The following is a 72,089-nucleotide window of genomic DNA, read 5'->3' as shown; positions in this document are numbered from 1 at the left end:
ACCAGCCTCCGCAAAGACGCCAACACCAATCGAGGTCGAGTTTGGGTCCCCAAAGGCGCCTGAGCCCTTTGAAGTTGCTGTATTACCTTCCAAAGTGAGGGTGCCTATTCCAGTAGCAATGACAGCCGTAACACCATTCCACACAAAAGCCATACCATGGGACTACACAGCCGAGGCAAGAAGAAAGGGAAAAGCCAAATTCGGGGAAACAGTTGCAGCGCAGGGTATGACAAGAACCGACAGGGTTTATACCCCAGAACACTTGGCTGAGTCAAGTAAACAGACCTCTGGTCGACAAGCCATCATTGAAACTGGACCCGGTGATCTCTAGAGAAAGATACAAGCCAAGGAATACTCGGTCATTGACCAGCTGAACAAAACACCGGCACAGATCTCTATCCTGGCTTTACTACAAAGTTCCGATGCACATAAGAATGCCTTGTTGAAGGTATTGAGTGAGGCGTATGTACCAAGCAACATCACTGGAGGAGAAATGGCAAACATGGTAGGCCAAGTGTTGGAGAGTCACAAAATCACCTTCCACGAGGATGAGCTGCCACCGGAAGGATTGAGTCATAACAAGGCATTGCACATCACTGTGCAGTGCGAAGATTATTTTATCACCCGGATCCTGGTCGATGGGGGGTCCAGTCTCAACATTTGTCCTCTGGTAACACTCAGGACATTGGGAAAAGGGCTGCATGAAAAGGATGGGGCCATCAACGTTAAAGCTTTCGATGGTTCTCAAAGGTCCACTATTAGGGAAATTAGCCTACGTTTGTAAATGGGGCCCACTTGGTTTGATGTTGATTTTCAAGTGATAGACGTGCCGGCATCTTACAATCTACTGTTGGGACGACCATGGATTCATGCCGCCGGGGCCGTGGCATCAACACTACATCAGGCAGTGAAATTTGAATGGAATCACCAGGAGGTGATCATTCATGGTGACGGTAGCAACCCCATATATAGCTGCCAGACGATTCCAGCAATTGGAGGAAGAAGAAGATTAGGTGGGGAAACTTACCACCACATCGAGCGAGTCAACGCCGTCGATAAAGACAAATGGTGGGACAACAAAATTGAAAGCATACTGAATTGGAGCGGGTATGAACCTGGCAAGGGACTTGGCAAGAACCTCCAAGGAATCGCTAGGCCCATCAAGCTCAAGAAGCATGGCACCACTTTCAGACTGGGTACGAGTATACTTGGAAAGAATTCAAGGACTGGTCGCCACCCTGGCGCGGCCCTTACTATCCATTGGAGCAGCCGATACCCCGTCTGGAACAGACTTTTAACCAGCCGAAGTCATCTATGGGTCGGAAGAAGAGGAAGCATTAGCAGCAATGAGGAATTTGTTCCTAGAAGAGGATGATATAGACTGCTGTGTCATTTTTGAGAAGGAGGGGGAGGAAGGCCCTTCCATACAGGCTGCAAGTAGAGAAGCACGCCTCAACAACTGGACTGTTAGAACCACCAGAGCCCGGCATGCCTCGGGGTAGCAAGGCTGAACAAAGCACCACGCACTATTCTGTTTTACTAGTTTATTTTTCCTTCGCATTTTTACTTTTCAAGAAAGAGCTTCAATGTTCAAAACACTTATGGAATTTATTAAAGTATTTCAATTTTTCTTACAAATCTCACTCTTATTATTTTCTCTCATTACTTTACTCAAACATCATTACTATTACTTATCTTGATGAACAATGACTGTGACATGCAACGAGACAACGCAACAAACGGACATAGACTCAGAGGAAGATGATATACCGGAAGAAATTGTTAAAGAAGTTGAGAATTTTGAGAATAGACCTAAGTCCAACCTGGACGAGACTGAGATCGTCAATCTGGGAGATGCAAAAACATCAAAGAAACACGAATCAGTGTTCATTTGTCACCATCAGAAAAGGAAGAGTATACGGAATTTCTAAGGGAATATGGACATATTCGCATAGTCATATGACGACATGACTGGTCTAAGCACATCCATTGTGGCTCACAAATTACCGACTGATCCGGCCTGTCTGCCAGTAAAATACAAGCTCAGAAAGTTCAAGCCAGACATGAGTTTGAAAATCAAGGAAGAAGTCACTAAGCATGTCAAAGCTAAGATTCTCAGGGTAGTGGAGTATCCGACATGGTTAGCCAATATTGTGCCGGTACCGAAGAAGGACGGGAAGGTCAGAGTATGTGTCAACTACCGGGATCTCAACCGGGCTAGTCCAAAAGACGACTTCCCCTTGCCGAATATACACATCTTGATTGACAACTGCGCCAAGCATGAGTTGCAGTCATTCGTAGATTTTTTTGCTGGATACCATCAAATATGGATGGATGAAGATGATGCTGAGAAAACAGCTTTCATTAGGACGTGAGGGATGTATTTTTACAAAATGATGTCGTTTGGGTTAAAAAATGCAGGGTCCACCTACATCAGGGCCATGACCACCATTTTTCATGACATGATACACAAGGAGATTGAAGTATATATAGACGACGTCATCATCAAATCCAAGAAAGCCACTGATCACATGAAGGATTTGAGGAAATTCTTCAATAGACTAAGAAGGTACAACCTAAAGCTGAATCCCGCAAAGTGTGCGTTTGGGGTTCCTGCCGGAAAACTACTTGGGTTCATTGTGAGTCACCGAGGGATAGAATTGGATCCATCAAAGGTCAAAGTATTCAAGAATTGCCGCCGCCGAAGAGCAAGAAGGAGGTAATGAGCTTCTTGGGGAGACTTAACTACATCAGCCGGTTCATAGCACAATCTACTGTCATCTGTGAGCCAATCTTCAAGATGCTAAAGAAGGACGTCGCTACCAAATGGACTGACGACTGCCAAAAAGCCTTCGACAAAATTAAGGAGTACCTGTCAACGCCGCCACTTTTGGTTCCGCCCGAGCCAGGTAGACCCCTGTTACTCTACCTTGCGGTGCTAGATGGAGCATTTGGTTGTGTTCTGGGGCAGCATGATGAAACGGGGAGAAAAGAGCAGGCCATCTATTATCTCAGCAAGAAGTTCACCCTGTACGATGCCCGGTATTCTCTATTGGAACGCACCTGTTGTGCTCTGACTTGGGTAGCCTAGAAGTTGAGGCACTATTTCTGTGCTTACACCACGTTCAGCGGGGGAATCCTGTATAGGAGAACTCCGGATTTAGGTTTGCTGAGGTGCGTTGACACGAAGGAAGAATCTAAACTGCTAGAGGAGATTCATGCCGGGACCTATGGTCTGCATATGAACGGTTTTGTCTTAGCCAAGAAGATACTCTGGGAAGGTTATTTCTGGATGACTGTGGAGACGGACTGCATCCAGTATGTTCGAAAGTGCCACCGCTGTCAGATCCATGCAGATATGATAAAAGTGCCTCCAAATGAGCTTAATGCAACAAGCTCGCCATGGCCGTTCGCCGCCTAGGGAATGGATGTTATCGGACTGATCGAGCCTGCCGCATCAAATGGGCACAGGTTTATCCTAGTAGCAATTGATTATTTCACCAAATGGGTTGAAGCAGCATCTTACAGAGCAGTGACTAAGAAAGTCGTGGCAGACTTCGTCCGTGACCGTATCATTTGTCGATTCGGGATCCCAGAATCAATCATTACTGACAATGGCTCCAACCTCAACAGTGAGTTAATGAAAGCTATGTGTGAAACCTTCAAGATCAAACACAAGAATTCCACAGCCTACAGGCCTCCGATGAACAAAGCCGTAGAAGCCGCCAACAAAAACATCAAGAAGATACTAAGGAAGATGATAGAGAAGCATAAGCAATGGCACGAAAAGCTATCATTCGCTCTATTGGGGTATCGCACCACAGTCCGCATATCGATTGGGGCAACTCCTTACATACTGATTTATGGTACAGAGGCAGTCATCCCCGCCGAAGTAGAGATTCCTTCCTTCATGATCATACAAGAAGCTAGCTCGACGACGCAGAATGGGTGAGAAACCACTACGAGTAGCTAGCTCTTATAGATGGGAAGAGAATGAATGCAGTTTGCCACGGTCAACTTTATCAGAACAGAATGTCCCGAGCTTTCAACAAGAGAGTCAGACCAAGACGGTTCACACCAGGACAGCTGGTGTTAAAGAAGATTTTTCCACATCAAGATGAAGCCAAAGGGAAGTTCTCTCCCAACTGGCAAGGCCCATACATGGTTCATCGGGTTCTAACAGGAGGAGCCCTCATACTTGCAGAAATGGACGGAGAAGTTTGGCCAAAACCAATCAACTCAGACGCAGTCAAACGATACTATGTGTAACCATTTATGATTTCCTTATGTAATTTGAACTACGTCTGACCTGATTCCCGTTTAAGAGGGGATACGTAGGCAGCCTTATGGGTTCGGTCACAATTCAATAAAATTTTCATTTTCCCCTGCAATTGGAAACTGGGGCAGAATTTTGAGGAAGACCCTCAAAATTCCGAAGTAACTTCAGCCGATCATCGCAAGCAACCGTCAAGAAGCAGCAACCCGGTAAACTGGGGCAGAATTTTGAGGAGGACCCTCAAAATTCCGCAGTAGGAGAGGTCGAGATGTCTTGAACCACGTCACGATCGTTGGTTCATCTAAAAACTATTTCTTAAATATATATATACACATGTCATATCTTTAACAAACTCATGCATGTTTATTATCAAAATTGCTTTGTTTAACAACGCTACCCCAAGGGTACCTACAGTATCACCAAAAACAAAGCCGAGCCGGTCAAGCGAAGTCAGCAGGAACACGAGCTAACCTTTTCCCTTTACAAAACTCACGATTTTCCTTTGGGTGCAGGCACCCAAGTCACAAATCATCGAAATACGTTTATACACTCACACTTTTCAGGAATACAACTCTCAGAATTATCGCCTCACAACCACTATCCGAATACAATGTCCCCAGCAGCCATAATCAGCAACAAGCTATAAGCTATCAGCTAAGAAATCTTTATTACTATTCGTCTCTCATCTTCTGCATAAGGCTACTATTCTGCCTTCCGAGGTTAAGCTCTACCTCCATTTGCATTTTGCATTGCATAAGGCTACTATTCTGCCTTCCGAGACTAAGCTCTGTCTCCATTATTGCATAAGGCTACTATTCTGCCTTCCGAGGTTAAGCGCTACCTCCATTTGCATTTTGCATTACATAGGGCAAGTATTCTGCCTTCCGAGACTAAGCTCTGTCTCCATTATTGCATAAGGCTACTATTCTTCCTCCCGAGGTTAAGCTCTACCTCCATTTGCATGGCTGAAATATCGCCACCTCATTTAAATCCTACATAGGCTGAAATATTGCCACCTCATTTAAATCATGCATCGGCTGAAATACCGCCATCTTTTATTTTTATGCCTTGCATCGGCTGAAATATCGCCACCTCATGTAAATCATGCATCGTCTGAAATACTGCCATCTTTTATTTTTGCGCCTTGCATCAGTTGAAAGATCGCCATTTTATCTATATTTTTTGCACGGCTGAAATATCGCCACCTAATTTAAATCATGCATCGGCTAAAATACCGCCATCTTTTGTTTTTTCTCCTTGCATCGGCTGAAAGATCGCCACCTGCTGCATTTCATGGGCTGAAAGATCGCCAAATCGTCCAAAGGAATCATTGTTCAGAGGCACCATTTTCATAGCCCGAGAACGTCATGCCATGGCCTGAGGACCCCACTTTCTCTCTGCATAGCATTATTCAAAGGCATCATGGTTCGGAGGCATCATTCCCATAGCCCGAGAACATCAATTCATAGCCTGCGAATCCTTTATTATATGTTTCATGGCCCAGGACATCATGGTCCGAGGACGTCATCCTACCGTCCAAAGACAGCATTCATGGTCCAACGGGAACTTGCATCACGTTTAAATTTATGCACAATATATGCGCGTGTGTTGTTTATTTGCAGGTAAACCGGCTAGAAATAGCCGTCTCAGCAGGAGCAATCCCGATCCAGTTCCCGCAGCCTGTTAGACTTTGACCGTCCTTCCCAACCCGAATCTCCATCGGCATGTTCTGCCGATGGATCCTGAACTACATACGGCCTGATTCCTGTAAAACCAAGGATATGTAGGTGGCTCAGGAACCCGAGCTCGGTCAAAATTCTTCAAATTGATTCGTTCAGTCAAAATTGGCCATCATATCTTTACCCGACAACTCTTTCATCCTTCCCGGGTAAAGAGGGGCAGCTGTTGATACCCAATTTTTTACGTATTTTTTTTCATATACAAAATACTTTCAAAATAACATATATATGCATATATAAGCAAGCCCAAGTGTTTTGGTATTTTTCATAAATTTTAAAGATTTTAAAAATCAATTTATTGTCCATTTTAGCAATACAAAAATCAGTAACTATTCCCAAAACGATCAACCTTGGTGAATAGTTTATTTCATTCTCATACTTATACCAAAATATAGTTAAGGTTATTTTTGTATATTTTTACAATTTTACTTGGTAATTTTAAAAGCCAAAATACATACAATTGCAATTTTAGCCTATTTTAGAATTAATAGCATTTCTATAATTATAAAATTGGTTCCAGCATTTTTTAATTAACATTTATATATTACTAATTGGTTCAGTGCTTTTAATTTGTTTTTAAAATCATTTTTACTATTTTTTTATAAATAAAAAGGGTAAAACTGGCTACTTAACATTTAGCCTCATTTCATTTCAATTACAGCCTCTTTTACATTACAATTTTAACCCTTACTTGACCCAATCTCAACCCCAACCGGAATCCGACCCAACCCATAACCCAATTCAAATGACCCTACACGGTTCCCACCTACCCCTTTAGATCTAGGCCGTTGATCGTACAGATCAACAGCCATAATTCCCCCTTACCATTTTAGCCCCAAATAACCTACCCTAATCCCTCATTCCCCACTTCTCAGCCGCCTCTGAATCCCAAACTCTCTCAAACTCTCTCAAGCTCTCCGGAACCCTAACCTCCTCCTACCCTTTTCAACCGCCTGTCACCGGAATCCATGGCTTCTCAGGCCATGGATAGTTGGTACTCACCTACCTTCACCACTAAGCCATGGTTGTTCGAAGCTTCGAGACCTGAACTCGATGATTCCCTCTCCGATCTTCTCAAACCTTTGATTCCATGGCTTCTCCGGCATGCTCCGGCATATTTAAGACTCAGGAGCCTGATTCCTGACTTCTCCGACTCAAGATCGGACCTTCTTCCAAGCCTTTCATATTTCTAGGGTTTCTCCGAAACCCTAAGCTATTCGAGGTTCTTTCCATGTCGTTTGCTTAGATCTATGTTGTATCTATGCTTCACTTGACATTTAAAGTGTTTTCCCCAAAAGATCTTTTCAAAATCGTTCGTCTTCGATTTTAGGGTTTTTGAAAGGATTTTTCCAAAAATCTTTCTGATTTTTCTTCTTCTTTGCTTTATGTGTGTTGTCTATGTCATGCTCGCGTGATTTCATTTGCTACGCATGTACTGTCTGTCTACTTTTCTTTTTTCTACTATACATGTTTACTCCTATGTTAATCCTGTTATGTTTTCTTTGCTCTTTTACTATATGTGTTTACCGTTGAGATTCTTTGATTTTTGTCTTACTAAACTCTGTTCGTATTCTTGCTAAACATGCTTCATCTGCTTTTGTTTAAGTTTGTATCATCTCTTTCTTCTGAACTCGTTTAAGGTTCGAGTTTTCTCAAATATGTTCTTCATGATCTTGAATCAGCTTTCTTACTTTGTTGTTCAAACATGCTCTCATATCTATTTTGTTGAGGCTCTGAAACAAACCTTTGAGTCTGTTTCAATGGCTTGCTTTCTCACCATTATGTCTGATTCAAGTTGAATTTTGATTTTGTGTTCGAGTTACGGTTCCACTTTCGGACCCTGGACTCTCAGACTCATTGTGAGTCTGCAATTGGACTCGTATCCTCTTGCTTATGATTTTGAACCTTTCAATGCTAGAACTATTTTTCTAAGTAACATGACGATTCTTTTGTTTGATTTGTCTGCTTTGTATATGAGAAGTTCTTCTTTCAAAAGGGTTTTTGCCAACTACTAATTGATTTCGAATTCCTTTAATAGTGTTTACTTGATTGTTACTGATTTCCTTTAAATTAAACCTTTCTTTACCCCTTTTCCTGACTTGATTCATTCGAGTACTAGTTGTCTGATTGATTCCCTTTCCTTATTTCACACAAACCGTGTACCATTGGGCTGTTGCCTTAAATAACTGCTATGTATTTACCCTTTATTGTACTGCCTGGAAAATATTTTTTCAAATCTCTTTCCTTAATTGTTTTTACCCATTTGAAATCAAAATCCCTTAACTAAAGGGAGAATTGATTACAATATTATTTCTTTACCTTGTTCTTACTTGTTTGCTGCACTATAAAAGGGGCTCGACCCTTCAGCACTAAAACAACTTTGAACTTTTGAATCCTAAGTTCAATACTCATACTCTCACACGCATACTCTCAATCACAATACTCTTTCAATTCTCTACTCTCTTCTGAAACTTTTGTACTGCTTTGCTTGCAACTTGGCTTTTCAAGACTGCTGTTTTACTTATTTGTTTTCCCTGAAACTGGTATGTCTCGATTTTGATTTCAGCTTCTTCCCTATGTGTTTATTTTACAGTCACTACACTCTTGCCTACTTTGATTCTCATGTTTTGTATTAAATATGTTACTTTTTTTATGTTTACTGTTTGTTATAAATTCCCCATACCCCCATTCCCTTCTATGTGTTGAGTTAAAGTTCATGGCCTGGCAGTATCCAAATTACTGCCCAGGTCCGAACCTGACCTTCAATGGGTCCTAACTCCCAAATCTAGCTAACAGGCTGGTCAGGGGTATGCCAGCATTCCTAATTGCTGGGCATGACCACTAGCCTGTCATGGCCTTCCCTAACTCCCCCTCTATTGCACTTACACTTACTCTTAGACTCTAAGTTCTGCTCCCTCCTATGAGCCTTGCCTTGGGGACCTTGAGTTCCCTCTGAACTTGGACATTTGAGGGCTGGCTCTTCCACACTGCACTATAATCTGATCCTGTAATGTATTTGGGTGTAGGCATTGCCTGGAGTTCATGAAGCTCCTTGGAACTTTGACACACCCAAAGATGAGGAAGACTTTGGAAATCTGATCTTTGGAAGTTGGTTTATTTTATGTTTCAGACTAGGAGTCTAAGTTAGGCTCTCCTTGGTTGGAATTTTTTTTTCTGATGTAATTTTCTTTACTTTTTTCTGGATTCATTCAAGTTGTAATAATCTTGTAATAACTTATGGGGTGTATAGTAAAAATGGGGGAGGGTCACTCATGTTATGCATATGTGGTAGATATCATGCTTTAGGTCTTTACTTCTGCAATCACAACCTTTTCGTTTATGTATCTGCATATAGAGATCCTGCCTATAAGTTGTTTCATTTGTCACGACCCAAATCCCAAACCCGGTCGTGATGGCGCCTTTCATGAAGACAAAGCCAGCCAGAACAGCGCAAATACCTCTTTTAAAGCAATTAATTAACATTAATGATTCTAACACATGTTTAAGATAACCATAAATGCGGGAACAACGATAATAACAAGGGGAAACCATCCCGAGACAGCCCAAACAAGGGTGTCACAAGTCATGAGCTACTATAGAGTTTTCTATAAGTCTACAAAGTATGAAATTCGGTACAATAGTCTGAAGAAAACATAAATGATAGAGGATAGGGGAGACAAGGGGCTGTGGACGTCAACAGCTACCTCGTAACTCCAAATCGCTGCCTGGTCTGGAAGGTATCAGCGCTCAGGTGCGGACTCTGCTATGCCTGAATCTGCACACATGGTGCAGGGAGTAATGTGAGTACTCCGACCCAATGAGTAATAATAATAAATAATAACCGAAGGCATGAAAACACATAAGTGCACAAGGCAATTCTATATCAGGTAGTAAATCACTTAAAACAGTAAAACAATAAAACAATAAAGAGTCAAATGAAATCTCGTTTTAAAAACAGGTAAATCAGGTAAAACAACAAGTAAATAGTGAGTAGGAATCTGCCCCTCGGGCCCAATGTCAATTGCTCAGAACAGTGTCAGCCCCTCGGGCTCAGTATCAGTCACTCAGCATAGCATCAGGCCCTCGGGCTCACTCTCAGTCACTCATCATAATATCAGCCCCTCGGGCTCACTCTCAGATCATATGGGTACCCACGCTCAATGTGGGTGTGCAGACTCCGGAGGGTCCCCTTACGGCCCAAGCGCTATAACTAAGGCCTGAAAGCCTTCTCACATCACTCATAAGGCCTGAAAGCCTCCTCACGTCACTCAAGCCACCTCGTGGCGTATAAATGTATCTCAGGCCCTCGGCCTCATATCACTCAGTATATCCTCACATATGGCCATCGGCCTCACTCAGTCCAGAAATCATCACAAGCCCCTCGGCATCAGTAAAACAGTAGTGCTCAGCCCAAACAACATTGGAAATATCATTTAAATCTAAAAGTTCAATTAAAAGTTGATGAGTTTGTAAAACAATATTAATCAACAGGACTGAGCTCAAGTAATATATCAAAATAGTGAGGAAACGGTGATAAAAGCCCACGAAGGATTCAAGTAGTCGGCATAAAGCCAAAAAATATGGCAATAAGCCCAAATCATGTTGATAACAAACACATCTCAGTCAAATACGCGGTAAAAACATAAGTCGGGACGGACCAAGTCACAATCCCCAATAGTAAACAACCCGCGCTCGTCGTTAAGCGTGTGTTTCACCTCAATATAGCATTATGTTGTGCAAATCCGAGGTTTCAAACCCTCAAGACATCATTTACTATCATTACACACCTCAAGCCGGCTAAAATCCTAGCTCGCTATGCCCTTGCCTCTCAAATCGGCCTCCTCGCGCGTCGAATCTGATCAAAACCACAACGAATACATCACAATAGGCTAAGGGAACATAACCCAATCGAAAAGAATCGATAAACATCGACAATCACGAAATTTGCAAAACCCGAGCCCCGGGCCCACTTCTCGAATTTCAGAAAATTTTACATCAACGGATTCCTTATCTCGCCACGAGTCTATACATACCAAGAACTTCCAAATCCGAGCTCAAATGACCCATCAAAACCCAATTTGAAATTCCGAAACTCAAGCCCTAGTTCTTTCCCCCTTTTTGATAAATTTTCATCAATTTCTCGGTTGATTTTACAATTAAATCATATTTTAAGTTCATAAAACTCACCTCCAATCAATCCTAGTCGAAATCCCCTTCAATTCCTGTCCAAAAGCTCTCAATGATGCTCAAAAATGGTGGAACAATAGCTTCGCTTGCGGAACAAAATGAAACTTTAAGACCCTTCTGCCCAGATATTTTTGGCATCTGCGATCCAAGCACCGCATCTGCGGTTTCCGCTTCTGCGGAATTCTTTCGCTTCTGCGGCCATTCACTTAAGCCAAGACCGCTTCTGCGGTCACAAATCTGCATCTGCGGCTTCCGCATCTGCGGCTACAATCCGCTTCTGCGGAAATTCCCACATGCCTAAAATCCGCATCTGCGGCACCGCAGATGCGGCTCCACGCCTGCATCTCTGAAAAACCAACCTTCCAAGAAAACTCGCACCTGCGATCCTCCTTCCCGCATCTGCGAGACCGCATCTGTGGTCCCAATGCCGCAGATGCGGAAATACCAGAACCTGAAATTTCTGCAATACACAAGTCCAAAAATTCATCCCGATAGCCATCCGAAATGACCCCGAGGCCCCCGGGACCTCAACCAAAAGTGCCAACCCATCCTAAAACATTATTCAAACTTGCTCCAATCATCAATATGCTTCAAACAACACCAAAACCATCAAATTACATCGGAGACAAGCCTAAGTTCTTCTAAAACTTCCGAAATACACATTCGATCAAAAACCCAACCAAAACACCTCTGAATGACCTGAAATTTTGCACACACATCCCAAATCACCTAACGAAGCTATAGCAACTCTCGGAATTCCATTCCGACCCTCGGATCAAAATCTCACCTATCAACCGGAATTTGCCAAAATACTAACTTCGCCAATTCAAGCCTAATTCTACACCGGACCTCCAAAATGACTTCCGATCACGCTCCTAAGTCACAAATCATCCCCAGAAGCTAACCGAATCACCGGAAATCACATCCGAGCCCTCTAACTCATAAGTCAACATCCGGTTGGCTCTTCCAAACCAAACCTTCCTTAAAGAGACTAAGTGTCTCATTTCCTACCAAAACCTCTCCAAACCAGCTCGATCACATAAGATAAGGTTAATGAAGCATAAAGAAGCTGAAAATGGGGAAAACGAAGCGGTAACTCACGTGATGACGGGTCGGGTCGTCACATCCTCCCCAACTAAAAACAAACGCTCGTCCTCGAGCGGGTCAAGAAACATACCTGAAGCCTCAAACAGGTGAGGATATCTGCTCCGCATCTCCCGCTCGGTCTCCCAGGTAGCCTCCTCCACGGGCCGACCTCTCCACTGCACTTTCACCGAAGCTATATCCTTTGATCTCAACTTTGGAACCAGATGACCCAAAATAGCCACTGGCTCCATATCATAGGTCAAATCATCATCCAACTGAACCGTGCTGAAGTCCAATAGATGGGACGGGTCCCCAACATACTTCCGGAGCATAGATACATGAAATACCGGATGCACGTCTGACAAGCTGGGTGGCAAGGCAAGCTCATAAGCCACCTCCCCAATCCTCCTAAGTACCTCAAAAGGCCCAATAAACCGCAGACTCAACTTCCCTTTCTTTCCAAACCGCATAACACCCTTCATGGGCGAAACCTTCAGCAAGACCTTCTCACCAACCATATAAGACACATCTCGAACCTTCCGGTCCGCATAACTCTTCTGACGCGACTGTGCTGTACGAAGCCTCTCCTAAATTAGCTTCACCTTCTCCAAGGCATCCTGAACCAACTCTGTCCCCAATAGCCTAGCCTCGTCGGGCTCGAACCAACCAACTGGAGATCTACACCGCCTCCCATACAACGCCTCATACAGGGCCATCTGAATGCTCGATTGATAACTGTTGTTGTGGGGAAACTCTGCAAGCGGCAAAAACTCATCCTAAAAACCTCCAAAATCAATAACAAGGGCCCGCAACATGTCTTCCAATATCAGAATGGTACGCTCGGGCTGTCCGTCCATCTGCGGATGAAACGCTGTGCTCAACTCCACCTGAGTACCCAACTCTCTCTGCACGGCTCTCCAAAACTGCAAAGTAAACTGAGTACCTCTATATGAGATGATAGAAACCGGAACACCGTGCAACCGAACAATCTCCCGGATATAAATCCCTGCCAGCCGCTCTGAAGAATAGGTAGTACACACAGGGATGAAGTGCGCGGACTTGGTCAGCCGGTCAACAATCACCCAAATAGCATCAAATTTCTTCAAAGTCCGAGGAAGTCCAACAATAAAGTCCATAGTAATCCTCTCCCACTTCCACTCGGGAATATCCATCTGCTGAAGCAATCCACCAGGTCTCTGATGCTCATATTTCACCTGTTGACAATTGAGACACCGAGCCACAAATCCCACAATATCTTTCTTCATTCTTCTCCACCAGTAGTGCTGCCTCAAATCGTGATACATCTTCGCGGCACCCGGATGAATGGAATACTGCGAGCTATGAGCCTCCTCCAATGTCAACTCCCGAAGCCCATCCACATTGGGCACACATATCCGACCCTGCATCCTCAACACACCGTCCTCACCAATGGTCACGTCTCTAGCATCATCATGCTAAACCCTGTCCTTAAGGACAAGAAAATATGGATCATCATACTGGCGCTCTCTGATGCGATCATATAAGGAAGATCGGGAAACCACACAAGCCAACACCCGACTAGGCTCCAAAATATATAGTCTCACCAACCGATTGGCCAAGGCCTGAATATCAACTGCAAAGGGCCTCTCCCCAACTGGAATGTACGCCAAACTCCCCATACTAACTGCCTTTCGGCTCAATGCATAGGCCACTACATTGGCCTTCCCCGGGTGATACAGAATGGTGATGTTATAATCCTTAAGTAACTCTAGCCACCTCCGCTGCCTCAAATTAAGATCCTTTTGCTTGAATAAATGCTGAAGACTGCGATGATCGATGAATACCTCACAAGATACGCCATACAAGTAGTGCCTCCAAATCTTCAGAGCGTGAACTATAGCAGCCAACTCCAAATCATGAACATGGTAGTTCTTCTCGTGGGGCTTCAACTGACGAGAAGCATAAGCAATAACTCTACCCTCCTGCATTAATACACATCCAATCCCAACTCTCAAAGCATCACAATATACAGTATAAAGAACCTGAAGCTGATAGCAAAACCAATACTGGAGCTGTGGTCAAAGATGTCTTGAGCTTCTAAAAGCTCTCCTCGCACTCGTTCGACCATACAAATGGAGCACCCTTCTGAGTCAACTTGGTCAAGGGCGATGCAATAGAGGAAAATCCCTGAACAAACCGGCGGTAGTAACTTGCCAAACCAAGGAAACTACGAATCTCTGTGGCTGATGTCGGTCTAGGCCAACTCTGAACCGCCTCTATCTTCTTCGGGTCAACCTGAATAACCTTGCTGGACACCACGTGCCCAAAGAAAGCCACTGAACTGAGCTAGAACTCACACTTGGAGAACTTTGCATAAAGCTTCTCCTCCCTCAATCTCTGCAATACAACTCGCAAATGCCGCACGTGCTCCTCCTGACTACGCGAGTACACCAGAATATCATCAATAAAAACAATAACGAACGAATCCAGATAAGGCCGAAATACACTGTTCATCAAATGCATGAACGCTGCTGGGGCATTAGTCAGCCCAAAAGACATAACAAGAAACTCATAGTGCCCGTATCTAGTCCTGAAAGCAGTCTTAATAATATCTGAATCCCTGATCTTCAACTGGTGATAGCCCGAACGGAGATCAATCTTGGAGAACACCCTCGCTCCCTGAAGCTGGTCAAATAAATCATCAATGCGAGGCAGGGGATACTTGTTCTTCACTGTTACTTTGTTCAATTGCCTGTAGTCAATGCACATTCTCATGGTGCCATCCTTCTTCTTCACAAACAGAACCGGTGCACCCCACGGTGACACACTAGGCCGAATGAACCCCTTATCTAGAAGTTCCTGAAGCTGATCCTTCAATTCTTTCAACTCCGCTGGTGCCATACGATATGGCGGAATGGAAATGGGCTGAGTGCCCGGCACCAGGTCAATACCAAAATCAATATCCCTGTCCGGTGGCATGCCCGGCAGGTCTGCAGGAAATACATCGGGTAACTCCCTCACCACTGGGACGGAATCAATGCTAGGAGTCTCGGCTCCAACATCCCTCACAAACGCCAAATATGAAAGACATTCCTTCCCAACCATACGCTGGGCCTTTAAGAATGAAACCACCCTACTCAGAACATAATCAGTCACACCACGCCACTCGATCCTCGGTACACCCGGTATAGCCAAAGTGACTGTCTTAGCATGACAGTCTAGAATAGCATGACACGGAGATAACCAGTCCATGCCCAAAATAACATCAAAATCCACCATGCTCAATAGCAATAGATCAACTCGGGTCTCCAGACCCCCAATAGTCACCAAACATGACCGGTACACATGGTCTACAATAATAGTATCGCCCACCGGGGTAGATACATGAACAGGTAAAGCAAGACACCCTCGGGACGTACCCAAATGATGAGCAAAATATGAGGACACATAAGAATAGGTGGAACCGAGATCAAATAAGACTGAGGCATCTCTGTGGCAGACTGAAACAATACCTGTAATGACAGCATCTGAGGCAATGGCATATGTCCTGCCTGGAAGAGCATAAAAACGAGCCTGACCACCGCCTGATTGACCTCCACCTCTGGGGCGACCCCTGGCTGCCTGACCCTCACCCCTAGCTGGCTGGGTGGGTGTTGAAGAAACTGGACCAGAAGACGAGGGCTGACCCCTCTATTGAGATGAGCTAGCAGCACGACGAGGACACTGCCTCCATACATGTCCAAACTCTCTGCACTCAAAACAACTCCCAGGTGCTGGCGAATGGGACTGAAGGGAATCCCTCGCGCCGGAGTGACTAGCTGACGCACTCGGCCTAGAAGAGCCCTGAACAGACGGGGCACGAGATGAACTCCATGGTGGAAGAGCGTTGAGTGAAGGCTGACCCTGTTGGGAACCATGATAACCACGACCTGAAGATGCCCCACGATACTCGGGACGGGCTGACTGAGCGGGCCTGAAAGAACGACCCCTACCATGCTAGAACTGGCCCCTCGAAGGAGCGCCACTGTAGTTGCCAGAACCTTGAGGCCTCTTGGCCTTCCTCTCTTCTCGATCTTGACGGCGAACCGCCTCAATCTCTCGAGCTATATCAACCACCTCCTCGAATGTAGCACCCAATACTCTCTCTCTAGTCATAAGAACACGGAGGTGGTAGTTAAGGCCATCAACAAATCTGCTGATCCGCTCACGATCAGTCGGAAGCATCCAAACGGCATGACGAGCCAACTCTGAAAACCTCATCTCATACTGAGACACAGTCATATCTCCCTGTTGTAGCCACTCAAACTGCCTACGCAGCTCCTCTCTGCGGGACTGTGGTACATACTTCTCCAAGAAGAGAGTGGAGAACTCCTGCCAAGTCAAAGGCGCTGCACCAGTCGGCCTACACCTCTCATACGCCTCCCACCAAGTGAAGGCAGCCCCAGTAAACTGAAAGGTGGTGAATGCCACACCACTAGAGTCAAGAATCCCTGCTGTACGGAGCATCCGCTAACACCTGTCAAGATAACCCTGGGCATCCTCGCCCTCAGCACCACTGAATGTCGGAGGCTGGAGTCTACCAAACCTCTCAAGGCGACGCTGCTCATCCTCGGGCATAGTTGGAACCCTGAACTCCTGCACTGGTGCAACCGGCTGAGCTGGAGGTGCCTCTGGAGTCTGTAATCCCTACAATACCTGCTCAGGTGTGCGAGCAGCGGGGGTCTGATTGCCTCTCCCGGCCTGCAAAGTGGTTGCTGCTGTGGTGGCTGAAACTGCCTGAGCCAGGCCAGTGCAAACTGTCAAAATCTGCGTCAAGGCCTCCTGAAGACCCGGAATCACGATAGGCACAGCTGGTGCCTGAACTGGTGCTGCTGGAGCCTGGTCCTGAGCTGGGGCAACTGGTGGATCAACAGGCGTTGCCCCTGCTGCCCTGCCTCTGCCACGACCACGATTGCGTCCACGGCCCCTGATGGCCTCAGTGGGTGGTATTGGTGGTCGTCTACCTCGTCCGGTAGCGCGAGTCCTCACCATCTGTGAGAGATTAGAATAAAGAGGAGTTTAGTACTCGGATCAACAAATTCGTACGACAAGAATTTCAAGAATGTGAAGTTTTCCTAAAAGGTTCTGCAGCCTCTCGAGGATAAGTACAGACGTCTCTGTACCGATCCATGAGACTCTACTAAACCAGCTCATGACTCGCGAGACCTAGTAACCTAGGCTCTGATACCAACTTGTCACGACTCAATTCCCGAATTCGGCCATGATGGCGCCTCTCGTGAAGACAAGGCCAGCCAGAACAACGCAAATACCTCTTTTTATACAATTAATTAGCATTAAAAACTCTAAAACATGTTTAAGATAGCCATAAATGCGGAAACAACGATAATAACCAGGAAAACCATTCCGACACAGCCCAAATCGGAGTGTCACAAGTCATGAGCTACTACAGAGTTTGCTATAAGTCTACAAAGTATGAAATCTGATACAATAGTCCGAAGAAAACATAAATGATAGAGGGTAGGGGAGACAAGGGGCTGCGAACGTCAACAGCTACCTCGTAACTCCAAATTACTGCTTGGTCCGGAAGGAATCAACGCTCAGGTACGGGCTCTGCTATGCCTGAATCTGCACACATGGTGCAGGGAGTAATGTGAGTACTCCGACCCAGTGAGTAATAACAATAAATAATGACTGAAAGCATGAAAACACATCAAGCACAAGGCAATTCTATATCAGGAAGTAAATCACTTAAAGCAGTAAAACCGTAAAGAATCAAATGAAATCTCCTTTAAAAAAACAGGTAAATTAGGTAAAACCACAAGTAAATAGTGAGTAGTAATCTGCCCCTCGAGCCCAGTATCAATTACTCAGAACAGTATCAGCCCCTCGGGCTCAGTATCAGTCACTCAGCATAGTATCAACCCCTCGGGCTCACTCTCAGTCACTCAGCATAGTATCAGCCCCTCGGCTCACTCTCAGATCATATGGGTACCCGCGCTCACTGTGGGTGTGCAGACTCCGGAGGGGCCCCTTACGGCCCAAGCGCTATATCAAGCCACCTCGTGGCATCATCACTCGGCACTCGGCCTCACATCACTCAGCCTCCCATCACTCAAGCCGCCTCGTGGCATATAAAGCATCTCATATCACTCAGCATATCCTCACATATGGCCCTCGGCCTCACTCAGTCCAGATATCATCACAAGCCCCTCGGGCATCAGTAAAACAGTAGTGCTCAGCCCAAACAATATTGGAAATATCATTTAAATCTCAAAATTCAATTAAAAGTGGCTGAGTTTGTAAAACAGTATTAATCAACAGGACTGAGTTTAAGTGATATATATATATCAAAATAGTAAGGAAACGGTGATAAAAGCTCACGAAGGATTCAAGTAGTCGGCACGAAGCCCAAAATATGGCAATCAGCCCAAATCATGTTGATAACANAGAACTCACACTTGGAGAACTTTGCATAAAGCTTCTCCTCCCTCAATCTCTACAATACAACTCTCAAATGCTGCGCGTGCTCCTCCTGACTACGCGAGTACACCAGAATATCATCAATAAAAACAATAACGAACGAATCTAGATAAGGCCGAAATACACTGTTCATCAGATGCATGAACGCTGCTGGGGCATTAGTCAGCCCAAAAGACATAACAAGAAACTCATAGTGCCCGTATCTAGTCCTGAAAGCAGTCTTAATAATATCTGAATCCCTGATCTTCAACTGGTGATAGCCCGAACGGAGATCAATCTTGGAGAACACCCTCGCTCCCTGAAGCTGGTCAAATAAATCATCAATGCGAGGTAGAGGATACTTGTTCTTCACTGTTACTTTGTTCAATTGCCTGTAGTCAATGCACATTCTGATGGTGCCATCCTTCTTCTTCACAAATAGAACCGGTGCACCCCACAGTGACACACTAGGCCGAATGAACCCCTTATCTAGAAGTTCCTGAAGCTGATCCTTCAATTCTTTCAACTCCGCTGGTGCCATACGATATGGCGGAATGGAAATGGGCTGAGTGCCCGTCACCAGGTCAATACCAAAATCAATATCCCTATCCGGTGGCATGCCCGGCAGGTCTACAGGAAAAACATCGGGAAACTCCCTCACAACTGGGACAAAATCAATGCTAGGAGTCTCAGCTCCAACATCCCTCACAAAAGCTAGATATGACAGACAACCCTTCCCAACCATATGCTGGGCCTTTAAGAATGAAATCACCCTACTAGAAACATAATCAGTCACACCACGCCACTCGATCCTCGGTACACCCGGTATAGACAAAGTGACTGTCTTAGCATGACAGTCTAGAATAGCATGACACGGAGATAACCAGTCCATGCCCAAAATAACATCAAAATCCACCATGCTCAATAGCAACATATCAACTCAGGTCTCCAAACCCCCAATAGTCACCAAACATGACCGGTACACATGGTCTACAACAATAGTATCGCCCACCGGGGTAGATACATGAACAGGTAAAGCAAGACACCCTCGGGACTACCCAAATGATGAGCAAAATATGAGGACACATAAGAATAGGTGGAACCGGGATCAAATAAAACTGAGGCATCCCTGTGGCATACTGAGATAATACCTGTAATGACGGCATCTGAAGCAATAGCATCTGTCCTGCCTGGAAGAGCATAAAAACGAGCCTGACTGCCGCCTAATCGACCTTCACCTCTGGGGCGACCCCTGGCTGCCTGACCCTCACCCCTAGCTGGCTGGGCAGGTGCTGAAGAAACTGGACCAGAAGACGAGGCTGACCTCTCTACTAAGATGAGCTAGCAGCACGACGAGGACACTGCCTCCACATATGTCCAAACTCTCCGCACTCAAAACAACTCCCAAGTGCTGGAGAATGGGACTGAAGGGAACCCCTCACACCGGAGTGACTAGCTGACGCACTCGGCCTAGAAGAACCCTGAACAGACGGGGCACGAGATAAACTCTGTGCTGGAAGAGCGCTGAGTGAAGGCTGACCCTGCTGAGAACCATGATAACCACGACCAGAAGATGCCCCATGATTCTCGGAACGGGCCGACTGAGCGGGCCTGAAGGAACGACCCCTACCATGCTGGAACTGGCCCCTCGATGGAGCGCCACTATAACTGCTAGAACCTCGAGGCCTCTTGGCCTCCCTCTCCTCTCGATCCTGACGGCGAACCACGTCAATCTCTCGAGCTATATCAACCACCTCCTTGAATGTGGCACCCAACACTCTCTCTCTAGTCATAAGAACACGGAGATGGTAGTTAAGGCCATCAACAAATCTCCTGATACGCTCACGATCAGTCGGAACCATCCAGACGGCATGACGAGCCAACTCTGAAAACCTCATCTCGTATTGAGACACAGTCATATCTCCCTGCCGTAGCCACTCAAACTGCCTGCGCAGCTCCTCTCTGCGGGACTGTGGTACATATTTCTCCAAGAAGAGAGTGGAGAACTCCTGCCAAGTCAAAGGTGCTGCACCAGTCGGCCTACGCCTCTCATACGCCTCCCACCAAGAGAAGGCAGCCCCAGTAAACTGAAAGGTGGTGAATGCCACACCACTAGACTCAAGAATCCCTGTAGTACGGACCACCCGCTGACACCTGTCAAGGAAACCCTTGGCATCCTCGCCCTCAGCACCACTGAATGTCGGAGGCTGGAGTCTACTGAACCTCTCAAGACGACACTGCTCATCCTCAGGCATAGCTGGAACCCTGAACTCCTGCACTGGTGCAACTGGCTGGGCTGGAGGTGCCTCTGGAGTCTGTAATCCCTGCACTACCTGCTCAGGTGTGCGAGCAGCGGGGGTCTGATTGCCTCCCCCAGCCTGCGAAGTAGCTGCTGCTGTGGTGGCTGAAACGCCTGAGCCAGGCCGGTGCAAACTGTCAAAATCTGAGCCAAGGCCTCCTGAAGACCCGGAATCTTGATGGGCACAGCTGGTGCCTGAACTGGTGCTGCTGGAGCCTGATCCTGAGCTGGGGCAACTGGTGGATCAACAGGCACTGCCCCTGCTGCCCTGCCTCTGCCACGACCACGACCGCGTCCACGGCCTCTGGTGGCCTTAGTGGGTGGTACTGGTGGTCGTCCGCCACGTCCGGTAGCTCGTGTCCTCACCATCTGTGAGAGGATAGAATAAAGAAAAATTTAGTACACGGATCAACAAGTTCGCACGACAAGAATTTCAAGAATGTGATGTTTTCCTAAAGGTTCTGCAGCCTCCCGAGGATAAGTACAGACGTCTTCATACCGATCCACGAGACACTACTAAACCAGCTCATGACTCGTGAGACCTAGTAACCTAAGCTCTGATACCAACTTGTCACGACCCAAATCCCGAACCCGGTCGTGATGTCGCCTCTCGTGAAGGCAAGGCCAGCCAGAACAACGCAAATACCTCTTTTAAAGCAATTAATTAACATTAACAATTCTAACACATGTTTAAGATAACCATAAACGCGGGAACATCGATAATAACAAGGGGAAACCATCCCGACATAGCCCGAACCAGGGTGTCACAAGTCATGAGCTACTACAGTATTTTCTATAAGTCTACGATGTATGAAATCCGGTACAATAGTCTGAAGAAAACATAAATGATAGAGGATAGGGGAGACAAGGGGCTGCGGACATCAACAGCTACCTCGTAACTCTAAATCGCTGCCTGGTCTAGAAGGAATCAGCGCTCAGGTGCAGACTCTTCTATGCCTGAATCTGCACACATGGTGTAGGGAGTAATGTGAGTACTCCGACCCAGTGAGTAATAATAATAAATAATAACCGAAGGCATGAAATCACTTAAATCCCTTAAAACCGTAAAACAGTAAAGAGTCAAATGAAATATCCTTTTAAAAATGGGTAAATCGGGTAAAACAATAAGTAAATAGTGAGTAGAAATCTGCCCCTCGGGCCCAGTGTCAATTGCTCAGAACAGTGTCAGCCCCTCGGGCTCAGTATCAGTCACTCAGCATAGGATCAGCCCCTCGGGCTCACTCTTAGTCACTCAGCATAATATCAGCCCCTCAGGCTCACTCTCAGATCATATGGGTACCCGCGCTCACAGTGGGTGTGCAGACTCCGGAGGAGCCCCTTACAGCCCAAGCGCTATATCAACATAAGGCCTGAAAGCCTTCTCACATCACTCATAAGGCCTGAGAGCTTCCTCACCTCACTCACAAGGCCTGAAAGCCTCCTCACGTCACTCAAGCCACCTCGTGGCATATAAATGTATCTCAGGCCCTCGGCCTCATATCACTCAGCATATCCTCACATATGGCCCTCGGCCTCACTCGGTCCATAAATCATCACAACCCCCTCGGCATCAGTAAAACAGTAGTGCTCAGCCCAAACAACATTGGAAATATCATTTAAATCTAAAAATTCAACTAAAAGTGGCTGAGTTTGTAAAACAGTATTAATCAACAGGACTGAGCTCAAGTAATATATCAAAATAGTGAGGAAACGGTGATAAAAGCCCACGAAGGATTCAAGTAGTCGGCATGAAGCCCAAAAATATGGCAATAAGCCCAAATCATGTTGATAACAAACACATCTCAGTCAAATACGCAGTAAAAACATAAGTCGGGACGGACCAAGTCACAATCCCCAATAGTAAACAACCCCACGCTCTTCATTCAGCGCGTGTTTCACCTCAAAATAGCATTACGTTGTGCAAATCTGGGGTTTCAAACCCTCAGGACATCATTTACTATCATTACTCACCTCAAGCCGGCCAAAATCATAGCTCGCTATGCCCTTGCCTCTCAAATCGGCCTCCTCGCGCGTTGAATCTGATCAAAACCACAATGAATACATCACAATAGGCTAAGGGAACATAACACAATCGAAAAGAATCGAAAAACATTGAAAATCACGAAATTTGCAAAACCCGAGCCCCGGGGCCACTTCTCGAATTTCAGAAAATTTTACATCAACGGATTCCTTATCTTGCCATGAGTCTATACATACCAAGAACTCCCAAATCCGAGTTCAAATGACCCATCCAAACCCAATTTGCAATTTCGAAACTCAAGCCCTAGTTCTTTCCCCCTTTTGATAAACTTTCATGAATTTCTAGGTTGATTTTACAATTAAATCATGTTTTTAGTTCATAAAACTCACCTCTAATCAATACCAGTCGAAATCCCCTTCAATTCCTGTCCAAAAGCTCTCAAGGATGCTCAAAAATGGTGGAACAATAGCTTAGCTCGCGGAACAAAATGAAACTTTAAAACCCTTCTGCCCAGACATTTTTCGCATCTGCGATCCAAGGACCGCATTTGCGGAATTCTTTCGCTTCTGCGGCCATTCACTTAAGCCAAGACCGCTTCTGCGGTCACAAGTCCGCATCTGTGGCTTCCGCATCTACGGCTACCATCCGCTTCTGCGGAAATTCCCACATGCCTAAAATCCGCATCTGCGATACCATCGCCGCATCTGCAGCACCGCAGATGCGGCTCCACGCCCGCATCTGCAAAAAACCAACCTTCCAAGAAAACTCGCACCTGCGATCCTCCTTCCCGCATCTGCGAGACCGCATCTGCTGTCCCAATTGCGCAGATGCGGAAATACCAGAACCAGAAATTTTTGCAATACACAAGTCCAAAAATTCATCCCGATAGCCATCCGAAATGACCCCGAGGCCCCCGGGACCTCAACCAAAAGTGCCAACCCATCCTAATACATTATTCAAACTTGCTCCAATCATCAAAACACCTCAAACAACACCATAACCATCGAATTACATCGGATTCAAGCCTAAGTTCTTCTAAAACTTCCGAAACACACATTCGATCAAAAACCCAACCAAAACACTTCCGAATGACCTGAAATTTTGCACACACATCCCAAATCACCTAACGAAGCTACAGCAACTCTCGGAATTCCATTCCGACTCTCGGATCAAAATCTCACCTATCAACCGGAATTCGCCAACTTCGCCAATTCAAGCCTAATTCTACACCGGACCTCTAAAATGACTTCCGATCACGCTCCTAAGTCACAAATCATCCCCCGAAGCTAACCGAATCACCGGAAATCACATCCGAGCCCTCTAACTCATAAGTCAACATCCGGTTGACTCTCCCAAACCAAACCTTCCCTTAAGAGACTAAGTGTCTCATTTCCTACCAAAACCTCTCCAAACCAGCTCGATCACATAAGATACGGATAATGAAGCATAAAGAAGCTGAAAATGGGGAAAACAAAGCGGTAACGCACATGACGACGGGTCGGGTCGTCACATCATTACTGCATATAGAGATCCTGCCTATAAGTTGTTTCATTACTGCATATAGAAATGCTGCCTATAAGTTATGCATTTCGTTAGAAATCATGTATATAAGTATCTGCATTCCTACATTAGAGACCATGTCTATAAGTTTCTGCATTCCCACATTAGAGACCATGCCTATAAGTGTCTGCATTTCCGCATATAGAAGTCATGCCTATAAGTTTCTGCACTTTTGCATATGCATATGTCACTAAGCAAACAATCTGTGGGTCAAAGAATAGTCAATCGCATCCTAGATACCATGCTTATAGGATTACTGCACTTACGTAACCGTTTTAAAAATCAGTAACGCTTAGAATTCATGCCTATAGGAGCAATCGTTTAAATTTGATTCATCCGCGAGTCTAAAATCAGTAATAATATCGTTTAGTATCTGCAGAATTGGTTTATTTCTAAAAATAGTAATCCTTCCTTAAAATCAGTATGCTTTACCTTGTTTGATATCATGCCTATAGGTCTCACCTAGGCAAACCATTAGGTAAGTAATTAACTATACCAGTCTTTAATAATTACAACCAGCAGGCAGGCCTAATTTGGACTTCTTATCTGAAAATATGTGATAAATCAGCCACCCCATTAACGTTTAAGTTTAATTAAGGACCTAACCAGTACCTGTAAGTCATGTTAAACAATTCGTTGCTTTGAATGAGGAGGCCTAATTGAGCCTTTAACTGTTATGTGTTTCCCCTTTTACTGCTTTTATGTGTTTTGTTTGTCGCACTAGACTTTTGTCCTTTTAAAACTCTGAAAAGCCAATCTCCCTTCCCTTTAGGATTAGTAGTCCCAACCGCCTCTGGGACTGATAGGATTGGGGCGGGTAATAGGATGCAATAAGTAACGAGACCATTTCGCGATTTAATACCTTAACGGGGTGGGTAAGGGTAGACATGGATATGATGACCACGCGATAGCACCACGTGTATAAATGGTTACCGGGTGTTGTGTCGGGTGATCCATGTTATGTATAAACCTAGGACCCCCACCCTCTTTATTTATTTACTTTCTTTTCTTTCCAGAACTTTTTTTTAGAAAAGCTGTTAATTTTTCAGTTCTTTAAACTTCTTCTTTTACTTCAATCACTAAAAAATCTCTTTTAATTATTTGATTTCCAGCACTGTTTCTTCTCCAAACCTCCGCCTCTTTTATTCCCTTTGTTTTATTATTTGTACCAATTATTTGACCCCTTTTTCCTGCACTTGTATATCCCTTGAATAATTATGAAATCGCCTATCTCCGAACTTCAGCATGTTTTTTTTAACTTTTATACTTCCCTTGTTTGCAATCGTTATGTGAAAGTTGTCTTGTATGTTTACTTGTTGTTTATATTTAAAGTCACAATTATAGCATGGCCGGGAACCACACTAGTGGATCTTGGGGGGTGCCAAACCCCCCCCCCTCTCCCCCCCGAGATAATTTCAAGCCCTTACCCATTCTCTGGTTCTTTTTTTTTTATTCTTAGTGTCCTAATGCACTCAATCATTAGGTGGTGACTCTTCTATATTGCAAACCCGATTCCCAAAAGGAAAAGAGTTATCCGCCCAAATGTCATAAACCCGATTTCGCGAGAAAAAGGGTGCATCGACACCTCCCCAGTCTCAGCTTATAGCCCCATGGCCACATCAGACAATCCAGCTCCCCCAAGCACTTAGTGCACCCTAGGAAGCCCCTAAACTGTGCTCTTACTTGTTCAATGCATTAGGGACAATGCATGCTTCTATGTTGGGGGTGAGATAGAATATAATTGCTAGTCTTGACAGTGTAGATGTGTATATAGTAATCAATTCTCCCTGTTTTTTCTGTCGGGTTCTTTTCTAAGGGTGTAATAGTAGAACCACGGCCGTATCACGAAACATTTTGACTTGTTTGGTGATTTTGTTCTAAATTCAAGCATGTGATAAGTTTTTGTGGATTCAATTTTACCCTTCAAATTTTGTGAATAAATAGTCATTTTTTCATTTTTGTAGAAGTCACTCAAGATATTGACATCACTAGGCACAACAATGCTATAGAGAATGTGCCCTTAGGTCAACTAAACCAACCAGTCATCCTCCCACCGGCCTCGTCCAGTTCAACAACACCTGCCACCTCGTCAGCACCAACCATTTCTTCAGCACCAGCTACCTCTACATCCACTCCTAGGCTAGCCATTGCTACACCACCTGTTTCACTACCTGCCATCTCCAAGCTTGGTCTACTAGCACAACACGCAAATGCCAAAGTAGAGAAACGTACAAAAGAACATCCACTGCTCATTCGGCAAGCATTGGCACAGCTCCAAGCTTCGGTAAGTGATCTTCAAAATCAACATCTGTCATATAAAGATCGACTTAAAAAATATGACGCTCGCCTTGAGAAGGTTGAGCAAGGTGGAACTGGGGACATGCCTCAACTAAAAAAGGATGTTGGTGAACTCAAGTTAGAGTTGCATAAGATGCAGACTTTGGAGTTTGACCTGAAAACCCTTCTCCTGGAGAAGGGGGAGCATGACACTGACACCTCCCAAGTACCAAGCCTTGATTTGGATTTCACAAACCTCCTCTCAGTAGAGGAGGAACATGGTACTGGCATCTCAGAAGCTCCGGGACCTGCTTCATGCACTGATGATCAGTCATATGAGGAATCCGTAGAGTCTCGTGAGGAGACGTATGAGAAGTAAGTTTTTGATGAGAGTGATGATCAGAGGGACGACAGAGTAATGAAAAGGCGGATTTGTAGACAGTCATTGCACATTCGTTTAAGGATATACTACCATCACGACCACAAAGCCATCATCGGGTAAGGCCAGGTCCAGGACCCGATTCCGCAGCTTGCGGAACTCCCTACCTTGGTCCTTGACATCACTGTCCAGTCGGAGGATCCACTCACTGCCTCCCCAGTCTCAGCTCCCGGCCCCACAACCACATTTGACAGTCCAGCTCCTCCAAGCACTTAGTGCGCCCTAGGAATCCCCTAAACTCTGCTCTTACTTGTTCAATGCATTAGGGACAATGCGTTCTTCTATGTTAGGGGTGACATAAAATATAATTTCTAGTCTTGACAGTGCAGACGTGTATATAGTAATGAATTCCCCTTGGTTTTTTTGTCGGATTCGTTTCTAGTATAACCATGGTCGTAGCATGAAACATTTTGACTTGTTTGGTGCTTTAGTTCTAGATTCAAGCATGTGATAAGTTTTTGTGGATTCAATTTTACCCTTCAAATTTTAAGAATAAATAGTCATTTTTGTGAAATCAAGGCTCGTTATTTGATGTTGTTCTTGCTTAGAATCTCAATATCACGTGAGGAAGCTTTGAATTGCCTTGTATTCATTTGCTAGCTAAAATTACGTTGATTCGAGCAGTTCGTGTGTCATGAGTGGTGAGAGTTTGTGAATAATGCCTGTGCTCAACTTTTAAAGTCTAAAACTTGCCCGGTTGGTTCCTTAATACAAATCTTAGGTTGATAATTGGTTGATGAAATGATCTTAGGTCTTCTTTGTGTCTGTTAACTATTTTTTGACCAAATTGACCTCCCTTATGCATTTAGTATCCTAGTTGTTCCCCGTTGAGCTTTTTTGGCTACCACACTACAAACCGTTACGCTTTTTTTGTGTGAAATTACCCCTTGTTTTGAACCCGGCCCTCCTTGAATGTGATGAATGAGGCTTTAAGCCTAAGTTGAGGGTGTTGGTATCAATTGGGAAATGGTATAATAATGTATTTTGTGTAAAATCTAATCCTTTGAGGTTGTGCCTTGTGAAGCGAGCGGCTAAGTCAAGATCCAACATACTTTAAACTGAAAGCTTCACGTAATTCTAAACCATGAAATACTCACTCTTTCAAAAAAAAAAGAAGAGAAAAATGGAAGTGTTGAGAAAGCGTGGTAAGGCAAGCAACTAAGGAGTGGTCATAAACTACAAGGTGGGTTGATAGTGAAAATTAGATATCCACAAGGGCAATGCGTTTTATTCGAGAAAGAATTTATGTAGCGTTCAAAGAGGGTATAGTCATTATTTTCACAAATATTCATCCAACCCTTCCCCAAGCGTACACTACAACCCGTGAAAAACCCTTTTTGATCAACAACCAATTATTCCTGAGCTAGCAATGAGTTAGAATAAGTGCAAGCATATGGACTGATACTTGTAGCACTTAGCTTTCTTTATGAGTGCAAGAGTGTGAAATTGTATCCCCTGTACATATTTGTATTTGTTGAGTTGAGGATTTTCTTTGCTGTGAAGAGTTAGCAGAAGTTAGGTTTCTTAAAGTAGGATGCAAATACATTTATAGCTATTAGGAGCACTCTGTCATTTCTTTTGAGCCTCGAAGCTCACAAACTAATTATTTGAATAGTTAAATGACCTTTGTCTTTGTTGAAGGGTAAATAAAGGAAGTTACATACTTGTTAGCTAACAATCAGCACCATCCATGATGTTTTGTGATCACTCGGAAGTAGATTACTCCCTAGTAGTGTAACTTTTTAGTTGTTTGAGGACAAGCAAGAGTTTAAGTTGGGGGTATTGATGCGCCGTAGAAAACCGGCACTTTCGATACTAATTTCATAGGCTTTAGCTCATCTTTTAAAGAATTGTAAGTCATTTCTTAATTAGTTTTGGTGTTTTTTAGGAAATCGAACTTGAAGATCCAAGAATATAAAAAAGATGACAAAACCCAGGAAGAAGGCAAATTTACGACAGATATGCGACCGCATAACTAGTTTGCAAACCGCAAACCTATCGCAGACGTAACAAGGCCACGTAAGTTTCAAAAGTCAAATATGAGGTTCACTATACGGTCGCTTAACTCATTTGCAGATCGCAGAGTTTCCACACAAATGCAAGTGGACTTCCTGTACAGATGATTCTGCGATCCACTATACGGCTGCGAAATTATTATGCGGAAAGCATAATCAGTATGCAATGGATATCAAGGAAGCTTGGTGATCATATATGTGGCACTGCTAAGGTGTACGGACCGGAGATCTATTCGGTGGTCCATTCTACGATCATATACTCAATCTTAAGGGTTATTTTTGTCACATTTTGTCCGCGAGTTTTGGCCATTATAAATAGAATAACTAGGGTTTGTGGGGGCATCTAGTATGAAAAAGTGCATACACTTAGAGCATTAAATACACCAGTTATTTTGGAGATTTTTGGGAGAGATTCTGTCATGACCCTAATTCTGTAGGATGTCGTGAAGGCACCTAGTCTCTAAGACTAGTTAAGCCTAGCAAACATGCGGAATAACATAACTAATAATTAAGTCTCAACCTCAACAACCATATAAAACAAACTTGCAACTCAGCATATATAACTCCCGAGACCCGGTGAAATACAAGTCACAAGCTCTAAGTAGAAATACTGGATAATCCTATACATCAATGTCTATTTATTAAAAGATAATGAATAAAGAGATCTAGAGAGAGGGGGACTCCAAGGCCTGCAGACGCCGGCAGGTATACCTTGAAGTCTCCGCAGCAGAATATAGCTAATGCCTGGGCTGATAAGAAGTACCTGGATTTGCATAAAATGATGTGCAGAGGAGTAGCATGAGTACACCACAACGGTACCCAGTAAGTGCCAAGCCTAACCTCGGCAGAGTAGTGACGAGGTCAGGTCAAGGCCCTACTGAAATAATTAATAAGACCGAACAAGCATAAGACAGTGTAATAATGACAATAATGAAATTGAAGCAATAAATGGCATATAAAGATTAACTACATGGAACTAAGCAGTTAGTGCAACACGGAGAAAATAATTAATAATATGCAAGGGAAAAAACAACAAAAGACAAGTGCAACAATGGAGAAATGCCAATAAGAGTCACTACCGAGGTACCGCCTCGTAGTCTCAAATTACCAGAATAAATCACAATTATTTCTTATATAACCATGGGAGCCTTTACATTTAGTTTTGAAAATTATTTTCCCGAAATAGCATCCCGCGTTTTAGCCCACCTTATAACACTGCACGATTTCTAGTAGTTCCTCTACTAGCCACGCGTATCAAGCCCACCTTATCTCACCGCATGCGTTTCAACCCTAAACCTTATACCACCGCATGTGTATTAATATCACAACGTAACATAAATCGCACCTCAAGTGCCCAAAATCACAACTTGCCAGAGAAACCAAACAATAACATTATTTTCACAGTAAAGAGCCCATTGCTCAACCACAATATACACAAGAGACTCAACAATAAGAGATAGAATGAACTACTCAACAAAATGTTATTTTACAACGTAACACTTTGCCTCAATGTGAATCACGACCTTTATATCTCAATACCAAATTTCAACAACAAGATATTCCACGATTTAACAACTCCAAGTAAAGAGTTCAATGATCAAATAATGATTACGGAATAAAGGAAACAAGAACTTTAAATAAACATGTAGGGAAATTAGCATGCAAGAGAATAAAACAAGTAGACATGTGAAAATAGACTAGAAATGATGATTATAACATGTTAAGATAACTCAATTAAGGTATGAAAGGAATCTACATAGCTAAAATTTGTAATTTCCACATTTAGCTCATGTACACACTCGTCACGTTGCACACACAGCTTCCCCACATCACAATTATAACAAACAACACCAATCCTAAGGGGTAATTCCCCCACACAAGGTTAGGCAAGCCACTTACCTCAAATCACGCTAACTCAATCAACTACTAGGCCTTCCCTCGATTATCCAACTCCGAATAGCTTGAGTCCAACCAAACAACTTCATACTCTAAATACAAACTATAGGAAACTAATTCGAACAATAAATTACTATATTTATGAAGAAATAAAAAAATCAACTCAAAAAGTCAACCCGGGCTCGCACCTCGGAACCTAACCAAATTACAAAATCCAAACACCCATTTGATAACGAGTCCAACCATACAAGAATTACTCAAATCCGACCTCAAATTGCCTTTCAAAACTCAAAAACTTAGTCTAGGAAGTTTCTACCATTTCGCCCCAATTTTCCAACTCAAACCACTAATTAAATGATGAAATTAACAATGGATTCGTGTAATTTAACCAAAACCGAGCTAGGAATTCTTACCCAAATAATCTCTCTGAAAATCTCCCAAAATATCACCTCACACTAGGCGGTTTATCGGGTGGATTGGGGGTTATTTACTCTTAACGGTTTCGCTTATCGGTTATCGGCTTTTAAATTATTAATCCGCTAGCCACCCGATAAGATATCGGGCGGATAGGTATCGGTTTAGCTCTTATCGGGAGGTTATCGGGAAGTTTATCGGCCTAATTTAATCTATACTGCGTGCATTAATCTATGTTGCGTGCATTACATCCCAAAGTAGACAACATTAACGCCTATTGTTAACACCTAACATATGCCCACTATTAGCGCCTATACATCACCGTTAGAGTCTTAGAGACACAGACGGATTCTAATTTAATCCTAGAAAACGCAATACATGAAAGACAAGTTGTAGTAGCCTCATAATGCTTACTTCAGAAGTTAGCACTAATATACATTTTCATTGTTGTGTATTTTAACACAAAATCCTGTTAGACTTAATAGGAAATAAGCAAATACACCGGAAGTCATACCGAAGTATGGGGATTCTGAATGTCACCAATGATTTGTGATGGTTAGTTCATAGCTCTAGACTNTATATATATATATATATATTCTAAACGGGTTAACAGATTATCCGTTAAGAAAATTGAATAATCCGCCACCAAACCGATAAGCCGTTAATAAAAAAAATTTAATCCGTTCCCCGTACGTTAAACCGTTAACCCGATACCAATAAGCCATTAAGCTTCGGTTTCGGTTCGGTTTTCGGTTTCGATTCGGTTTTGAACACCCCTATCTCACACCGAGCTCTCTAAGTCCAAAAATGGATTATGAATCAAACCCTCGAAATTCCTCTTTTATGCCAAAGAAATCCGCTTCTGCGAGCCTGGGGTCGCACCTGCGGAAAAACCATTGCTGGTGCAGACTCCACTTAAGTCTAGAAATTCCACTTCTGTGGACCATGGCTCGCGTCTGCGAGCCCACTTCTGTAGAAAACCCTCCGTTTCTGCGACCAAAGCCCACACTAGCCTCGTCCGCATTTGCGATCACACCTTTGCTCCTGCGGACTCGCAGATATGGATAACTCCTCGCACCTGCGATCCCAAGTGGGCAAAGCCAGCTTGGCTTCTGCGACCAATTGCTCGCTTTTGCGAGTCCGCACATGCGGCCATTCCCTTTGCAGGTGCGATGACACAAGAAGGCTGGAACTTCAGCAATTGCACAAGTCTAATTTTGATCCGGATTCAATCCAGTTCACATCCGGGGCCCTCGCGATCCCGTACGAATATAACAAGAAGTTCCAAAACACATAGCGGACCTACTCGAGGCTAATAATCACATCAAACAATATCGGTTCGACGAATCGCAACCCAAATTCAAGCCTATAAACTATGAACTTCCGTATTCCGAAACTAATGCCAATTCATACCAAAATAACTCCGATTGACCTTAAATTTTGCACACAAGTGATAAATGACATAATAGACCTATTCTGACTTGCGGAATCGGGATCCAATTCCGATATCAATAAATTCCACTCCCGATCAAACTTCCAATTCTTCCAAACCGCATTTTTTTCTAACTTCTGCTAATTCACGCCGGAACGACCTACGGAACTCCAAATCCACATCCGCACGCGCTCCTAAGTCTAAAATCACCATATGGAGCTACTAGAACCATCAAAACTTCATTTCGGAGTCATTTATACAAAAGTCAAACTACGGTCAACTCATACAACTTAAACCTCCAACTTAGGGACTATGTGTCCCATTGCACTCCGAAAACTCACCCGAAACCAAACCAAACACCCCGGTAAGTCACGTAGCCACTATGTAACACAGAGGAGGAAATAAATAGGTGATCGGAGCTAAAATACTCAAAATGACCAGCCGGACCGTTACAGATTCCACGACTTTGTCTTCTTTGTAAGCTTTTATGACTTTATTTATTGCTTTGTTCTTGTATTCTAGTATGAGTAGCCAACTTTGAATACTAAGGTTGTGGAACCTAAGTGGGTGTAATGTTAATGGGTATTTACCATTGTATATATATATATATATATATATATATATATATATATTGGGTGGTTGATTTTTATTCATTTCTCATGCTTCATTTATGGTTGATGGTTGCAAACATTAGCTAGTGCCAATTTACTTTATCTTTCACTTGGAAAAGTGGGTTAAGGTTTGGTAGAACTGAATAGCAAGAACTCAAGGCTTTAAACCTTGCTTAATAGAATCGCCTAGAAATAAGTGAGTTTTACTTGGCATAAATTGGTTTTTCTTAACTGTAGCTCTTTTATATTTGGGAAAATCATAGAGATGAAATACCACCTAATTATTATTGGGTAGTCATTTAGGAACCACTCGCATATCAAAGGACCTCCCATTAGAAATATATCATATTAACATCGATAGCATTACATTCCATTGACGGGGACACAACCTTGGTTTCTCAATCCTTTTAATCAATTCTTTTAACAAAATAGTTTCTCTTAACAAATCAAAATTACCAAACTTTATTTAAACTAACGGAATAGAATTATGACTTTAGTTGAGTGACACACTATTCAAGTAACCTTTTCACATCTATTTCCTGTGGAATTCGACCCCAACCTAGTATTATATTTGACATTGACCGCCTTACACTATTTTTATAAGTTTAATTTGAGCGTATCATCGTAGACGTGGACGTGTGTGATGACATGATAGGTCATCTAGAGCTTTAACCGTCAAATAGCTCCTTTTAGCCTTTCTCGATTTGCGTGTACAGTCCGTGTCTTTTTTCGGAAGGCTTTTATTTGAAAAATTGATTACAATCTGAATTCGTGCCTTAAAAATTCATTTGAGTTGACTTAGCGTCAACGTCTTGAGCAAACAGAGATGGATTCGTATTTTGATGGTCCCGGTGGGTCCGTATCATGATTTGGGACTTAGGCATATGCTTGGAATCGAATTCGAAGGTCCCTTGTGTTCATGTTTGGTTTGAAGTCCCTTGTCATGACCCAAAATCCGTTTAAGGTTGTGATGGAGCTGGACACCACTATAGAAAAGCCAACACTAAACAGTTAATTTAATTCTCTTTCTAATATTTTTGAAATCAAAAATTTCCTTCAATTAAACTAGTAAGAGATGAACTTTACAAAATAATAATGATGTTTTCCAATTTCAATACTGACTATCCCCAAATCATCCCAGAACCCGCTGTCACAAGTGCATGAACATTAGCTAGGATGTATAACAAAATACAATAACTGTCTGGAATATAAAATTTGGACAGAAAAGAAAATACAAGAACTTTGAAGGAGACTCTTCTGGCTGCGGATCGTCTCATAAGATGCAGCTCACTAAGTCCCTGTATCAACCACATTACCGCTCCCACAAAGCCATTAGACATACATGTGCCTGTACAAGAAAAATGTACAGTAAGTATAGTATGAGTACGAAAAAAATGTGTACCCAGTAAGTATCTAGTCTAAACTCGAAGAAGTAATGACGAGGGGTCGACTTGGACACTTACTAGTGGTCCAATAATATAGGTACAATAAAGAAGTGAATAAATATGTAACAGAGTAAATATATGAAAAGTATAAAATACGTGGTACAATTTCCCTCTTTACAATTTTACTCAAGCTCTCAACTAGCAAGTTCCCTCCGTAACGGAGTATATATATAGATATAGTGGACTTCATCAAAGAGATTGTCATAATTCAATTCAGGGAAAAACCCTCACATACAGTAATTTCTTGCCAAATATTACGCACCATTCCATGAGGATAATATATATAGGAAATGCCGAGGCGTACGGCCCGATCCACCACAAAAGTAAACTGTCCACTGCCGAGGGTCGAACGGCGCGAACCATAGTTGCATCTATTAACCTGCCGCGGCGATCGGCCTGCTCCCATGAGTGTAGTAGAAGGAATTACCCCACTCGCGGATCATACTTGTGACGCGGTCAAATATATGTTTAAGGAATTACCCCGCTCACGGATCATACTTACGACGCAGTTATACATAGATTTATTAAGTTATTATAGTATTCTTCCATTCCTTTCAAAATACGAAGTTCAAATGAAAACTTTTAAGACCCCAACTTTTCCTCAATTCCAACTCCTTTCAAAACATTTAATAAGCAAAATCAATCTCTCTCCCTCTCAAGGCAAACAACAAACATAGATCAATAACAATATCAACACGGCAAGATGTAAGCCTAAAACTACCCGGACAAAGGCACAGCTAGTAGCTACATACGGACTCTCATCACCGTGTGCGTACGTAGCCCCCAAAAATAGAAGCACATAATAATTTAGTTCACCTATGGGGTTAATTCTCTCTTACAAGGTAGAAAGGAGACTTACCTCGCTCTGAAGTTCCATAACCGGCTTTCGAGCCCTTCAAATAACTCGAATCGATGGTCAACGCTCCAAAACTAACCAATAATTATGCAAACCCATTAATATATGCTCAAATATCAATATAATCCAATTTATAACAATTCCTAACCCCAATCGAAAAGTCGAAAAAATCACACTCGCGCGCATGTGCCCCAGTTCCGAAATTTTTCGAAGGTAAACATTACCCATAACATTACGGCCGCAAATATATAATTTATTTCCAATTCCGTGCTCAAATTCATGGTTAAAGTCCAAAAATATAATTTTCTAGCCTTTTCTTCAAAACCCCAACTCTTTACTAATTTCCATGTTTAAATCCTTATAAAATCCATGTATTTCACTAATAATGCGGTGGGAACAACATACATTGACTTGAATGATGAAAACCACAATTGAAGCTCTCCAAAAATCGTACAACCAAGAGAGAATGGAAGAAAAATGGGCCAAACCCCCGTTTTAAAGAAACCTCACTACCTCCAGCCTTTTCGCACATGCGGTGCATAGGCCGCTTCTACAGCCCCGCTTCTGCGGCTTGAGCCGCTTCTACGATGGCTTCTTTCGCACTTGCGCCCTTTTCCGCTTCTGCGGCTTTCGTTTTCGTACCTACGTGCCCGCAGGTGCGCCCAAATGTCTGTTCTTGCGACTCCCCTTGCTCCAGTCCCTTTTCCACTTCTGCGCCTTTCCTACCGCTTCTGCGGGATCGCACCTGCTTTTTCCCACTCCGCAGGTGCGATTACACCAGCATTCCTCAAACTTCAGCAGCTCTTTAACTTCAAACCTTGATCCGTTAACCATTCGTAATCAACCCGAGGCCCCCACGACCTCAACCAAACATACCAACAAGTCCTAAAATACCATACGAACTTAGTCAAGCCCTCAAATCACATCAAACAATGCCAAAATCATGAACCACCCTCCAATTTAAACAGAAAGAACTTGAAACTTCAATTTCTACTTTCGATGCCGAAACCCATCAAATCACGCCCGATTGTCCTCAAATTTTGTACACAAGTCGTATTCGACATTATTGACTTACTCCAACATCTGGAATCGAATTCCGACCTCGATATAAAAAAGTCCACTTTCGGTCAAACTTCTAAAAAACCTTCAAATTCTATCTTTAGCCAAATGACTACAAAATGATCTACGGACCACTGAATCCACTTCCAGATGCGCTCCCAATTCCAGAATCACCATACGGAGCTATTTCCCAGACTCGAAATCCCATACGGACATCGATAACATTGAAATGCTTTCAACCCAAATTTACGAACTTCTTCCAAAGATGCCAACTTCTATAGTAGACGCCGAAACGCTCCCGGGTCATCCAAAACCCGACCTGAACATACGCCCAAGTCTGAAATCATCATATGAAGCTGTTGGAACTTTCAAATCCCGATTCCGAGGTCGTTTACTCAAAAATCCAATCTTGGTCGATTCTTCCAACTTAAAGCTTCCGAAATGAGAATTCTCTTTCCAAATCGACTCCGAACTTCCTGAATTTAAATTCCGACCACGCGTACGAGTCATAATACATGAAGTGAAGCTGCTTGTGACCTCAAACTGCCGAACGACACGCTAGAGCTCAAGATGACCGGTCGGGTCGTTACATTCTCTCCCACTTAAACATACATTCATCCTCAAATGTGCTAAGAACTGCGATGGGGTTGCCTGAAATCACTGTTTAACACCTCGTGTACCTACCCATGTTACCACAACTCAGTTGAGCATATTTTCTTGAGCAAATCTGAAGATTCCCTTTTTCTTTTAAGTAAAATTAGCCTTAGAGCCAAACTCCAACTTCCATAAATTCTCTACCAGGCCTGTTCCCAACATATGAACACCGTATCAGTCACTACACACTGTACCAAAACATGACTGCACACCCTTGTTGAATCCACACCATGCGCAACAAAATTCACATGATCATCATGACATACTCTGATAACAATAGCTGAAATCCCAAGAATCCGCTGCTCAGAACACACCTCGTGACACATAGAAGTCTTGTTCCAATTCTTGAAATGCTTCCACGGCGAAAGGGATTTACAGAAATTGATAACCAGCTGCCGAGTAAACAAATCATTGAGTCTATTCTCCTGACAAGAACCATTACCTCATTCTGAACCATGCAACAATAATTGCTCTTTAATATACTCCATATAAATCCGATTGCACTAATCCTAGGTCCAATAATCTCGTCTCACCTAGTATAAGTTGCTCAGGCAATAAGCCACCTCAGACACTGCCAAAAATTCTCATATGATGCCACAACGTGCCATTAAGCTACAACTCGAATTAATACATAGGGAAAACGAACTCTTGAAAGAACTACACAACCCACTAACTAATTTAGACAACCGAAAGGCATTATGAACCTTCCTCAGAAAAATGGGAAGCAAAACACTCAAGAAATGATATAGGGGAATGTACTCAACATCACACTGTTGCGGCGTGCAACCTAATCCAAACAACATAACCGTGGCGGCGTGCCACCTGATCCTTACATAATAATCTATAAGGAATTACTTACCGAGCTAAAATGCTCATACCTGCGAAATATCCGAATATCGACCACAAGTGCGCCAAGTGCATAATACCATCCCTGGGGAGATAGATAGCACCATACACTACAAAACTTAAGCACAACTAAGGTGAGATATATGATCTGCATCTCGAGAGCCATCCTGCTCGCATAACACCATCACTACGCGGAACCTCAATACATATGAAATGATCAAGCCGTTTCACAACTCACACGACACAATATAGTATTAGATGAAATAGCCGACGACGAAACAACATGCAACGTCCGAATACTCCTCCATAAGGAGTGGTATGCTGAAATGAATACATCCTTCCTGATATAGAGCCTACGTTAATGTTTAGATCCATCCACAGGCCTCAAGCCGATTCTGATCATACCATGCTTGGGCAATAACCTCTCAAGGACCCATAATGACCTACTCATGACACATAAGAACAACTGTTAAATTTGGAACAAACTTCCACAGTTCTACCGGCAACATTAACACTGTGAAGCAAATCAAAAATCCGCAATCAGTACTCAAAGCCTCTTACACAAGACATCGATCTCAAGTGACGCTAAGGACAATACCAGTTGGCTCCAACCATCTTATTCCTTCCTCGCTCATCCGAGCTCGCAACATTCTTGTCAACACCGAACCACGACCTTGATCCTCAACTTCCAGTTCCCACGCTACTCACGATACTTAATCATGACAATGCGCAAGAGTACAAGAATTTCATCATACCTCCTGAACCACTAATAGGGTAGACACTTCATCATATAGAAACCTTCTACTTAACTCATTCCAAGAGAACCATTGCAACCCGTGACTAAATTCTCATAACCGCAGAGAATGCCAACCTCAACCTCAAGTAGCGGTCTAACCCACCATAACTCTCCGAAATCCATCTACACATAGCACGCCATAATAATCGAATACCTCCTGATACATCAATTTATGGTGACCGTCAAGCCTCGCATGTACCGGCACAGTCATATATAACTTAACACGCTGAAGAAACTGATCCTTGCCACCATCATACCACTTTGATCATCGCTAACCGATCCGACTTCTTCTAATTTACTCTAGACTTGCCTCGGGGGTAATAATAGCTCCATTCAAAACACATCAAACCCAGATCCGCACTCATCCCGAGTGACCTTATTCCACGAGACCATGCTATCTCAAATCCCACGAACCATCTCATACCCTCCTTGTGCGCATATTCACATCTTCAACTTGTACACCAATTCTGAAAATTCCTCTATGAATCCAAAGTCATTTCCTCCCATTCCACTCATGCTACACCATAGACCAGAGATAACACATAACACTCTAAGCCCCTATTTCTTAATCCAGTGCAAAAGCTTGATACTAAACCATACTGCAGACTCGAAATCCTTAGGCACCACACATTAACCTTTGAATTCACTAGGACCGTTGTTGAGAGTCACCCACTCTGACTTGTTCCCGAACATAATCAAACTCCAAGGCTCCTCTAGCATATAAACACCATCTCAAAGAAGCACACAGCGGAAGCACTTTCCTTGTAAATTACCTCTTCACGAGACATAAATCCTGAATATTCCCAAAGCCTGAACATGGATCGATAAGGCCAATCATAGTACACATTCCTCAAATCCTTTGCCTAAATAACCACTGATGTTCTCTTTCGTTATTCGTAATAACCCACCAATATGCCGATAACCAGGATTCTCCCACTTAGCTCGAAACTACCATTGCATAAATCTGGAACCCACCAAGTTCATTCTTCCTCTCTGACATGACCTCGCGCTATCGACCCACCAATATTTCTCAAAATCTTCTAATGATGCTGCACCGAGCATAATTAATACGAGACCAATAAACCATCCCGGGTCTGTGCCCATTCACCAGCTGTACAAGCCCGTTCACTCCCCATTGACACCAACTAAAGTGCGACAACACATTCGAATCCAAAGTCATGTTGTATCCTTCTTCATATCAAGCAACTCCTTTCCGTCGTATCCAACCTTCCCCCGCATTGTAGCCAATATGCTAAATTAATCTCGTTGACCTATTCACGGTCCACCATCAATCCCAAATCACTCTAAACTTTTCTCAAGGCATGTAGTCATCCTACTGCAGAACCCATATTCTATTCTGCCACTCTCCCATTTTGGTCAAACTCTTTCATTTAAGCAACTACTCCACTTCTGCTTCTCACATTTGGCCTTCTAGAAATTTAACCACCGCATGACACTTCTCATATGTTCTTCCTCATCCTTCACTGCCCAGTTGTTACCTTAAGTCAAATCTATCTCTGTGGCACCTGAACCAATAGATCGCTATCAACTTTAAACCTCTTCGAGGATCGTCTTCCTCTAGCTGTCAGCATTTGAAATACCCATTTGCTTCTGAAAATTGCTACACCCTCTATCTATGACAACCGCTTCTTCGGAAACATCTTATACTACCCTGCCCCGAAGGCAAATTGATGAAGACCATAACACCGGTAAACTCAACACATCCAATCAAGGGCGACGACACCACACTACTGATGAAAATTCTACCACGCTCGGAAATACCAAGTCTTATTACTCCATCTACCCTAATCTGAGCCTTCGTAGGCTGATTGCTTTTCCTCTACCGGAAATAAAATATTGAATCTCTGAATCATGCATTGAGTAAACCTCATTTCAAGTTGTTCTCTGCCCCGACACATAGGCAAGCATTTTACCATAACATCAATACTGTGAAATAACAACTCATGAGCATCATAGCAACTTGTGCATAGCCTTAAAGCTCTCAGAAGTACAGTTACTGAGCTGAAATGAGAGAATATCCTTCCGAAAGGCGACAACAATAGCACAATCAACTATGCAGGGAGAAACATCCTGCACCGCATCTGTAGTACCACTACAATTCGTCAATTCTCGATCGATAGCAAGCGCTTCACGCCGTATAATATTGAATAGGAAGAAATAAAGGCATAAGCCCCAAAGTAATCAAATCGCATGATGAGGCAAGAAGGGAATTGCTCCTAACAGCCCTGTAGCCTCTCGAAGATAAGAAACCTCACTGCCTCTGGCCTTTTCGCACTAGTGGTGCATAGGCCGCTTCTGCGGCTCATGTGCTACTTCTCATCTTGAACAGCTTCTGCGATGGCTTCCTTCGCACCTGCGCTGTTTCCGCTTCTGCGGCCTTCGCTTTCGCACCTGGCGCCCGCAGGTGCGCCCAAATGTCCGTTCCTGCGACTCCCCTTGCTCCAATCCTTTTTTGCTTCTGCGGCTTCCTTCCGCTCCTACGGGCTCGCACCTGCGGTGCCCACTCCGCAGATGCGATTACACCAGCAGTCCTCAAACTTCAGCAGCTCTTCAACTTCAAACCTTGATCCGTTAACCATGCGAAATCAACCCGAGCCCCCGGGACCTCAACCAAACATACCAACAAGTACTAAAACACCATACAAACTTAGTCGAGCCCTCAAATCACATCAAACAACGCTAAAATCATGAATCACCCTCCAATTCAAACTTAAAACTTGAAACTTCAATTTCTACTTTCGATGCTGAAACCCATCAAATCACGTGCGATTGACCTCAAATTTTGCACACAAGTCGAATTCAACATTTCGGACCTACTCCAACTTCCAGAATTAGATTCTGACCTCGATATCAAAAAGTCCACTTCCGATCAAACTTCTTAAAAACCTTCGAATTTCTATCTCTAGCCAAATGACTCCAAAATGATCTGCGAACCTTCGAATCGACTTCCGGACGCGCTCCCAATTCTAGATTAACCATACGGAGCAATTTCCTAGACTCGGAATCCCATACGGACATCGATAACATTGAAATGCACTTCAATCCAAATTTATGAATTTCTTCCAAAGATGCCAACTTCCACAATAGACGATGAAATGCTCCTGGGTCATCCAAAACCCGATCCGAACATATGCCAAAGTCCGAAATCATCATACAAACCTGTTTGAACTTTCAAATCCCGTTTCCGAGGTCGTTTACTCAAAAATTCAACCTTAGTCGATTCTTCCAACTTAAAGCTTTCAAAATGAGAATTCTCTTTCCAAATCGACTCCGAACTTTTGAATTTCAATTCCGACCACGCGTACGAGTCATAAAACCTAAAGTGAAGCTGCTCATGGCCTCAAACACCGAATGACAAGCTAGAGCTCAAGACGACCAATCAGTTAGTTACATCCCAAGGGCTCGGGTGAGTTTTGGATTGGCTAAGAACTGATTTCAGACTTGGTAGAATAGCTTATGCCCTTTTGATTCTAGTGTTCTGTTGTAGATCTTGCATTTGTGAGATCTAGCTCACATTTTCGAACAAGGCTTCGTATTTCCGAGCAGGGGCTGCTTGGAGAAGTCTCGCATTTGTGAGGTAAAAATTGCTCTTTTTCGCTTTTGCAAAGGTAGAGTCGCATTTGTGACTCAGCATGGTTCTTGGTAGTCTTCGCATTTGCAAAAAATGGTCCGTTGTTGCGAGAGCTGGGGGTTCGTGTTTGCGACCAAAAATATCGCATTTGCGATGGCTGGGTTTCTGAGTGGAGTTCGCATATGCGACCTCTTTCTCGCAATTGCGAACAAAATATCGCAATTGCGACATCCGCAGCTAGATAAAAATCGAGTTAGATGGGATTTTGCTCATTATTTCAATTTCTCAACCCTAAAAACTTTAGAGGCAATTTTTCCAAGAGCTTTTCTTCCTAAATTCGTTGAAAAGTGACTCTAACCTACTTGCTTTCAATTACCCACTACATTTCACAAGATTTCAACCTTAAATTTAGGATTTCCATGGTAGAAATTGGGGATTTGGGTAGAATTAGGGATTTTTGCAAAATAGGAATTTTGATCTCCAATTAAGGTCGGATTTCAAAATAAATTGCATAACCGAGCTCGGGGGTGAATGGATAATCGGGTTTTGGTCCGAATTTTGGGTTTCGGCCAAGCGAGCCCGGTGTTGACTTTCGTTGACTTCTTCAATAATGACCTAAATTGAACCTCTTTCATTCATAGGTAGTTCCTATGGCTTATTTTGAATCATTTAGTTAATAATTTTCTATATTTGGTTGGTTCGGAGGCTTGTTTGAAAGGCAAGGTCGTGGTTGGACTTTGAGTCGAGTGCGGAGCGAGGTAAGTGTCATGGTTAACCTTGACTTGAAGGATTATGACTTGTTTGCCTATTTGCTACGTGTTTAAAATGTGTGGGTACAAGTAAATGTGAGGTGACGAGTACTTATGCGTTGTTGTTGGGTTAAAGCATGCGGGTGGGACTTGTTGCTTGTAATTTATCGCCTAGTAAGAATCTCTAATTTTACTTTTTCTTTTTCTTTCCTTTTTTTTGCGTGAGCAATTTAACAGTGTTCTATGTCGTGTGATAAACTGCTTCTCATTGCATGCGTCTCCTGGCATTCTTGAAGGCTGATCAGGAGGTCTTTATTCGGAAGGTTTTTGGATAGGGTTGGAACGAAAGGGCGGCGTGAAGGCTTAAAGTATACTCAATATGATGTGTTGTACACTTACAACTCTTAGAATCGACTCTTTTAAAAGTGAAATAACATCTTTGCCCCAGTTTCAGATACTAGGGATTTTTGGATTTTTTTCTCTTTTTTTTGAGTTCTTATTTGGTAGGACCGAACCGTGTAAGGCTGCCTACGTATCCTTTTTAAAGGAATCTGGTCAAACGTGGTTCACACATTTGACCTAACAAATTTTTCTTTATCTTCTTTCTGTTTCTTTTTCTTTTCTTTTCCCTTTGTTTTTCAAAACAAGTTGCCCCAACTTTTATCTTCTGGGGGCATCTTCTTTTTTCAGCTGAACATTCTAAGAATTGCCCCAGTTTGTACTCTTGGAGCATGAACTTTTCTTTTCATTTTTTTTCATTTTCTTTTTGGACTTTTGACTCTAAACTTGATTCCTAAAGAGGATGGTCAAAGAAAATAACACAGGCTCAAAAGGGATAACAAAGGGTATAAAGTGTTTGGTAGCAGAAAAAGAGCCTCCTAGCCTCGAGAATGCCAAACATAGTATCCTTTCGCGATCACAACATTGATGAACATGTCTGTCTTCTTGGTGTGTCGTTGTCACGACACAAAAACCGACCCAGTCTTGATGGCGCGTATCGTGATACTAGGACATCCAACTTATTACCAAATATTCCATATTTCATTTAAAGCTTAAGTAAAACTAGTTTTTTAGCAGAAATTCGATAAAAGATTTAAAGTGAAAATCAAAACAAAGCGGAAAATACAAGCTCGACCTCGGGTGTCACTAGTCATGAGCAACACACTACAACGGTTTGAAATAAAACAAATAACATAGTCTGAGAGTAGCCAACAAATACACTAAAAGGAAGATAAGGAAGGAGAAGGCGGGACTATGATCGCCCAACAGCTACCTCGTTATCTCCAAGGAAAGTCTGCAACTAATATGATCAGCAACCGCTATCGTACCCTGAGATACCTGGATCTGCACACAGGGGTGAAGGGGGTAACATGAGTACACCAACTCAGTAAGTAACAAGTCCAAACTATGGACTGGCAGGTAGTGACGAACCAAACCTCAACAGGTAATAACACTTAATTGTACAGAAAAGTAGACATGCTTGCAGTTCAAGTGAATTTGCAACAGTAAATAAATGCAGTATGAACAGTACAGAGTATAAAGCACAGGAACCTCTAAGTACAAATGCACAAATAGCATGATCAATGTTACGAAACCTCCACTCACAAGTGCTCAACCACTCGGTACTATATATGGCCATCCGGCCCAGGGAAGATCCATCCCAGAATATATACACATCACTGACCGCAGTCATCCAGTACCGAGGAAGGCCATTCCAGCCCTATGAAGAAGATCTATCTCCAGGTATCAATACTTCTTACAAGATCCAGGTCCAGGGAAGATCCATCCCTCAATATCATCAACAGCACTCACTGGGGGTGTAAAGACTTTGGAGGGGTTCCTGTTAGCCCAAGCGCTATAACAAGCCAATGAAGGCATAATCAGTATCTCGCTGCAGCGTGCAGCCCGATCCCATACTTTCACTCAATATTAGGCTCTCGGCCTTACTCAGTGATCACTCTCCAGTCTCACTCACACGGGCTCAAAATGTCATGATACTAGCCCGAACAATGATATGATATGTCAAATAACAATAATCGAGACTGATGCATGATATAATATGCATGAATAGGGCTGAGTACAAAATATCAATGAAGCAAATAATACGATAGCACGAATCGACCTCTAGGGTCTCAACAGTATTGGCGTGAAGCCTTAACATGATAATTAGCATGATTTACAACTCATCAACTTAATCACATAAGTGCAACACAGATATCTGCAAGAAAGAATCACTAAGCGGTGCCATGGAATGATCCGGGCCACGATTCTCACGGTGCACGCCCACACGCCCGTCACATGGCATTTGCGTAACTTCAATAGTAATCGTAGAACACATAGTTCGGGGTTTCGAACCCTCAGAACCAAGTTTGGAAGCGTTACTTACCTCAAGCCAAGCCAAACTCTAGCCCGCAATGCCCTTGCCTCTCGGTTCGGCCTCCAAATGCCCCGAATCTAACCAAAATCAGTATATTATCATTAATATACACTAAAGGAATGAAGCCCATACGAAAATTATCAAATTAACTCAAAAATACCGAAATTGGCCAAACCCGACCCCTGGGCCCACGTCTCGAAATTCAATAAATATCACATCTCTAGAATCCTTATTCTCCCACAAGTCTATTCATACCAAAAGCATCGAAATCGGACCTCAAATGGCCCCTCAGATCCCCACTCAAAGCTCTCCAATTACAAGCCCTAATCTCCCATACAAGCCTTAATCTCCCAACTTTCTTCCCTAATTTCCACTAATACAACAATTAAACAATGGAAAAATGGTCATAAATACAAGTAATGATGCTTATGTGGCTACCCAACCGATAACCTTCGCTTTCCCTTGAAAAATCACTGCCCTAACTCACTTCCCGCCTTCAATAATGGAGAAATTAGCAAAAATTTGCGAAGAGGACCTTTTTATACCTTCTACCCAGCAATTTCGCACTGCGGTCCATTTCTCGCACCTGCGGGACCGCTTCTGCGCTCCATCCAACCACTTCTACGATTTTCATTTATATTTCCCTAACCGCATCTGCGACTCCATATCCGCACCTGCGGTCAAGCAGGTGCGTTCCTTCATCCGCACCTGCAACTTCTGCCCTTTTCACTTGTGGCTGCATCTGCGGCTGATTCTCACTTCTATGATCATCACACCTGCGGTCCCGTAACCACAGGTACGGTTATGATAGAACCAGCAGATTCAGCTGCATCCTCAAATTTCCAAACTTTCCGTTAACCATCCGAAATCATCCTGAGGCCCCCGGGACTTCAACCAAAAATAGAACAAGTCATATAAAACTATTCAAACATGTACCAATCCTCAGAACACTCAAAACAACGCCGAAACACCAAATCACCCTCGGATTCAAGCCTAAGGATTCCAAAACTTCCGAATTCCGCAAACGATCAATAAGTCTATTAAACCTTATCCTAATGACCTGAAATTTTGCGCACATGTCACAAATGACACAACGGACCTACTCCAATTTCCGGAATTCCATTCCGACCCCGATATCAAAATTTCTAGTACCAACCGGAAAACGCCAAAATTCCAATTTCGCCAATTCAAGCCTAAATCTACCACGGACCTCCATAATACATTCCGATCACGCTCCTAAGTCCCAAATCACCTAACAAAGCTATCTGAACCATCAGAATTCACATCCGAGGCTTTTTTTTACATAAGTAAACATCCGATTGACTTTTCCAACTTAAACTTACTTAAAAGAGACTAAGTGTCTCATACCTCTCCAAAACCACTCCGAACCCGAGCCAACCAACCCGATTCCACATAATACAACTGAACAACACATAAAGAAGCAAAAATGGGGAAAACGAAGCGGTAACTCATGAAACGACCGGTCGGGTCGTTACATCTTCCCCCTCTCAAACAAACATTCGTCCTCGAACGAGTCAAGAAACATACCTGAAGCCTCAAATAGGTGAGGATATCTGCTCCGCATCTCCCGCTCGGTCACCCAGGTAGCCTCCTCCACGGGCCGGCCTCTCCACTGCACTTTCACTGAAGCTATATCCTTTGATCTCAACTTTCAAACCTGACGCTCCAAAATAGCCACTGGCTCCACATCATAAGTCAAATCACCGTCTAATTGAATCATGCTGAAATCCAAGACATGAGACGGATCGCCAATATACTTCTGGTGCATAGAAACATGAAATATCGGATGCACACTCGACAAGCTGGGTGGCAAAGCAAGCTCATAAGCCACCTCCCCAATCCGTCGAAGCACCTCGAAAGGCCCAATGAACCGAGGACTCAACTTCCCCTTCTTCCCAAATCTCATAACACCCTTCATGGGTGAAACCTTCAATAGAACCTTCTCCCCAACCATGTAGGACACATCACGAACCTTCTTGTCAGCATAACACTTTTGTCTTGACTACGCTGTACGAAGCCGCTCCTGAATCACCTTCACCTTGTCTAAGGTATCCTCCACCAAGTCTATACCCAAAAGCCTAGCCTCACCCAGCTCAAACCAACCAACTAGAGATCTACACCGTCTCCCATACAAAGCCTCATATGGAGCCATCTGAATACTCAACTGATAACTGTTGTTGTAAGCAAACTCTGCGAGCGGTAGAAACTGATCCCATGATCCCCCAAAATCAATGAAACAAACGCACAACATGTCCTCCAATATCTGAATAGTGCGCTCGGACTGCCCGTCCGTCTGAGGGTGAAAAGCTGTGCTCAACTCAACCTGAGTACCCAACTCTCGCTGCATGGCCTCCAAAACTGCAAAGTGAACTGAGTACCTCTATCTGAAATGATGGAAACTGGGACACCATGCAGGCAAACAATCTCTTGAATATAAATCCGCTCTGAAGAGTAGGTAGTACACACAGGAATGAAGTGCACGGACTTGGTCAGCCGATCTACAATCACCCAAATAACATCGAACTTCTTCAAAGTCCGTAGGAGTCCTACTACAAAGTCCATGGTGATCCGCTCCCACTTCCACTCTGGTATATCTATCTGCTAAAGCAAGTCACCCGGTCTCTGATGCTCATGTTTCACCTACTGACAATTGAGACACCGAGCTACAAATCCCACAATATCCTTCTTCATTCTTCTCCACCAGTGATGCTGTCTCAAATCCTGGTACATATTCGCGGAACCCGGATGGATGAAATACTGCGAGCTATAGGCCTCCTCTAGAATCAAATCCCGAAGCCCATCTACATTGGGCACACATATCCGGCCATGCATCCTTAAAAACCCATCATCACCAATAGTCACATCCCTGGCATCATCATGTTGAACTTCGTCCTTAAGGATAAGCAAATGAGGATCATCATACTAGCGCTCTCTGATGTGATCAAATACGGAAGATCGAGAAATCACACAAGCTAAGACCTAACTGGGCTCCGAATTATCCAACCTCACGAACCGATTGGCCAAGGCCTGAACATCAACTGCAAGAGGTCTCTCCCCAACAGGAATATACGCCAAACTCCCCATACTCACCGCCTTCCTACTCAAGGCATCGGCCACCATATTGGCCTTTCCCGGATGGTACAAGATGGTGATATCGTAATCCTTTAGCAGTTCCAACCATCTCCGCTGTCTCAAATTGAGATCCTTCTGTTTGAACAAGTGTTGGAGGCTATGATGATCAGTAAACACCTCACAAGACATACCATACAGATAATGCCTTCAAATCTTCAACGCGTGAACAATGGCAGCCAACTCTAGATCATGAACAAGGTAGTTCATATCATGGGGCTACAACTGACGAGAAGCATAAGCAATCACTCTACCCTCCTGCATCAACACACACCCAATAACCACTCTCGAAGAATCACAATACACTGTATATGTATTTGAAGCTGATGGCAAAACTAATAGTGGAGCTGCGGTCAAGGCAGTCTTGAGCTTCTAAAAGCTCGACTCACACTTATCCAACCACATGAAAGGAGCACCCTTTTGAGTCAACTTGGCCAAGGTGATGCTATAGATGAAAATCCCTGAACTAAACGACGGTAATAACCCGTCAAACCAAGAAAGCTACGAATCTTTGAGGCTGAGGACGGTCTAGGCCAACTCTGAACCGCCTTTATCTTCTTCGGGTCAACCTGAATACCCTCACTGGACGCCACATGCCCCAAGAAAGGCACTGAACTGAGCCAAAACTCATACTTGGAGAACTTTGCATAAAGCTTCTCCTCCCTCAATCGCTGCAACACAACTCTCAAATGCTCCGCGTGCTCCTCCTGACTACGCGAATACACCAGAATATCATCTATGAATACAATGACAAATGAGTTGAGATAAGGCTGAAACACGTTGTTCATCAGATGCATGAACGCTGTTGGGGCATTGGTCAGCCTAAAAGACATCACAAGGAACTCATAATGACCATATCGGATCCTGAAAGCTGTCTTAAAAATGTCCGAGTCCCTGATCTTCAACTGGTGATACCCTGAACCGAGATCAATCTTGGAGAACACCCTCGCTTCCTGAAGCTGGTCAAATAAATCATCGATACGATGAAAAGGATACCTGTTCTTGATTGTGACCTTGTTCAACTGGCTGTAATCAATGCACATCCTCATAGTGCTATCCTTCTTCTTCACAAATAGAATAGGAGCACCCCACGACGACACACTAGGCCGAATGAACCCCTTATCGAGGAGTTCCTGAAGCTGCTCCTTCAACTCCGCCGGTGCCATACGATATGGAGGAATAGAAATGGGCTGAGTGTCCGGTACCAAATCAATGCAAAAATCAATATCCCTCTCCGGGGGCATGCCCGGCAGGTCTGCAGGAAACACATCTGGAAAGTCCCTCACAACTAGGACTAAATCAATGGTAGGAGCCTCTGCACTGACATCCCTCACGAACGCTAAGTAAGAAAGACAACCCTTCCCAACCATCCGTTGGGCCTTCAAGAATGAAATTACCCTACTGGGAACACAATCAGACAAACCTCGCCACTCAATCCGTGGCACACCGGCCATAGCCAACTTGGCTGTCTTAGCATGACAGTCCAGAATAGCACGACACAGAGATAACCAATCCATGCCCAATATCACATCAAAGTCCACTATACAAAGTAACAGAAGGTCCATTCGGGTATCCAAACCCCCGGTAGTCATCACGCAAGACCGATACACGCAGTCCACAATAATAGTATCACCCACCGGGGTGGATACACGAACAGATGGAACAAGGGCTCACGGGGGCGTATCCAAATAACAACCAGAATATGATGACACATATGAAAAAGTAGAACCAAGGTCAAATAACACGGAGGCATCTCTGTGGCAGACTTAGACAATACCTGTAATCATAACATATGAAGCAATAGCATCTGCTCTGGCTGGGAGGGCATAGAAACGGGCCTAACCACCACCTGATCGGCCTCCCCCTCTAGGGCGACCCCTAGCTGACTGACCTCCACCCCAAGCTGACTGAGCGGGTGGGGAAGTAACTGGTGCTAAAGCCGAAGGCTTACTCCTCAGCTGGGATTAACCTCCCGTAAGACGGGGAAAAAACCTCTTAATATGACCCAAATCTCCACACTCGAAGCAACCTCTCCCGATAAATGGCGGTGGGGACTAAAGGGAGCCCCGAGCACCAGGATAACCACTAGAAGAACTAGGTATAGATGAGCCTTGAACTGATGGTATTTGAGTCGAACTCTGAGCTGGAAGGGAACCGAGAGATGAGTGAACCTAATGTGAACTATGAGAACCATGACCGGATGATCTACCACGGTGGCCCGAATAGGCTGGCTGAGCATGATTGAATGGACGACATCTGCCGTGTTGAAACTGACCTCCCGAAGGAACACCACAAAAACTACCAAATCCCCGAGGCCTCTTGGCCTCCCTCTCATACCGCTCCTAGTGGCGAACTGACTCTATCTCTCTGGCAATGTCAACCACCTCCTCAAAAGAAGCGCTATATACACTCTCTCTGGTAGAAAAAATCCGTAGCTAATAAGTGAGGCCATCCACGAACCTCCTGATCCTCTCCCTATCTGTGGGAACTTACCAGATAGCATGACGGGCCAACTCGGAGAATCTCATCTCGTACTGCATCACGGTCATATCTCCCTGACGCAGCTGCTCAAACTGCCTGCGCAACTCCTCCCTACAGGAATGCAGCACATACTTCTCTAGGAAGAGAATGGAGAACTGATGCCAGGTAAGGGGCGCTGCACCAACAAGCCAACGCCTCTCATATGCCTCCCACCAAGTGAAGGCAGCTCCCGAAAACTGAAAAGTAGTGAATGAGAGCCCACTAGTCTCCAGAATACCCGTTGTATGTAGAATCCTCTGACACTTGTCCAAGAAACCCTGGGTATCCTCGCCCTCTGTACCACTGAAAGTCGGAGGCTGAAGTCTGGCAAATCTCTCCAATCGACGCTGCTCGTCATCAGGCATAACTGAAACCACATAATCCTGAGCAGGTGCAACCGGCTGGGCTGGTGGTGCCTCCGGTGTCTGAAGTCCATGCACAACCTGCTCAGGTGTGCGAGCGGCAGGAGTCTGAGTGTCTCCTCCGGCCTGAGAAGTAGCTGTTGTAGTAGAAACTGCAACCGCCTGGGCAAGGCTAGTGCACACGGTCAATATCTGAGCCAAGGTCTCCTAAAGACCCGAAATAACAATAGGCACAGCCAGTGCCTGAGCTGGTACTACTGGAGCATCGCCCGCTGGAACCTGATCATGAACTGAGGCGGCTGGTGGATCTGCAGGTGCTGCTCTAGCTGCTGTACGGGCTACACCCCTGCCCCTACCACGGCCTCGACCACATCCTCGACCTCTAGTGGCCCCAGTTGGTGGTACTGGTGGTCGTCCGTCCTGACCGGTAGCGCGTGTCCTCACCATCTGTGGGAGAATAGAATAACAAAAGTTTAGTTACCAGAATCAACAGATTCGCACGACAGGAATTCAAGAATTGGGAAGTTTTTCCTAAAAGGTTCTGCAGCCTCCCGAGGATAAGTACAGACGTCTCAATACCGATCCGCGAGACTCTACTAAACCTGCTCATGACCCGTGAGATCTATGTAACTTACGCTCTAATACCAACTTGTCACGATCCAAAAACCGACCCGATTCTGATGGCGCCTACCGTGATACTACGCAAGCCAACTTATTTCCAAATATTCCATATTTCATTTAAAGCTTAAGTAAAATCATGTTCTTAGCAGAAATCCGATAAAAGATATAAAGTGAAATTCAAAAGAAAATGGAAAATAGAAAGCCCGACCTCGGGTGTTACTAGTCATGAGCAACATACTACAACGATTCGAAATAAAACAAGACTAACATAGTCTGAGAGTAGCCAACAAATACACTAAAAGGAAGATAAGGAAGGAGAAGGCGGGACTGCGATCGCCTAGCGGCTACCTCGCTATCTCCAAGGAAAGTTCGCAACTAATATGATCAGAAACCGCTACCAGGCTCCGAGATACCTGGATCTGCACACAGGGGTGCAAGGGGTAACGTGAGTACACCAACTCAGTAAGTAACAAGTCCAAACTATGGACTGGCAGGTAGTGACGAACGAAACCTCAATTGGTAATAACACTTAATTGTACAGAAAAGTAGACATGCTTGCAGTTCAAGTAAATTCTCAACAGTAAATAAATGCAGTATGAACAGTACGCAGTATAAAGCTCAGGAACCTCTAAGTACCAATGCAGAGATATCATGATCAATGTTACGAATACCTCCACTCACAAGTGCTCAACCACTCAATATTGTATATGGCAATCCGGCACAGGGAAGATCCATCCCGAAATATATACACATCACTGACCGCAGTCATCTAGTACCGAGGAAGGCCATTCCAGCCCTATGGAGAAAAATCCATCTCCAGGTATCAATACTTCGGACAAGATCCAGGTCCAGGGAAGATCCATCCCTCAATATCATCAACTATGCTCACTGGGGGTGTAAAGACTTCGGAGGGGCTCCTGTCAGCCCAAGCGCTTTAACAAGCCAACAAAGGCATAATCAATATCTCGCTACGGCGTGCAGCCCGATCCCATACTGTCACTAAATATTAGGCTCTCGGCCTTACTCAGTCATCACTCTCCAGTCTCACTCACATGGGCTCAAAGTGTCATGATACTAGCCCGAACAATGATATGATATGTCAAATAATAATAATCGAGACTGGGGCATGAAATAATATGCATGAACATAACTGAGTAAAAAATACCAATGAAGCAAGTAATACGACAGAAAGAATCGACCTCTAGGGTCTCAACAGTATTAGCGTGAAGCCTTGACATGATAATTAGCATGATTTACAACTCATCAACTTAATCACATAAGTGAAACACAGATATCAGCAAGATAGAGTGACTAAGCGGTGCCATGGAATGATTCAGGCCGCGATTCTCACGATGCACGCCCACACACCCGTCGCTTAGCATTTGCGTCACCTCAATAGTAATCGCAGAAGACTTCGAGGTTTCGAACCCTCAGAACCAAGTTTGGAAGCGTTACTTACCTCAAGCCAAGCATTCTAGCCCGCAACGCCCTTGCCTCTTGATTCGGCCTCCAAATGCCCCGCATCTAACAAAAATCAATATATTATCATTAATATATGCTAAAGAAATGAAACCCATACAAAAATTACCAAATTAACTAAAAAATCCCGGAATCGTCCAAACCCGACCCCCGGACCCACGTCTCAAAATTCGATAAAAATCACATCTCTAGAATCCTTATTCTCCCACGAGTCTATTCATACCAAAAGCATCAAAATCGGACCTCAAATGGCCCCTCAAATCTACACTCAAAGCTCTCCAATTACAAGCCATAATCTCCCAACTTTCTTCCCTAATTTCCACTAATACCATGATTAAACAATGGAAAAATGGTCATAAATACAAGTAATGAAGCTTAAGTGACTTACCCAATTGATAACCTTCGATTTCCCTTGAAAAATCACTACCCTAGCTCACTTCCCATCTTCAAAACTGGAGAAACTTAGCAAAAATTCGCGAAGAAGAACTTTTCATACCTTCTGCCCAGCGATTTCGCACCCGCGGTCCATTTCCCGCACCTACGGGACCTCTTTTGCGCTCCATCCAACCGCTTCTGCGGTTTTCAATTAAATTTCCCTAACCGCATCTGCGACTCTATATCCGCACCTACGGTCACGCAGGTGCATTCCTTCATCCGCACCTGCAACTTCTTCCCTTTTCACTTGTGGCCGCATCTGCGGCTGATTCTCATTTCTACGATCATCGCACCTGCGGTCTCCTAACCGCATGTGCGGTTATGACAGAAAAAGCAGTTTCAACTGCGTCCTCAAATTTTCAAACTTTCTGTTAACCATCCGAAATCATCCCAGGCCCCCCGGGACTTCAACCAAAAATACAAGAAAGTCATATAACACTATTGAAACTTGTACCAATCCTCGGAACACTCAAAACAATGCCGAAATAGCAAATCACCAAGGATTCAAGCCTAAGGATTCCAAAACATCCGAATTCCGCAAACGATCAAAAAGTCCATCAAACCTCATCCGAATGACCTGAAAGTTTGCACACACGTCACAAATGACACAATGGACCTACTCCAATTTTCGGAATTCCATTTCGACCCCTATATTAAAATTTCCATTACCAACCGGAAAACGCCAAAATTTCAATTTCGTTAATTCAAGCCTAAATCTACCACAGACCTCCAAAATACATTCGGATCACGCTCCTAAGTCCCAAATCACCTAACGAATCTATCTGAACCATCAGAATTCACATCCGAGTCTTTTTTTACATAAGTCAACATCCGGTTTACTTTTCAAACTTAAACTTACTAAAAAGAGACTAAATGTCTCATACCTCTCCAAAACCACTCCGAACATGAACCAACCAACCCGATGCCACACAATACAACTGAACAATACAGAAAGAAGCAGAAGTGGGAAAAACGGAGCGGTAACTCATGAAACGACCGGCCGGGTCGTTACATTCGTGGTCGAAATACACTTTCCGTCCATTAATGTCAAACGTTCTAACAACTTCAATTGATTCTTCCTCAAACCCGACCTTCACAATGATTTGAAGGTAAAGATCATTAACCTCCACGAGTATGACTATTACAGATCCACATGAATTTTACTCGAGCTTAAGTCCAAAGTGTTTCGACTCTATATTGGATATGGCGAAATCGGTAGACGCTACGGACTTAATTGGATTGAGCCTTGGTATGGAAACTTACTAAGTGATCACTTTCAAATTCAGAGAAACCCTGGAATTAACAAAAATGGGCAATCCTGAGCCAAATCCTGTTTTACGAAAACAAACAAAGATTCAGAAAAAAAGGATAGGTGCAGAGACTCAATGGAAGCTATTCTAACAAATGGAGTTAAATGCGTTGGTAGAGGAATCTTTTCATCGAAACTGCAGAAAGAAAAAGAATGAAGTGAACATCCTCAAAAGTGTATGTTTCTCAGTTATCTAGTTCAAGACTAAATCAATATTCTAAGATCTGGCCAAAAATTTCGCATGCATGCCATGTCACTAGAACTATCGTAAAAAGAACTATGCACAAAATGGATACAAAATGAGTGACTGTTTTTTTATTGAATAAAGGATAGCAGGGTCCAATCAGAAAAAGAAGAAGAAAAGACGACAAAATAAGCTACCATGCAAAGAGGAGTGACTTTCTAGTTACTAAGCGGCATCTTAGCCACACATTCGCACATCAGCATTACTAGGACATTTAACCATTTTGATTTTTTTGGATTCAACACTCAAATTTTGACAATCATCCCAAGCAGGCCATGTCCTATGGCTCAAATCTGGTAAAGTCAACCCCACGTTTGCCTCCATTTTTGATTTTTCACCGCCAAATTGCCTACTTGCCTTTTCGTGACCTTGGATCAACAATAATGGTGTTCAACAATGCCTTTTCCGGTCTTGGATTGCTTTTGTGCCTTGCCATTGCAAACCAACAAACCGACCACCTTTCACTAGATTTTATTCCAAAACAACAAGCATGTTAGAATAAACACTCTCTTTCTTTTTTCCCTTTTTTTTCTCCTCTTTTTTGTTCTTCCTTTTTTTTTTAAAACCATTTGATCGAACCTGATGTGAGTTTCCTACGTATCATGTGGGAACATGAATCAGATCTTGCTTAGTTCGAGAAGATCATGAAAAGTAAATAAGCTAACTCCCCCCCCCCCTTCCTTTTTAACTTTTTCGAAACACTTAGACACTGAAATTCACTTTTTTTAAAATTGCGAAAGAAAGGATTTTAAAGAGGAAAGAAAATATTTTTGGTTTTGGTTCTTTCAAATTCTCAACCCCAAAAAACTTAGAGGTAATTTTTCCAAGAGCTTTTCTTCCTAAATTCATTGGTAAGTGACTCTAACCTACTTCCTTTCAATTACCCACTACATTTCATAATTTCAACCTTAAATCTAGGATTTTCATGGTAGAAATTAGGGATTTGTGTAGAATTAGGTATTTTTGTAAAATTGGAATTTAGACCTCTAATTAAGGTCGAATTTCGAAACAAATTATATAATCGGTCTCGGGGGTGAATGGGTAATCGAGTTTTGGTTCGAATTTTGGGTTTCAACCAAGCGAGCCCGGTGTTGACTTTTGTTGACTTCTTCAATAATGACCTAAATTGAACCTCTTTCATTCGTGGGTAGTTCCTAAGGCTTATTTTGAATCATTTGGTTAATAATTTTCTATATTTGGTTGGTTCGGAGGCTTGTTTGAAAGGCAAGATCGTGGTTGGACTTTGAGTCGAGTGCGAAGCGAGGTACGTATCGTGGTTAACCTTGACTTGAAGGACTAGGACTTGTTTTCCTATTTGCTGCGTGTTTAAATGTGTGGGTACAATGCACATGTAAGGTGATGAGTACTTATGCATTGTTGTTGGGTTATAGCATGCGGGTGGGACTTGTTGCTTGTCCCAGCTGTACTTGAGGTGCATCAGCTTGGATTGGCGTATTTGGAGATCCGAGGTAGATCTGTCGGCGTCCGCAGACCTTGAAGTCCCTTTCCTCTTTCCTTATTTACTGTCCATTTCATTCGAAACAGTTGTATTTATGTTAGACTCTATTTGTAGAACTTCTAGTAGCTCGTGAACTTATGACTCCAGATCCAGGATTGTACTTAGTCATTTTTTCGTTTATTTACCTTTTCGCACATCATTTCAGCTTTATTTCTGTTTAAATGGGCTTAATTACTTGGAATGTTAAAATTGACAAATGATACTTTAACATTGGCTTGCCTAGCGAGTGAAATATTAGGCACCATCACGGTTCTGAATGTAGGAATTTTGGGTCGTGACAACGTGGCGGGGGACGAAACAATTATCGTCATCATGATGAAAATAAACATGAGAACAATAAGGGTTCTCAAATTAATCCTTCAAAAGGTGAAATTAATATGTGCCACAGATGTGGTATGAAAGGTCATTTGGCACGTATTTGTCGTACGCCATATCATATTGTCAAACTTTATCAAGCCTCCATCAGAAATAAAGAAAAAATATATGGAGTCACACTTGACCTTTTATAATAATGATGATGAATCAGGTCCCTCAAACAATTATAATTCCGAGGCACATCTTGCATATTAAGATGATAAATTTTGAGGCCTTGAAAATACTACTCATTTAGAAGCTGGAGACTTCTTTGAGGATATTGACTGAAGAACTAATCATCTTACCAGGGAATGAAGCTATAATAAAAGTTATTATTTCTTATTTTATATTTGCAACTAGTTTATTTTCTTGAGTGTATTTTTCTAATGGATCATGTGTTGCTAGTTTGTACATTCCTAATGTATTTCTTAATGTTCTTTTTCTGTTAGTCTTTCATATATTTTATGATGTACTTTTTCCTTTTCTTTATGAAGAATATGAAAATTCCCCTGTCTTCAGTTGGACTCATGATTACTAAAGATGATATGTGTCTTCTGGATAGTGCTACAACACACACTATTTTAAGAGATAAGAGATATTTCTCTTATTTGGTAATGAGAGAAGCCAATGTCAATACAATATCCGGTAATACAGGATTAATTGAAAGTTCTGGAAGAGCTAATTTATTAGTACCAGGAGGAACAAATTTGGCTATTGATGAAGCACTATATTATAGTAAATCTCAAAGAAACTTATTAAGTTTCAAAGATATTCGCCAAAATAGCTACCATATTGAGACTACAAAGATGAAAAGGTTGAATATATTTATATTACTACATAAAGTCTGGTAAGAAATATGTGCTTAAAATATTACCTACTCTTTTCTCCGGCTTATACTGCACATGTATTTGCAGGATTGAAACACATGCCATAGTAAACGAGAAGTTTAGTAATCAAGATAATTTTATTATAAGGCATGACCAATTGTGTCATCGTGGTTCTACTATGATGCCTAAAATAATTGAAAATTCACTTGGACATTCAATGAAGAACCAGAAGATTCTTCAATTTAAGAGATTCTCTTATGCTGCATGTTTCAGGGCAAATTAATTATTAGACCATCAATGATTAAAGTTAGGATGGAATCCCCTATATTTTTGAACGTATACAGGGTGATATATGTGGGCTCATTCATCCTCTATGTGGACTATTCAAATATTATATGATTTTGGTAGATGCATCTACAAGATGGTCACATGTGTGCTTATTATCAACTCACAATATGGCATTTGTGAGATTTTTGGCTCAAATAAGAAAGCTAAGAGCACAATTTCCAGATTATGCAATTAACACAATTCATCTTGATAATACTGGTGAGTTTACATCCCAGGTCGTCAATGATTATTGTATATCAACTGGGATAACAATTGAGCATCCGGTTGCTCATGTTCATACACAAAGTGGTCTAGCAGAATCATTGATCAAGCATATCCAATTAATTGCTAGATAAATACATATGAGAACAAAACTTCCCATTTCAGTATGGGGTCATGCTATTTTGCATGCAGCAACACTTGTGCGGATAAGGCCCAGAATGTCACGACCAAATTTCACCTCGAGTCGTGATGGCGCCCAACACCATTGTCGGGCAAGCCAAAGCGGAAATATTAATAAAATTCTCATTTTACTTACTAAAACAATTGCTACATTTTCTTAAATAGAAGTTAAAGCATGCGATAAAATCAACATTCAGAAATAGTTATACAACCCCAAAAGAAGAACTGTCTACTATGTGTGTGCCAAGACCTGGTGTCACAAGCTATGGGCAACTAGTAGAATATACAAAATAACAGATCTATCCTACTGTCTGAAACATAATAGACAGCCAAAAAATAAGAAAAACTCCATCAGCTGCTGATCGGCACAGGAAGAGAAAGCAGCTCACCGTGGAAGTCTCGAACTAAGGTAAGTGATGCGCACCGGTCTGAAAACCAGATGTACCTGCCTCAGAGCATGTACAATTAAGTACAGAAGCGTAGTATGAGTAAACAAAGAATATGTACCCAGTAAGTATTGATCGCGGCCTACTCCACACTACTATTTAAGCAGCGAGAGAGGGTCAGAGAAGCTTTAACCCGATATAGGGTCGGGATCGAATCCACAGAGAGCTAGAATTTGGAATCGAGTATCTATCTAGTGTAGAATTGTGTATGTGTTCTTAATTACACTTCTATTCATTTTTGGGATTTTTGTTTACTTCTACTATTATCAAACTACAAATGATAATTGCAACTAAATTATGCTAAGAGTTATAATGCTACGAGTTGTTCAAATAGGTTTAAAAGGCACTAGGGTAGTGACTACCGCCTAGGTGGTTAATTGACGAGTACTTGAATCTAATGCACGTTTGATATGTTTGGGGAGTATGTTATAACCGTTGCACGACTTTACCCACTCTACACCTCTCGGTGGTTCGAGTGATTTTCCCCGAATTGGCTTTCTCAAGACCAATTGGGTATGCAAATTTGCACAAGCAACTAGGGTTCAATTCGGGTATTACTTTCTCGAGGTTTAACCCTTTAATTGAGGCTATCAATCTCTTGAGTACGCCCCAATTCATTGTTGGACCAATTTCGGAGACTTAGGCTCTTTTTCTCAAGAAGAGCTCAAGTCAACTCAACACAAACTAGTTTTTGCAACCACTAATTCAGAAATTAACCATGAAATTGGCTCAAATAACAAACACCCATAGTCAAATTAGCCCTAAAATACAAGATCCATCAATTACCACACTAGGGTTGAGCTACAACCCTAGCTTATGGGTCTAGCTACGCATAATTAAAGAAGAAAAGCAAGAACTAGATGAAGAAAAGCTCATAATAATTAATCACTAAGTTAAATACAAAGATTCAATGATTAAAAGTAGCTAAAATTGCCCAAAGTGGCTTAGAAAGTCGAACCCACGAGTGCAGCTGCTTAATTACAATATCTGATACCCTAAAAATGGAAAAAGAAGCTATTTATACTAGGTTAAAAAATCTAGACAAAAATGCCCTTGCGGGGTTAGTGCGGACCGCACAAAATGGACTGCGGTCCGCACTAGGGCTTCGGCCTTGAAAGATAGCTCTCTGAATCTTGGCATCGCGGACCACAGAGAATGGACTGCGGCCGCGGAGGCTCTAGTGCGGTCCGCGTAAAATGAACCGCGGACCGCGGAGGCTTGAAACTCTGAAAATGGCAACTCTCTGATTCTCCTCGCCGCAGACCGCAGAGAATGAACTGTGGCCGTGTTGATCTTAGTGCAGACCGCACTAAATGGTAGTGCGGACGCACTGCCTCTTGGCCTGAAAATCACCTCTCTGAATCTCCTAGTGCGGACCGCACAAAGTGGTGTGCGGCCGCACTAGGCCTGTTTAGCCTGAGCTTGTCTTGTCTTTGGCACTTGTGCAAGTTTCACTCCGTTTGAGCTGATTTTTGATATCTCGTCACTTTGATGATCAAACCTGCAATAAAGCACCACTTGTGAGCCTTTTGGGACTATTTTGTATGAATTTCTAATCAAAGCATGAGCAAGAAGGAGTATAGAATGCGTCAAAATCCCTAGTTATCAACTCCCCCAAACTTAAGCTTTTGCTTGTCCTTGAGCAAACAAAATAAGACCCACCCCTTAAGAGACTGTCCGAGAATAATTTCAGCTGTCCTAAAGTGACCTCAACTGGCCTCAATTGGGACTAACAATTGCCCTCAATACACATGAATCATTAACACATTTACTCTTTTAAAAATACCATGGATCAAGTGCAACACAAGAGCATCAAGAATTGACTCAACACATCAAAGAACTCTTTTCTATTATTTTGGTCATTGTGGAACCCAAACTCACACATCCTCAACTCTCCCTAAGCAATCCTCACCATTAAGATAATGGCGCTCAGAACGAGGATAATGGGAATCCACTCATCTCTTTCAAGAAAAAGCCACAAGCCCGGCTCTAGGTACCATATGCTTGCCCCTTATGTGAGTATCCACTAATGTAAGCTTCATTCGACTCAAGATCATATAGGACTTTTGTGGAGACATTGTGAAGGCTTTTGGTTCAGGGTAGGAAATGTTTTGGTCTAAGTAGGTTCCATCATCCCTTAAGCACTTCTTTTGATTCATTTGGCATCCATTCACTTGACTCTTTGAGTCATTTCACTTCTTTCAGAGGGGTTAGAGATACACATTATCACTCTTTCTTATGCAATTCAGACCCTTTCTCCTTTTTCAACTTTCCACACATTTCATTCTTTGCTTTTCTTTGAATCCCTTTTTTTATTCTTTTTCACTTTGAACTTTCTTTTTGTCTATTTGCTTTTCTTTCTTTTTTATTGCCTTTCCTTTTTTTTATTTTTGTGCCTTTTTACCACTTTGTTGCAATCCTCGTCTCTCCCCCCAAACTTATACCTTTGCCATGTGCTAAAGGAAAGATCGGGTGCCAAGAGAGGGTATCTTTTAAAACTGGTATAGGCTTGTATCATAGTTATTGAAGGAAATGGTCTAAGGCTCAAAAAGGTTGACTGGGGATCTTATCAGTGGTAGGTTATGGAAGTGCTCAAGCTATCATTTGGACCAAGGAGAGCCTATAATCACGTCTCAAGTCAAAATTCACTTAGTATTTCGCCTCAACAAACATTTAGGGCAAGTTCTAGACCAGTGGCTCGGGACATGGACTTGCAATACGATTACTCACCACACAAGCTATGGGATTGCTAAAGACACAGAGTCAGGGGCCCACAACGACCTTAGATAAGGTTTAAGCTCACAATGGTCCCGAAAAACCACTTGATGATTATCGGCCAACACAAGAGTCTCAAGGTCACGACTTTCACCATCCTCAACACAACAAATTGTCTTTGACCATAAGATCAAAGGCAAATGTGCTAGGCCCAAGTGAAGCTTTGCTCGAGGCACCCTTAACTATTAACTACCAAAAACAAAAAGAAAAACGAACCCAAACCCTTGAGAAGGTTGTAACGCCATCTATCATTGGGAAGAGCCACCCGGTTCACACAACGCTCCACCTTTGGAAAGAACTGTGGCATTAAGAAAACGAAAGGCTTATTGCAAATTTCAAAACAAGAAGCTACGAATCACAACTAAGAAGCTAAAAATGAACAATTTTGCGAAAAGTAAAATGAATATATACAAGAGGGGATTTGTCGAATATACAATAGATGGGATGAATATCTACAATGTACCATAACTTTATATACATACCAAAAGTAAAATAAAAGTGCGAGAAATATAGCTAAATGTTAAAGATATATACAGACCAAAGGTGAAAAATCAAGAAAGCATAAAAATTGTTAAAATAACAATCATCCAAAATGTAGGGCCTACCCCCTCAAATGAAAGCTGGAATTGTCCCCAATGCCAACTAGTCTAAATAAAGCATCAAAATGATAGAGGGTTAAAGATATAAGGAAACTCCCTATGGCCTGTCTGTCTGCATATGCTCATGTGTGGTCCCTGGGTCCTCTCTATGTCCGGGAACCTCAGACAGGTTCCCTGTGTCCTACTGCTCTGCTGCTGGGACCTGGGCCTAAACCTGGACAGGCTCTTGAGATACATCCGGTGGCTGACTAGAGGAAGCCTCCGTTGGGTCGGCCAACTGGATGACTGCATCATCTGCTCTGGGAATCATCCTCCTCCTCTTGGGAGGCCTCTGAGACTGCTCCGGGTGTGGATGAACTGCTGGTGCTGGGTGCTGGTCCTGGAGCAATAAGTCTAAAGGCAGGTGATCTGCCTTGAGTCTGTCAACATCCGCTCTCAGCTCCTTCACGGACTCCTTGGAGGCTCGTGTCTTCCTCAGCTTCTTGTGCTCCCTAGCAAGCTCCTTGAGAGCCTTGCTGTGTGAATCAACTGCCTCAGCAAGCTTCTTCTGGTTGTCGAGGCTTTTCTTCTGGTTGTCTAACATCTCCTTAAGAGCATCCTTTATGGACTACGGAACCTGTGGAGCTGGAGTAGCTGACTGAGCCTCAACAGTGGTGGTCAAAATGGACAACTTGGATGAGGCAGTCTGCTTCCAGTTGTTGATACTCATAAGTTCAATCTGTGGGCAATAATAGGATGGGCACGGGAAGATGAAATCTCCTGGCCTGCTGAGGTGGATGGGCCAGCAGGAATGGCTATGGATGTGGATGGACCGGGAGGGATATCTGTGGAAGTGGAGGTAGGCTCAGCAGGAGCCACTACCACAACTGGCTCTTCAGACTGGCCAATTGTAGTAGTAGCTGTACCCTTGAAATTCTTGCTCTTGGGGTTATCATCCCCCTGCATGCTGTACCAAGAGAAAGGGGCCTTCGCTTTGACTTTGACATCGACGGGCCTCTTTTCCACTTTCAAGTCCCGGAAGTACATAGTGAGGGTACTGGGGAACGGATAGTTTCTGTCATGCTCGGCACCCACAATGGAGATAATCCTCGACATCACATTCCCCACATTGATTGGGTACCCCGCCATAATTGAAGCTACCAAAATAGCCCGGGAAAGCGGAAGGGTGTTTTCATGTGTCGTGGGGTCCAACCTGCTACATACAAAGGTCTCCCACCCCCGTGCCTCAAAGTTTAAACTCCGCCTCAGAATTTTGACTCCAGCAGTCAACCAGTCAGGGGTGGTACCTGGGATTACCAAGTATTGTGCCAACCATGGACGGACCTCCTCACCCATGTCCAACTTTGCCATGTACAGGGTCTCATCCTCATCATTAAAGCCAAGGTATTCATTGATGTACTTCCCTTCAAATAACACTTTCAGATTCCAAACTTTGGTCACTTTGGAGCCCTTTTTGATGTGGGCTACATTGCAGTAAAACTCTTTGACCATGTGTTCGTTGGCATCTACACACTCTTCTAGAAAATGTTCCCAGCCCACTCTTATCCTAAACTGCCTCAGTACGTCGGGATTATGAGGTAACAAGTCTTTGTCAACAAAACTTCGCTCCAGGATCAACTTTCTCACTGGCCACCACTCTCGAAATTTATGGTACGCCACCTCACTCGCGAATCTATCTTGCCAAACTTCTTGCTTTCTAGTTCTGTCAATGCCTCCCACTTGAGGCTCACCTCCTTCTGCTACCTCCTCATCTCCCTCTACTTCCTCCTCATCTCCTCCTCCACCCTCTCCGGATAATGAAGCTATGGGAGAGGTGGAGTATTCCCCACTACCTGTTGCTGAGCCCTCAGACGACTCAAAAATAACATTTGTTGGTGCTTGGGCAGTGGGTGATGGTGGAGGAGTGTCTCGTAGCCTAAACCTCTCCGGCCAGTCAGGAATGTGTGTTGGTACTGAGTCGGAGGAAATCTCCCGGGATAGCTCATACTCACTCCCCGAGGAATGTGAAGCAGCTCTGTCAGCAGCTTTGATCAGCTTTCTTGTTTTTTTAATGTTTTCCCCGACTTGGGGAGTGAGTTTTATCATTTTTTGCTTCCCTCCCCGGGTAGATTCTCCTCTGCCTGGTTGTTTGCCTCGTTCTCTCACCATTGTATGCGATCATAATTCAATCAGCTTGTTAGTGTTAGTGTGATCAGTTAAGAACAAAGTTGCAGAAGCAGGAAAGAAAAGTTGCAGACAGGTTGCAGAAGTTATCTAGTGCGGGCCACACAAAATCAACTACGTCCGCACTGAGGTCACCGCGGACCGCATAAAATCAACCGCGATCCACACAGAGGTGAGGTTCAGACTACCCACTCTCTGTATCTAGGAAGTGCGGACCGCACAAAATCAACCGCGGCCGCACTGGGCTAGTGCGGACCGTACAAAATGTAGTGCGGACCGCACAAAATGTAGTGCGGCCGCACTACCTGAGGTTCAGCAATCAGAAGGTTATTAGTGCGGACCAGTTATGAGATGAAATGAGGAATGATGATTCTAAACAGTTAATTACGAGCAGAGACACGGATGAACAGTGTTTATATGCTTCTGAGAGTTAAAAGTTCGAAAAGGGTAAAAGGAGGCCCTCAGGCCCTATATATAGAAAAGGACCTGGGGCCCAGTCTCACCAACCAGTGCGGACCGCACAAAATGGACCGCGGTCCGCACTGCACAACTTTGTTCAAGCTTGAGAAGGCAACGCTCTGCGGTCCACACAAAATGGACTGCGGCCACAAACTTCAGAGAGATCACACTTCACCTTTACCAGTGCGGTCCGCACAAAATGGTAGTGCGTCTGCACTGGCAACTTCAGAGACCTGTGCATTTTTTCCACTATGTCCTGCACTACATCAACTCAATCCTGTAACATCTCACAACCAGTTAGCCAAAAAATCAATCCTACACTACAATGAAAATCAAATAAAAACAAGAAGAAAAACACATGGGTTGCCTCCCAAGAAGAGCCTGATTTAACGTCGCAGCATGACGCATGTTACCATCCAATCATTTGAAATGAACAACAGCCATCACATGGCTATCATCAAGCATCCCCAAATAGTGCTTGACCCCATGCCCATTCACTCTAAAAACTTCCCCACTTTTGTTCTTCAAATCAAGAGCACCAAACGGGGTCACACACATTACTTCAAATGGTCCGCTCCACTTTATCTTCAGCTTTCCCGGGAACAACCTAAGTCAAGAATTGAATAAGAGCACCAAATCTCTCACCTTGAACTCCTTTCCCCGAGTATATTTGTCATGAAGGTATTCCATTTTATCCTTATAGAGAGATGAACTAGAGTAGGCATGGAACCTAAATTCATCAAGCTCATTAAGTTGCTCCACCCGAAGATTAGCAGCTATGTCCCAATCAAGATTTAACTTCTTCAAGGCCCACATGGCCTTATGCTCTAACTCCACTGGTAGATGACATGCTTTCCCAGACACCAACCGGTACGGCGACATACCAATTGGAGTCTTGTAAGTGGTCCGATAAGCCCATAGAGCATCATCCAACTTTCCAGACCAATCGGTCCTATTGGCATTGACGGTTTTGGACAAAATGCTCTTGATCTCCCTGTTAGACACTTCAACCTAGACACTTGCTTGAGGATGATAAGGCATAGACACTTTGTGGTTGACACCATACTTGGAAAGCAAGGCATCAAAAGCTCTATTACAAAAATGCGATCCTCCATCACTAATAATTGCCCGAGGCGTGCCAAACCTTGTGAAAATGCTCTTCTTTAGAAATGCCACCACACTCCTAGCTTCATTGTTGGGCAAGGCCACGGCCTCAACCCATTTTGAGACATAATCAACCGCTACAAGAATGTAAGTGTTCCACACGAGCTTACAAAAGGGCCCATAAAATCGATACCCCATACATCAAAGATATCAACTTCGAGAATGGTGTTTAGAGGCATCTCATCTTTCATGGAAATCCCGCCCGCTCGTTGATGTTGATCACACCTTTTTACCAGATCACTTGCATCTTTGAACAAGGTTGGCCAATAAAAACCACAACTCAGAACTTTTGAAGCTGTCCTCGGCCCTCCATGATGGCCACCATAGGGGGAGGAATGACAAGCCTCTGGGATGCTAAATTGCTCCTCCTCAGGTACACACCTCTGGATCACTCCATCGGTGCAAATCTTGAACAAGTATGGCTCGTCCCAATAGAAGTCCAGACTATCCCGTTTGAGCTTCTTCCTTTGGTTAGAAGAGAGCTCACACGGGATGATGCCAGTCACAAGGAAATTAGCAATGTCCGCAAACCATTGCATATCACTCATCGACATAGAAAGTAGCTGCTCATCCGGAAATGCATCATTGATCTCTAGGCCATCACACGGCCTTCCTTCCTCCTCCAAGCAGCACAAATGATCCGCCACTTGGTTTTCACTACCTTTCCGGTCCACTATCTCCAATTCAAACTCTTGAAGTAATAAGACCCATCGCATCAGTATAGCTTTGGAGTCTTTCTTTGTCATCAAATATCTAAGAGCTGCATGATCGGTGTGCACTATGACTTTGGCTCCCATAAGATATGGCCGAAATTTTTCCATGGCGAACACAATAGCCAATAATTCCTTCTCAGTCACCGTGTAGTTCCTTTGAGCTTCATTCATAGTCTTGCTCGCATAGTACACCGGATGAAACATTTTGTTCACTCTGTGACCGAAAACTGCGCCAACCGCAACATCACTCGCGTCGCACATGAGCTCGAAAGGCAAGCTCCAATTGGGTGCGGTAATGATCGGGGTGGTGGTCAACTTATGCTTGATAAGTTCAAAGGCTTGCATACATCTCTCATCAAACACGAACTTTGTATCCTTTTCTAGCAACTTGCATAGAGGACTCACTACCTTCGGAAAGTCCTTGATAAATCGCCGGTAGAACCCCGCATGCCCAAGAAAACTCCTCACCCCCTTGACAGAAGTGGGGGGAGGAAGCCTTGAAATCACCTCTATCTTGGCTTTGTCAACTTCAATCCCATGCTTGGAAATTTTATGGCCCAACACTATGCCCTCCTCAACCATGAAGTGGCATTTTTCCCAATTTAGCACAAGATTGGTGTCTTCACACCGGGCCAAAACTCTATCCAAATTGTGCAAACACTCATCGAATGAATCACCCACAACACTGAAGTCGTCCATGAACACCTCTAATATATCTTCCACCATCTCGGTGAAAATGGCCATCATACACCGTTGGAATGTTGTCGGCGCATTGCATAACCCAAAGGGCATCCGAGAGAAAGCAAAGGTGCCATATAGACAAGTAAAGGTTGTCTTCTCCTAATCCTCTGGAGCTATCAAAATTTGATTGTAACCTGAATAACCGTCCAAGAAACAATAGAAAGCACGCCCAGCAAGGCGATCTGGCATTTGGTCCAGGAAAGGCAATGGGAAGTGATCCTTGCGGGTCACCTTGTTCAGCTTGCGGTAGTCCATGCACACCCTCCATCCGGTCACTGTCCGAGTTGGAATAAGTTCATTATTAGCATTGGTCACCACGGTCATACCACCCTTCTTCGGCACACATTGCACCAGAGAAGTCCATGAGCTGTCAGAGATAGGATACACCACGCCAGCATCTAACCACTTGATCACCTCTTTTTTCACCACTTCTTGCATCGCCTCATTGAGCCTCATTTGATGTTCCAAGGAAGGTTTTGCATCATCTTCCAGAATAATCTTGTGCATACAGAATGTGGGGCTTATTCCCCGAATATCAGCTAGAGTCCATCAAATTGCCTTTTTCGCTTTTTGAGCACCGCCAATGTGGCATCTACCTGCATGTTAGTAAGACAAGAGGAAAGAATAACTGGTAAAGTTAAATTAGAGCCCAAGAATTCATACTTGAGGTGTGGAGGTAATGGCTTCAACTCCAACACCGGGGGTTCCTCAACTGAAGTCTTTGTAGGAGGAGTCTTTCTATTTTCAAGGTCCAAGGATAGCTTCCTAGGCTCATAAGAATAAGAGCTCATTCCATGCAAAGCATTCACACACTCCACTCGACCCCCATCATCATTGACATCAAAATTCAACAATACGGCCTCTAAAGGGTCCTCAACATTGATCATTGCACTAGTATCATCAATTATCACAGCCGTGACTAGATCCACAAATGAGCACACTTCGGTAAAATTGGGTTGCTTCATTGACTTGCACACATGAAAAATGACCTTTTCATCACCCACCCTGAAAGTGAGTTCCCCTGCTTCCACATCCACTAGAGCCTTCCCCGTAGCAAGGAAAGGTCTCCCTAATATGATCGGGACCTCATAATCTACCTCACAATCCAAGATTATAAAATCAGTTGGCAAGATAAATTTTTGCACCCGGACGAGCACATCATCAACAATACCCAATGGTCGCTTCATAGATCGGTCTACCATTTGCAATCACATGAAAGTTGGCCTCGGAGGCCCAATACCCAAAGTCTTGAAAAGTGAGTAGGGCATTAAGTTGATGTTTGCCCCAAGATCACATAAGGCTTTAGCAAAGTCTGCACTCCCTATAGTGCAGGGGATAGTGAAAGCACCGGGATCCTCTAATTTCGGAGCCATTGAATGTACTATTGCACTAACTTGGTAGGTCATCTTGATAGTTTCACAGTCCATGGATCTTTTCTTTGTCACCAAATCTTTCATGAATTTAGCATAACCGGGCATTTGCTCCAAAGCCTCCACCAAAGGCACGTTGATGGATAAGCTCTTCATCAAGTCAATGAACTTTTTGAATTGATTCTCACTTTTCTGGTTGGCTAGCCTCTGAGGATAAGGGGGAGGTGGCCTAGGCAAAGGTACCTTGGCTTTTGGCACAACCGGCTCCGGCATGTCAATTACGTGCTCCCTAGACGGGTTCACGTCACTTTGTGTTTCCACCTCGGAATCTTGAATATTGATCCTCACTTCTTCATTCACATTATCATCAACCACATTCTAACCACCAAAGGAACCTCATCTTCTTGCAACTCAACTTCTTCACCCAAAACTTGCTTTTGTTTGGAGGCATTCACATCACCGCCTCGTCCACTCCTAGTTATCACAGCCATAACATGATTGTTTCCTCCCTTTGGGTTCACTACCGTATCTCTTGGTAGAGCACCCTTAGGACGTGTATTTAGAGACTGAGATATTTGACCTAGTTGCACCTCCAAATTCCTAATTGAAGTATTGTAAGAAGCCAATTGCGCATCGGAATCCGCATTCTTTTTCATCATTTGTTCGAACATCATTTCAATTCTACCCATTTCATTGTTGGATGAACTAGGACCCTGGGCAAGAAAAGGTGGTGGATTGCTCGATTGTTGGTACATCGGGGGCCATTGAAAGCCTTGTCCCCGATTTCCTTGGTTATTGTTCCACCCGCCTTGGTTGTTGTTATTTCCACCCCAATTGTTGTTGTTGCCCCAGTTTCCTTGATTGTTGCGGTTGTTATTTTGATTTCCCCAGTTGTTTTTCCCTTGATGTTGATTGTTCCAATTATTGTTGCCTTGTTTTTGGTTACCCCAATTGCCCTGGGATCGCCATTGTTGTTGTTGGTTGGAAGAATTTCCTCTTTGGCCTTGATAATTATTCACATATTGAACCTCCTCATTTTGCTCATCATAGCCATCATCTTGAAATCCATTACCATCACTGTCAAATTGATCCGAATTCCCTTGATTTTGTTGACCTCTTCGCCTTCTTTGGTTCACTAGCGTGATAACACCCTCCATAGCATTCACTTGGCGAGGATTCTGAACTTGTTGCAACTGTGCCTTTGTTAATTGGTTCATTGTTGTTGTAAGTTCTGCTTTAGCCTGTCCGTGGTCATGTAGTTCTTTATGCAAATGAGTAACCGTGGGGTCACCCTGAGGCACATTGGCTCTACTTTGCCAAGCGGAGGATGTGTCAGCCATTTCATCAAGAATCGCACAAGCTTCATCATAAGGCAGCTTCATGAAATTACCCCCAGCCAATTCGTTCACTACGCATTGATTCATTGTATTGATGCCCCGATAGAAGGTTTGTTGTATCATTGCTTCTGTCATATCATTGTTGGGGCATTCTTTCACCATAGTTATGTATCGCTCCCAAATCTCATGCAATGGTTCGGTAGGCTCCTGCTTGAAGGCTAAGATCTCATCCCGTAGTGCTGCCATGTGTCCCGGTGAGAAACATTTGGCAATGAACTTATCCACCAACTCATCCCAAGTTGTGATGGAATGGTTGGGGAGTCGCTCAAGCCAGTTCAATGCTTTCCCCCTAAGTGAGAAAGGGAAAAGCCTCAATTGAAGTGCATCCTCAGACACATTGGTTTGCTTGCTCCCCCAACAGGTATCCACGAACCCCTTGAGATGTTTGTACGCATTCTGAGTGGGAGCACCGGTGAAATAACCACGCTGCTCCAATAATGTCAGCATCACATTGGTTATTTGAATATTGCCCGCCCGAATCCTGGGCGGAACAATTGCACTCGCATAGCCTTGGTTGAGAAGAACTCTGGGAGCCACTCTTGGAGGTGGCGGAGGGGGGTCTGGAATATTGTCATTTGCATTGGCCTGGCGGCCTCTACCTTGTCCTTGAGGTACAAGAGGCACCTCGTCTTCTCCAATGTCATCTACCTCCTCCCCCACATTCACATTTCCAAGAGGGTCATTAGCAT

Source organism: Nicotiana attenuata, unplaced genomic scaffold (assembly GCF_001879085.1).
Source record: "Nicotiana attenuata strain UT unplaced genomic scaffold, NIATTr2, whole genome shotgun sequence".
In the NCBI taxonomy this organism is placed as follows: domain Eukaryota; kingdom Viridiplantae; phylum Streptophyta; class Magnoliopsida; order Solanales; family Solanaceae; genus Nicotiana; species Nicotiana attenuata.
This window is presented reverse-complemented; position numbering follows the sequence as displayed.